The 72,089-nt window shown below is 37.7% G+C and overlaps 1 protein-coding gene across 5 annotated transcripts; it reads left to right on the forward strand.

Annotated features, from left to right (window-relative positions):
- Positions 1-16,368: 16,368 nt before the first annotated feature.
- ZC3H15 (zinc finger CCCH-type containing 15) lies at positions 16,369-37,436 on the forward strand. Of its 5 annotated transcripts, none has more exons than XM_082466788.1 (10): positions 16,369-16,591; positions 24,920-25,021; positions 29,293-29,404; positions 30,061-30,213; positions 30,659-30,750; positions 31,937-32,119; positions 33,493-33,639; positions 33,805-33,906; positions 34,675-34,798; positions 36,624-37,436. In XM_082466788.1, the coding sequence occupies exons 1-10, from the start codon at positions 16,517-16,519 to the stop codon at positions 36,812-36,814; spliced, it is 1,281 nt and encodes a 426-aa protein (XP_082322914.1). In that variant the 5' UTR covers positions 16,369-16,516; the 3' UTR covers positions 36,815-37,436. The 5 variants fall into 5 exon arrangements, with proteins under 5 accessions (XP_082322914.1, XP_082322910.1, XP_082322911.1 ...); XM_082466784.1 differs by having other exon boundaries at positions 36,611-36,781; XM_082466785.1 differs by lacking the exon at positions 16,369-16,591 and adding an exon at positions 26,829-27,130 and having other exon boundaries at positions 34,675-36,747.
- The last annotated feature ends 34,653 nt before the right edge of the window (positions 37,437-72,089 follow it).

Raw genomic sequence — 72,089 nt, forward strand, 5'->3', positions numbered from 1 at the left:
TTCATCCCAACACTGAAGAAGAGAGGAATTAGGCTCTACCTCTTGAAGTATATCAATTTGTGGTATATTTCTTAATTACCACAGACTACTTCATTTCATTTCTTGAATTGTTACTAAGAGATCTTACCAGTCCTTTCACCATCTCACTTTACTCACTCACCCTGGGTGATCTCAACTACTCCCATGGTTCCAAGTGCCCTCTATATTGTTGAATATACCCATCTATATTGAATCTCAAATCATTATTTGAGATTCATTATTTTAGTCCTCATCTCTCTTCCAAAACCTATATTTGTATTTTCACTGGCCTATCACACGTCACCTAGAAAGCCAGCTTAGCCTAACCAAAACCAAATACTTGTCCTCGTCTCTCTTTGCTTCCAATTTGGCTCTTTCTTCAATATCTTCAGTGCAGTTACCCAAGATAGAAAGCATGAAGTCATCCTCAATTCCTACCTCTCCTCACCTCTTATATCTTTGTTATAGATTTATCCTTATTGTTTATGCCCCCTAAATAACTCTCAGTTTATTTCCTCTCTCCATCATCAGCATCTTTGTACAGGTTGTCATCTTCTCTCTCTAAGACTACTGCACTAGCCTAATAATTGATCTTTAGGTCTAGTCTCTCCTTTTTCTAATTTATCTTTTGTCGGATTTATCTTGGCTAAAATATGTATCTGAGATCGTATATCTCTATAAAAACCTTGAATGGCTCACTAATAACTTCAGTTTAAAGCCCAAGTCATTTAAAATGATATATAAGGCCCTTTAAAATCCGATCCTAATATGTTTTTAGCTTCATCTCTTGTCACTGTCTCAACACATCTTCCCCAAATCATTGTCGTTCCCCGAAAATGTCATGTACTTTCATACATTCATATATTTGCACATGCTCTTTTTCTCTGCCTGGCATACCCACTATCTCCACGCTGCTTGGTAAATTCTTATATTTCAAGTTCAAACAGGATCTCTTCCAATCTTCTCCCTCTGACTTCCCTAGGTGAGAAGTCATTTTCATCTACTATGGCTTCACATCATCTTGCATATACTGTTGGTATATCTTTTTTATTTTATAAAATAAAAATAAAAATAAAAATAAAATTTTATTTTAATAAAATAAAAAATAAAAATTAAAAAATTAAAAAATAAAAATAAAAATTTATTTTATTTATATGGCTGCGCCGAGTCTTAGTTGCAGCACGTGGGATCTTTTAGTTGTGGCATATGGGATCTAGTTCCCTCACCAGGGATTGAACCTGGGCCCCCTGCATTGGGAGCGCAGAGTCTTAGCCATTGGACCACCAGGGAAGACCCCTGATGGCATATCTTTGTCATCTATATGTCGTGGATGTTTTTAGAACTGTTTCAGTTTCCAATGTTCTATCTTTATGTCCGCATAAGAACATGCATAAATTTATCAGAGTGCTTCCCACTTTTAATGCAGAAAATATGATTACTAGTGACACTACTTGTCCCCTCTAGGAATTCCAGAAAAACCTATTACAGGAAGAGGCTTACCTGTCTCTTGGAGAATTTTTGGAATCTTTTCTGATTTTATGTTGCAAACGTGCATCATCAAAGAAGGCAAAATATCATTTAAAGCCCAGAGCACAAGTAAATATTTTACCAACGTTTATATCCTTCTCCACATTGCCTGTTCCCCATTCACCACAACCCCCACCACACCATTACAAACCCACATTCCATAATAAGCAGCAGAGATGTCATCAGGAGAACTGAAAGAAGGGAAGCCTATAAATGGGTCTGTACATCTAATTAAAGATGTATATCCTCAGAGGTCTCATCTATTAATTTTTTCCTGTTCTTGTGGAATCTTGGCATTTAGTGACATATGGCATCCCCATTATTACTGGGAAATTCCCCAGATGGATCTGGATCCTCATAACATCTTGGCACAGAGGCTTTTATTAAGCTCACCTTCAATAGACGAGATAAATACCAAAGCTAAATACACTCTTGCAGAGCAAATGGGAAAGAACTCTTGTCTCTCACCTTAGTTCCTGGCCATCGCTTATTTTTTTTTTAATAGATCTTTATTGGAGTATATTTGCTTACCAATACTGTGTTAGTTTCTGTTGTACAACAAAGTGTATCAGCCATATGCATACATATGTCCCCATATCCCCTCCCTCTTGAGCCTCCCTCCCATCCTCCCTATCCCACCCCTCTAGATCATCACAAAGCACCGAGCCAATCTACCTGTGCTATGCTGCTGCTTCCCACTAGCTAACTATTTTACATTCGGTAGTGTATATATGTCGATGCTACTCTCACTTCGCCCCAGCTTCCCCCTCCCACCCCGTGTCCTCAAGTCCATTCTCTATGTCTACATCTTTATTCCTGCCCTGCAACTAGGTTAACCAGTATCTTTTTCTTTTTTTTAGGTTCCATATATATGCGTTAGAATACGGTATTTTTTTTTTCTTTTTGACTTAACTTCACTCCATATGACAGACTCTAGGTCCATCCACCTCACTACAAATAACTCAATTTCGTTTCTTTTTATGGCTGAGTAATATTCCATTTATATATGTGCCACATCTTCTTTATCCATTCATCTGTTGATGGACATTTAGGTTGGTTCCATGTCCTGGCTATTGTAAACCGTGCTGCAATGAACATTGTGGTACATGTCTCTTTTAGAATTATGGTTTTCTCAGGGTATATGCCCAGTAGTGGGATTGCTGGGTCATATGGTAGTTCTATTTTTAGTTTTTTAAGGAACCTCCATACTGGTTTCAATAGTGGTTGCATCAATTTACATTCCTACCAACAGTGCAGGAGGATTCCCTTTTCACCACACCCTTTCCAGCATTTACTGTTTCGAGATTTTTTGATAATAGCCATTCTGACCAGCACGAGGTGATACCTCAATTGTTGTTTTGATGTGCATTTCTCTAATAATTAGTGATGTTGAGCATCTTTTCACGTGCCTCTTGGCCATCTGTATGTCTTCCTTGGTGAAATGTCTATTTAGGTCTTCTGCCCATTTTTTAATTGGATTGTTTGTTTTTTTGATATTGAGCTCCATGAGCTGTTTGTATATTTTGGGGATTAATCCTTTGTCTGTTGTTTCACTTGCAAATATTTTCTCCCATTCTGAGGGTTGTCTTTTTGTCTTGTTTATGGTTTCCTTTGCTGTGAAAAAGCTTTTAAGTTTAATTAAGTCCCATTTGTTTATTTTTGTTTTTATTTCCGTTACTGTAGGAGGTGGGTCAAAAAAGACCTTGCTGTGGTTTATGTCAAAGGGTGTTTTTCCTATATTTTTCTCTAAGAGTTTTATAGTGTCTGGACTTACATTTAGGTCTTTAATCCATTTGGAGTTTATTTTTGTGTATGGTGTTAGGTAATGTTCTAATTTCATTCTTTTACATGTAGCTGTCCAGTTTTCCCAGCACCACTTATTGAAGAGGCTGTCTTTTCTCCATTGTATGTTCTGGCCTCCTTTGTCATAAATTAGGTGACCATCTGTGTATGGGTTTATCTCTTGGCATTCTATCCTGTACCATTGATCTATATTTCTTTTTTTGTGCCAGTACCACACTGTCTTGATTACTGTAGCTTTGTGGTATTGTTTGAAGTCAGGGAGCCTGATTCCTCCAACTCTGTTTTTCTTTCTCATGATTGCTTTGGCTATTTGGGGTCTTTTGTGTTTCCATACGAGTTGTAAAACTTTTTGTTCTAATTCTGTGAAGAATATCACTGGTAGTTTGATAGGGATTGCATTGAATCTGTAGATTGCTTTGAGTAGTATAGTCATTTTCACAATGTTGATTCTTCCAATCCAAGAACATGGTATATTTCCCCATCTGTTTATGTCATCTTTGATTTCTTTCATCAGTGTTTTATAGTTTTCTGAGTACAAGTCTTTCACCTCCTTAGGCAGGTTTATTCCTGGTATTTTTTTCTTTTTGTTGCAATGGTAAATGGAAGTGTTTCCTTAATTTCTCTTTCTGAATTTTCGTTGTTGGTGTATAGGAATGCCAGAGATTTCTGTGCATTAAGTTTGTATCCTGCAACCTTACCAAATTCATTGATTAGTTCTAGTAGTTTTCTGGTGGCATCTTTAGGATTTTCTATGTATAGTATCATGTCATCTGCAAACACTGACAGATTTACTTCTTCTTTTCCAATTTGTATTCCTTTTATTTCTTTTTCTTCTCTGATTGCCATGGCTAGGACTTCCAAAGCTATGTTGAATAAGAGTAGCGAGAGTGGACATCCTTTTCTTGTTCCTGATCTTAGTGGAAATGCTTTCAGTTCTTCACCATTGAGTATGATGCTTGCTGTGGGTTTGTCATATATGGCCTTTATTATGTTGAGGTATGTTCCCTCTATGCCCATTTTCTGGAGAATTTTTATCATAAATGGGTGTTGAATTTTGTCAAAAGCTTTTTCTGCATCTATTGAGATGATCATATGGTTTTTATTCCTTAATTTGTTAATGTGGTGTATCACATTGATTGATTTGCGTATATCGAAGAATCCATGCATCCCTGGATACATCCCACTTGATCACGGTGTATGATCCTTTTAACGTGCTGTTGGATGCTGTTTGCTAGTATTTGGTTGAGGATTTTTGCATCTATGTTCATCAGTGATACTGGTCTATAATTTTCTTTTTGTGTGATATCTTTTTCTGGATTTGTTATCAGGGTGATGGTGGCTTTGTAGAACGAATTTGGGAGTGTTTCTCCCTCTGCAATTTTTTGGAAGAATTTGAGAAGGATCAGTGTTAGCTCTTCTCTAAATGTTTGATAGAATTCACCTGTGAAGCCTTCTGGTCCTGGACTTTTGTTTGTTGGAAGATTTTTAATTATGGTTTCAATGTCATTACTTGTGATAGGTCTGTTTATATTTTCTAATTCTTCCTAGTTCAGTCTCGGAAAATTGTACCTTTCCAAGAATTTGTCCGTTTCTTCGTGGTTGTCCATTTTATTGGCATAGAGTTGTTTGTAGTAGTCTCTTAGGATGCTTTGTATTTCTGCGGTGTCCATTGTAACTTGTCCTTTTTCATTTCTAATTTTATTGATTTGAGTCCTCTCCCTTTTTTTCTTGATGAGTCTGGTTAAGGGTATATCAATTTTGTTTATCTTCTCAAAGAACCAGCTTTTAGTTTTATTGATCTTTGCTATTGTTTTCTTCGTTTCTATTTGATTTATTTCTGCTCTGACCTTTATGATTTCTTTCCTTCTACTGACTTTGGGTTTTCTTTGCTCTTCTTTTTCTAGTTCTTTTAAGTGTAGGGTTAGATGTTTATTTGAGATTTTTCTTGTTTCTTGAGGTGAGATTGAATTGCTATAAACTTCCCTCTTAGAACTGCTTTTGCTGTGTCCCATAGGTTTTGGGTCATCATGTTTCATTGTCATTTGTTTCTATGTATTTTTTTATTTATTCTTTGATTTCTTCAGTGATCTCTGGGTTATTTATTAGCCCACTGTTTAGCCTCCATGTAATTGTGTTTTTTACAGTTTTTTTCCTGTAATTGATTTCCAATCTCATAGCGTTGTGGTCAGAAAAGATGCTTAAATTTTCCAAGGCTTGATTTGTGACCCAAGATATGATCTGTCCTGGAGAATGTTCCATGTGCACTTGAGAAGAAAGTGTATTCTGCCACTTTTGGGTGGACTGTTCTATAAATATCAATTAAATCTATCTGGTCTATTATGTCATTTAAAGCTTGTGTTTCCTTATTTATTTTCTGTTTGGATGATCTGTCCATTGGTGTAAGTGGCTTATTAAAGTCCCCTACTATTATTGTGTTACTGTTGATTTCTGCTTTCATGGTTGTTAGCATTTGCCTTACGTACTGAGGTGCTCCTATGTTGGGTACATAAACATTTATAATTGTTATATCTTCTTCTTGGATTGATCCTTTGATCATTATGTAGTGTTCCTCCTTATCTCTTATAACAGTCTTTATTTTAAAGTCTGTTCTTTCTGATATGAGTATTGCTACTCCAGCTTTCTTTTGCTTTCCATTTGCATGGAATATCTTTTTTCCATCCCTTCACCTTCAGTCTGTATGTGTCCCTGGTCTGAAGTGGGTCTCTTGTAGACAGCATATATATGGGTCTTGTTTTTGTATCCATTCAGCCAGTCTGTGTCTTTTGGTTGGAGCATTTAATCCATTTACATTCAAAGTTATTATCAATATGTATGTTCCTACTTCCATTTTCTTAATTGTTTTGGGTTTGTTTTTGTGGGTCTTTTTCTTCTCTTGTGTTTCCCGCCTAGAGAAGTTTCTTTAGCATTTGTTGTAAAGCTGGTTTGGTGGTGCTAAATTCTCTTAGCTTTTGCTTGTCTGAAAAGCTTTTGATTTCTCCATCGAATCTGAATGAGATCCTTCCTGGGTAGAGTAATCTTGATTGTAGGTTTTTCTGTTTCATCACTTTAAGTATGTCCTGCCACTCCCTTCTGGCTTGCAGAGTTTCTGCTGAAAAATCAGCTGATAACCTTATGGGGATTCCTTTGTATGTTATTTCCTTTTTTATGTTTTTCCCTTGCTGCTTTTAATATTTTTTCTTTGAATTTAATTTTTGTTAGTTTGATTAATATATGTCTTGGTGTGTTTTTCCTAGGGTTTATCCTTTATGGTACTCTCTGCGCTTCCTGGACTTAGGTGACTATTTCCTTTCCCATGTTAGGGAAGTTTTCAACTACAATCTCTTCAAATATTTTCTCAGACCCTTTCTTTTTCTCTTATTCTTCTAGGACCCCTATAATTTAAATGTTGGTGCATTTAGTGTTGTCCCAGAGGTCTCTGAGATTGTCTTCAATTCTTTTCATTCTTTTTTCTTTATTCTGCTCCTCAGCAGTTATTTCCACCATTTTGTCTTTCAGCTCACTTATTCGTTCTTCTGCCTCAGTTATTCTGTTATTGATTCCTTCTAGTGTATTTTTCTTTTCAGTTATTGTGCTGTTCATCTCTGTTTGTTTGTTCTTTAGTTCTTCTGGACGTTTGTTAAACATTTCTTGTATTTTCTCAATCCATGCCTCCATTCTATTTCCAAGATTCTGGATCATCTTTACTATCATTACTCTGAATTCTTTTTCAGGGAGATTGCCTATTTCTTCTTCATTTATTTGGTCTTGTAGGTTTTTACCTTGCTCCTTCATCTGTGATATATATTTTTTGCTGTCTCTTTTTTACAATTTTTTTTAATATTTAATTTATTTATTTATGTATTTATGGCTGTGTTGGGTCTTCGTTTCTGTGTGAGGGCTCTCTCCAGTTGCGGCAAGTGGGGGCCATTCTTCATCGCAGTGCGCGGGCCTCTCACTATCGCGGCCTCTCTTGTTGCGGAGCACAGGCTCCAGACACGCAGGCTCAGTAATTGTGGCTCACGGGCCCAGTCGCTCCGTGGCATGTGGGATCTTCCCAGACCAGGGCTCGAACCTGTGTCCCCTGCATTGGCAGGCAGACTCTCAACCACTGCGCCACCAGGGAAGCCCCTGCTGTCTCTTTTTTTTTTTTTTTTTTAAGGAGTGGGATTGTGTTCCTGTCTTACTGGTTGTTTGGCCTGAGGCTTCCAACACTGGAGTTTGTAGGCTGTTGGGTAGAGCTGGGTCTTGGTGCTGAGATGAGGAACTCCGTGAGACCTCACTCCAATGAATATTCCCTGGGGTCTGAGGATCTCTGTTAGTTCAGTGGTTCGGACTCGGAGCTCCCACCACAGGAGCTTCTGCCCAACCTCCGGCTCATGAACCAAGATCCCGCAAGCCACGTGGGGTGGCAAAAAAAAAAAAAAAAAAGAGAACAATAACAAAGTAAAAAATAAAATTAGATTAGGAAACTAACAGATATGTCAGAAAGAATATAAAAGTAAAAATATAGATGAATCAACAACCAGAAGGTACATCAGTACCACAGTAGTAAAAAAGAGGAGGGAAAAGGAAAAAAAAGGAAAGAAAAAAAAAGGGGGGGAAAGGCCTTGGCTGTGGAGGGAGGGCGGGGCCTAAGTAAGGGCGAGGTTTGGATGGTGGGTGGGGCCTATACTTAGGACCCACAGAGCTGGAAAAGACCCTGGGGGCTGTGGGTGGTGGGGTTTAGGCTCAAGGAACAGAAGGGGCCCAGGCATTCCCCCCACCCCTGGTCTCAGAGGGCAGGGCACCTCACCTGGGAGCCCAGCAGGCTTCCTGGGCTCGAGTTGGAGGGGCAAACACCCTCCTCTCCTCTCCTGCTCCTCTGGTCCTAGAGGGCCCTTCCCACCTGTCTATCCTGTTGTCACCACCCTCCCTCCTATGCCCCCAGAACCAATGTGGGGTGGGGTCTTGGAGGGCAGGGGACTGGCCAGGGAGCTCAGCAGGCTCCCCAGGCCAAGTGGGCAGGGCAATCACCCTCTGCTCCTCTCCAGCTCCTCCCAGAGGGCCCCCTCCCACCTGCCTCTCCTGATCTCCTGGGCCTCCCTCCTATGCCCCCAGGATGACCCAAGCGGCCTAGAGGGGGCTTTGGAGGGGGGGGTACCGGCCTGGGAGCTCAGCAGGCTCCCCAGCCCGAGTGGGCCAAGAGATTACCCTCTGCTCCTCTCCCGCTCTCCCCAGAGGGTCCCTCCCGCCTGCTTCTCCTGATCTCCCCGGCCTCAGGGCCGCCGATCCTGTCTGGCCTCCACTTCTCCTCCTCCCTCAGTCCCCCCACGTCCTACCGGTTCACTTGGGGGTTCCTCCTGTCTCGTTGGGCGTCAGTGTCCCTGACCAGTGGCCAGCAGGTGCCCTAGTTGTGGGGAGATGCTAACTCGACATCTTCCCACACTGCCATCTTGACTCCGCCCCCATCACTTATTTTTTGACACATGTATTGAGATCCTTCTAAGAGACAGGTTGTGTTAGGTGCCATCAATGGAGCAGTACACATGAGACCCAGGATCCCTACTCCCATGAAGCTCATATGCTGGGGCAAGAGACACCCAATTAAGAAATAAAGAAACAAAATTACAAAGTAATTACAGCTTGTGATAAATGCTATTAAAGAAATGAAGAGAGTGATGAGATAGAGATTAACTGGGAGTAGGGGAGGGAGGCCCTTTAGCTATAATGGTCAGGGCTGGCCATTCTGAGGAAAGAGCATTTGAGCTGACACCTCTGGGTGCAAACAAGCCAACCATGTGGAGATCTGGGAGAAGAATATACCCTAAAGAGGGAACAAGGGCGACCATACCCAAAATATGGTACCTTAATCACAAAAATGCATGTTATTAGCAGACAGCAGTATCCACATATACAAGAAAAGAAATATAGGCCAAGATAGTTTGAAGTATCTACTGATTTCAGACTTCTGTGTCTTAAATCGGATGTCCAGTATGATTCACCCTACTTCTGAATGAGTAGCCACATTTTAAAGCCAACTCCAGAGTCAAAACTACCCTGGTGACAACCTCCGACTTGAAAGGTTCTTCTCCCTAAGCATCCTGTCATAGTTGTCTCTTCTCACTTTGCTTCCTGAGCTGCTTCTTCTATATTTGCCTTTTAAATGTTTTTCCCTTACATTCCTACTCTTTTTTTGCTCTGTAAAATTCTCCTCAAAATCCTTCATTCCCATTGACATCCATATGTTCCAAAGTCTCTCCAGAATTTCCAAGTCAAATATCCATATTCCATTGGATTTCTCCACATGGATGTCCCACTAGCACTCTAAATTCAACAGAGCCAAAACTGGATACATTACTCCCTGCCCTGCCCACATACTCCACGCATTGCCTATGTAACCTGTCTAGCACCATCAGTGATCATTTGCCCATGCTTGACACCTGGAAGTCCTCTCCTATTTCCTGACTTCTACCCCCTCAGCTCCCACACACAGTCACCCAATCTCCCAGTTTTACAATCTTAACATTTCTTGGCGTGAGTTCCCCCAGAAATTAAGTCAACAATGAATTCTTTACTTCTTTACACTATGAACTGGAGTTATAGTAATATAAACTAATTATGTGCTTAACAGGTGTTAGGCACTCTGAATGATTCACATGCATTATGTCATTTCATCCTTCCAATAGCCCTGTGAGCTACGAACAGTATGATTATTTCTCTTGTGTATATAAAGAAACTGAAGCTTAGAGGTGTTCAGCAATTTCCCTAAAGTCCCCTATGGAAGTGGAAGGGATGATATTTAACCTATACATTTCTGACTCTAAAATCTGATCTTTTAAACATTATATCATAGAAAAGTAAAAAAATTAGCTTTCATAACAGAAAAATTAAGCATTTAACTTGACAGTTCTCTCTAGGAACAAACTTACCACTTTAAAGATTTTTAAGATTCTGGGATAACGGGCACTAAATCCAGCTATGAAGGTGACATGGTGTTTGATTAATTAAATCAGTTATTGTGAAATGTGTTCAGGAAGCAGACATCTGAAAGTTGTGTTATTTGGGTAATAACCAAAAAAATGATACCTTTAATTTCACCAAAAACCTAGATCTAATGTTTCTAACAGAAAATAAGACTATATTTTACATAAATAGCTCCACATTATTTGGAATGTCTAAAAAACACTTTTAGTCACATGAAATATTTTATCCATCCATTCCTGCTGGTTTCTTCTTTGTTCATTTGTTTTATGACTTGCTAACTAAAAATGCTAGCAGCCTGCCCATTTTTAAAGAACAAATGTGAAGGAGAAATTTTGAAATTGAGAGAAAAAGTTTCTTGCAATAGCCCAAGCAAGAGATGTGGCCCTGAGATAAAGTAGTGAGGTAGGAAGGGCATAATTTGAAAAACATTTAAGAGAATCAACAGGACTTGACTGGATTTGGAGGTAGAAGAAGGAATCAAAGATGACTCACCAAAGTTTCTATGTATGATAGATGGAAGGTAGATAACAGTTTTTGTTTGCGGTTATATACATAAAACTATAGTGATCCCCATTTATCCACAGTTTTGCTTTCCATGGTTTTAGTTACCTGTGGTCATCTTTGGTCCAAAAATATTAAATGGAAAATTCCAGAAATGAACTACAGTAAGTCTCCTACATACGAATGAGTTCCGTTCCAAGAGCGCATTCGTTAGTCCAATTTGTTTTTATGTCCAACAAAGTTAGCCTAGGTACCCAACTAACACAATCAGCTATATAGAAATGTACTGTAATAGGTTTATAATACTTTTCACACAAATAATACAAAGAAAAACAAACACAAAAAGTAAAGAAAACATTTTTAATCTTAAAGTACAGTACCTTGAAAAGTACAGTAGTACAGTACAACAGCTAGCATACAGGGGCTGGCATTGAGTGAATAGGCAAGAAGAGTTACTGACTGGAGGAGGGAGAGGAGGTGGGAGATGGTAGAGCTGAAGGATGGTCAGCAATAGGAGATGGAGGGCAAGCTGCAATTTCACTCACACCTGACGTGGTTGGCACAGGTTCTGGTTCCTTGCTGGATTCAAGTCTATCTACCCTCTTGAAAAAACAATCCAGTTATGTCTGGGTAGTAGCTCTTTTTTTCTCGTCATAGATGACACGGTAGCACTGGATTGCATTCTGAATGGCTGCTGCAAACTTCGTGTACCATTCTACATTCAGGTCCTGTGCCTCAAAAACTAACAGTGCCTCCTCAGATAAAGAAAATCCCCTTGCCATTTCCCGTGTCGTGAATCTCATCAGTTCTTCAGTTACTTCTTCTTCCTCCTGTCTCTCTTCATCCTTTCTCTGGGCCTCCAATTCCTGGCGCTTCTTAGCAGTACCAGCTACATCACCGCTGCTTTTACGCTTGCTTCCAGACATCCTGGGCTTGAAATAAAGATATTGTACTCCTGTACTCTATACAGTACTGTACATAAAGTACACAAAAGCACAACCACTTGCAGAGGATGCAGACACATGAACTAACTTATGTGACTGGACACGGGAACGCACGTTCGCTTCTTTGAAAGTTCGCAACTTGAAAGGTCGTATGTAGGGGACTTACTGTATTTGTAAGTTTTAAACTGTGTGCCATTCTGAGTAGCTGTTCTGAGTGGCATGATGAAATCTTACACTATCCCACTACAGCCCGTCCAGAACATGAATCATCCCTTTGTCCAGCGTACCCGTACTATATATGCTACCTGCCCGTTAGCACTGTACAGGAAAAGAAAACGTAATATATATAGGGTTTGGTACCATCTGCAGTTTCAGGCATACATTGGGGGTATTGGAATATACATACCCCCGATGGATAAGGGGGGGACTACTGTATTTATGAAAAGCTCTAAGGCTGTAGAGAGTAATAGGTAGGGTGTGGAGGTGAGAGATAGGAAAAGTTGGCCTAAAATGGGGAGTATAAACTGAAATAATAGAAGATAAAAAGCATGATTGGGTGGAGGAAAGAGTGGAATCCCTTGTATTAAATTCAAAAGGATATGGGAAACCATCAGAAAGCTATTACTAGGGAAATGTCGTGATTTATGGGAATCGTAAGAAATGGTTTTAGCTTCAATGAAGCAAAAAAATATTTGGAAATTGTACATCTTGATTTCTTGACAAATGCCATAATAATTTTATCATAATGGCACCAAGAAATATTTCAAATAGAAACAGATAAGTCACCCATGTAAGTCACCCATTTAAGAAAACTTTACATCAGCGTAGGCTGAAGTGAAGGTTCATAGAATTGAAACTCAAACTGACAAGTTAAAAGAGATTTTACATGCGCTACTGAAACAATGGCAAATCTTTTGTAATAGTTTATTATTTTGGAGAGGAAAAAATGTCTTAAGAAAACTGCCGACGTGTCAGAAGCATTTTGAAGCCCTCAATATTTAAATCAAAATTACTTTCTAGGGCTTCCCTGGTGGCACAGTGGTTGAGAATCTGCCTGCCAATGCAGGGAACACGGGTTCGAGCCCTGGTCTGGGAAGATCCCACATGCCTCGGAGCAACTAGGCCCATGAGCCACAACTACTGAGCCTGTGCGTCCGGAGCTTGTGCTCCGCAACAAGAGAGGCCGTGACAGTGAGAGGCCGCACACTGCGATGAAGAGTGGCCCCCGCTCTCCGCAACTAGAGAAAGCCCACACACAGAAATGAAAACCCAACACAGCCAAAAATAAATAAATAAATAATATTAAAAAAAAAAAATTACTTTCTAATATGTACTGCCTCAATCCATAAAATAAATCAGCAACTTACATGGCCAGTCAAATTAGTCTTGTCTTAATGACAAGAATTTATTTACATAAACTAGTAGTCTTGCCTCTGCTCACCGTAACAACACCCACAGCATAGTTTGGTCCTTTATCAGTTAGAGTATTAGTATGCTGTGAAAACAAAATATCACAGACTTGGTGGCTTAAACAACAGAAGTTTATATTCTTATGGTTTTGTAGGCTAGAAGTCCAAGATCAAAATGTCAGCCGATTTGGTTTCTTCTGAGGCCTCTCACCTTGGCTTGCAGATGGCTACTTTCTTGCTGTGTCTTCATGTGGTATTTCCTTTGTGCACATGCATACCTAATGTTTCTGTGTGAAAATTCCTCTTATAAGGACACCAGTTAGATTGTATCACTATTAGAACCCAACCTAAAAGGCTCATTTTAACTTAATCACCTCTTTAAAGGCCTTATCTGCAAATACAGTCACATTCTGAGGCACTAGAGATCAGTGCTTCAACATATGAATTTGGAAGGGTTGGGGGAGGCACAAATCATCCTGTAACAGTCTTTAGGTGCAAACAACTAAAATCAAGCCCAATTTAAGTAAAATATATATATATTGGAAATGTTGCCCACAGAATCTAAGGAATCTGGTAAACTTAGGATATCCAGAATCTTGAGAAGCCTGGAGAATCAGGCTGGGAAAACCTAAAGAGCAAGAGATAATAGCAAAGAATGTAATTAAAGTGTAAAGCAGATACTGCCACTGACCTACCACCTGGATTTGTAATAAAGTGTATTCTTCTAATGCCCTGAAAGACTCCAGAACTCTTCCTGAGTCTTGTCTCATTCCTTTGAGATAAAAAACCTAGGCATAGGGGTGGGGGGAGGTGGCAGGAAGAATCTGCCTGCCCAACCCTAAATTATGTAGCTAGAATCTGGTTCTGTGGGATAAGGGAAAGGGAGAAACTTGCCCCTTTAGTTTCTAAAGTGGGAATTTTAACATAATGGGTAATCCCTCTCTCTCTCTCTCACAAACACACACACACACACACACACACACGCACACACACACATAGGAAGGACCTCTGGTTTTAAGTTCTTGGATCTCTATTCTTTTCTCTTCCCCCCGCCCCAGATTTATTGAGATATAATTAACACATAATATTGTGTAAGCTTAAGGCGTACAACATGGTGATTTGACATATGTATATGTTGTGAAACTATTACCACAATCAAGTTAGTTAACACACCCATCACCTCACATAAGTTACTCTGTGTGTGTGTGTGTGTGTGTGTATGCGTGTGTGAGCAAACTTTTAAGATCTACTCTCAACAACTTTCAAGTATACAATACAGTATTGAGTTTTTTACTAATTATTCTAAAATTTATTATGCATCTTTTTAAAAATTGAAGTATAATTGATTCATAATACTATATTATCATATTGTTAACTATAGTCAGGAAGCACCTTTGGCTGCTGGGTAGCAAAAAAATAATTCTTCTTCAGTACCAAATCTCCTACTGCCTAGAGACTCAGGTCCAAGTAATATATTCTGATGTCTTCTAAAGATGTAAAGTTAAGGGAACAGACTACATCCAAGGCAATAAATCCACAGCCTGTCTACCAAATCAATCAGCCAAGACCAACATTTTTTTTAACTTTTTTATTTTTTGAGCTCTTTTATGGTGGGCATTTACCTCAGGTTTAACGCTGGTCCACTATTCCTTAGTGCAGGGGTCCCCAACCCCCAGGCCTCGGACCGGCGGCCTGTGAGGAACCGGGGCGCACAGCAGGAGGTGAGCGGCGGGCAAGCACGTGAAGCTTCATCTGCTGTTCCCCATCCCTCTACATTGCTCGCATTACCGCCTGAACCATCCCCCTACCCCACCACCCCACCCCAGTCCGTGGAAAAATTGTCTTCCACGAAACTGGTCCCTGGTGCCAAAAGGGCTGGGGATTGCTGCCCTAGTGTATTTCATTCATCTTGACACCCATGTTTATATCCCTGCTTTCTGGGGCATTTGAATTTGTAACCCCTGGACTACACCTTTAAACTTTGTTTTGTGGAAGTTTAGTTTGAATTATAAAGGAGTAAAAGTACTGAATTCCTAATCCTACTTTCATTTGCTACTGGATACCACAAACAAGCAATTATTTCAGAAAACAGTGAATTCAATGAGTTAGACTTGTTTCTAATGTATGAATAAATGACTATGAGGGACGAGGGCTATCAGAGGAGGTACTATATTTTAAAATGTATATTTTCCACTTAAGGCAAGGCAGGATCTTTTTTCTCTGCCTGGATCACAACTGCGGGGCAGAAACAAAAGTAATGGTCGGAGGTAGAAGGGAGTTAAGACCTATGAACCTGGGGCCACTACTATAAGTTAGTTTCTAGATTCTTTATAATGCCCCCATATTTGTTACTTATAATTCATCAGTTTTATAAGAATGATTACCGATAAAATTCTTCAAAAATCAAAGGGCCCAATGCTATCCTTGGGAGCACTAAAAAGAGAAACAAGGCAAATACATTCCACCCCCACGGGAAGTCTTAACGGAGAAGATTCTCAAAGAATCAGAAAGATTATAATACTGAATAGAGAAGCAGGTGGGGTCCTTCCGTCTTCTGACATGAACAACTACAAAAATAATAAAAGATAAACAAGAAAGTAAATAAATAAGTAAAAGACAGGGGAGTCCACCCATCAACCAGGGATAGGATCCCAGATGAAGTAAAATACATCTCACACACACACACGGGATTCTTTGGCATTATCTTATGTACAAAGTTTCCACTTCTTCGTAAACCTTCACAGTAACCTGAAGCACGCTGCACTCGCCGGCCGGCCGGCCCTGCCCCACCTGGGCACGAGAAGAAGGTAACTGGGTACCCTGAACCTCCAAGCATCCCCGAGTTGCTGCGGCTGCTCGGTGATCACCCAGGCTGGGGATGCTACAGGCGACCACTAATCCAGCAGGCAGAAAAAGCCTCCACCCGAGGCGAAGATGGGCATGAGTAGCACATCCTCAGCGGAACAGAATGCGCAGGGAGAACTCAAGCGCAGTGGGTTCCAACCCGCTCGCCCCAACCACTATGAGGCCTGCCGCAACCAAGAAGACGCTAGGCGCGTAAGCGACATCACGTGTGACGCCCGGTCATTTTCCCACGTCCCGTCCCCGCCCCATCCTGGCCGGCCGCTGCAGAAGCGCACGCGCACCTCCGCTTCCGCGCTCCTCGCTACCCACAATGCTCCGCAGCACCGAACTGTCGCAAAGGCCGCGTTTCGGCGGCGAGTGAGCGACTAGCTTTCCGTGTGGTGCGGCGGCGACGGCTGCGCGTGTCTTCCTCCTCCTATCGCGGGGCCAGAGTCCCTGAGGGAGTCCAGCTACGCTTAAGTCTGGCCGGTGCCACCTATCTCCGCAATGCCCCCCAAGAAACAGGCTCAGGCCGGGGGCAGCAAAAAGGCGGAGCAGAAAAAGAAGGAGAAGATTATCGAAGTGAGTACCCACCCCCTCCCCCACTCACGCCGCGAGTCCTCAGGAAAGCAGTCTCCCGGTTCCCCGCTCCCCGGCTCCTGTTCGCGTCTTCCGGGGCCACGTGCCCCTTCCTTTGGTTCTGTGTGCCCACAGCCCCTTCTCCAGCGCCCTGATGACGCTCACTGCCTCTCATCGCTGTAGTGACGCCGCTGGCGCCCCCGTACCCAGCCTTTGCTTCTCCGCCCACACGGCAGCCTTCACCGGGTCGCGTGCGAAACGACCCCCACCCCAGTGCCCACACAAGGTTGTGTCCTTCGCTAGTCACCGAAATTGAAGATGTTTTTAGGCTTGTGTTTTTAAAACTACGCTGAACTGCCCCGGACCAGACTCTTTCTGGGAGGCCGACTCATTACGAGCCTTTGTGTTCCTTGTTTCTTTACCCGTCACTTAGGAATAGTGGTTACTTCTTTCAAGGCAACAGATTACTTCTTCGTGGCCTTCTCGATCCATCTCTAAACTGTTTCAAGTTACATAAAGAGAGGAGGTTTCTTTCATGTCGTAGCCCACCGTCTTGTACATGGCGCTTGTCACATAGATTCTGAGTTACATTAAGTCCAATGACGTTTTAAGAGAGATTAGGTCTCATGTCACTAGCTGTGTACAGTGCCGTATCTGGATTTGTTATATATTATACATATTCATTTAGTGCACTGAGCCTGTTGCCCTTTAATGGCAGAGGAACGCTGTTGACGTTCTCAAATGTTTTATGTTTGTAGTCCAACGACTGTATCAATGAGTTTCCTTAAGAGAGTGAACCGTATTTGAGATTCCATAAACGTATAGTGTAGTCCCCAACAAGATATTTCTTCCCTCAATTCCTGTTATTAATCCTTCTCATAATTAAACAGTTCCTCGTGTACGTTACAAGTAATTGGAAAAGCCATGACCGTTTTTCCTGCATAAGGTATATCTGAATAATTAATGGAGAGCCTTTTGTGGAATAGTTAACTTTTTATTAGAACACGACCAAAATGCGTGTTGCGTGTTTTGAAATGAGATGTTTATTTATAAATGATTATTATTTTTAATATTTAGTATTTATAGCCTTGAAAAATAGCATTGAAAGCCTCCAGAGTTTCATTGTATAAATCTAATCAGAACTGTCAAATTTCACAAAATTTTTAGTCTGCTGGTTGAATTTAACTAACATGCTTATTTAGAATTCTAGTAGCCTTGGCCAAGTTCCAACACTGAAGCAGAACCTGTATTCTTATTGCCAGTTTGTGCTATTTAGAACTGTCATGAGTAGCATAACCGGAGATTTGAAAACAGAATGATTGTCACCTTCACACCTGTGTCTGCTATACCTTTTTGAACAATCTGGACTCCTGGCACTTAGGTAGATCTCTGGGGATGGAGATCTGATGGCATTCGGTGCTGTGTAAATAAACCAGGAGCATTTTAGGGATGACATTTTACCTGTTAACTTCCTTTACTGAGGTTGTATTAACATGTTAGACCATGATGCCAAGTAAAACTCCCGTATAGACATGAAATTAAATGTTACATGACAATGTAAGTATACACATTATCAAGTTTTAACTATATATGATTGTTTCTATTTTTAAATAAATATTTATTTTTGTTTTAAGGAATTGTAAATGAAAGTTACTTATAGTATCCCATCAACTAAAAATGGTAGTTATATTATGGATTCATTAATCTTGTTACAAGGTTATTTTTAAGGTAAAGAGGACTTTAGTTTCGTTAATGAAGACTTCACCAAAGAAAATTGCAAAATAGCTGTATTCTTTAGCCAAAAGTATTCTAACAGAATGGTGAAATTAAGCCTTTTTCCCTCACATTTAACATATATGATGAGTGGGGGTTTTTTTGTTTTTTGTTTTTAATTAATTAATTTATTTATTTATTTTTGGCTGTGTTGGGCCTTCGTTTCTGTGCGAGGGCCTTCAGTTGCGGCAAGTGGGGGCCACTCCTCATCGCGGTGCGCGGGCCTCTCACCATCGCGGCCTCTCTTGTTGCTGCGGAGCACAGGCTCCAGACGCGCAGGCTCAGCAGTTGTGGCTCACGGGCCCAGTTGCTCCGCGGCATGTGGGATCCTCCCAGACCAGGGCTCGAACCCGTGTCCCCTGCACTGGCAGGCAGACTCCCAACCACTGCGCCACCAGGGAAGCCCTGTTTTTTGTTTTTAAATGGTAGTGTGTTGCATAGATCTTTGCTACCACCAGAGAGGAACAACAATATTGTAAATTGTAGGTTAAGTTATATCATTTTTTGTGAAACTAGATTTATAGAGAATATTGTGTTATTCATCATGGTTAGGAAACTATATTCTATTTTGTTAAATATCATAAGTGACTTTTTTTTTTTTTTTTAAACTTACCTAAAACCCTAGCATGTCACAGTGGCTCTTGCAAGGGGTTGAGGAGAGTTACAGCAGGCTTAGCTCCCAGCTCCTCAATCAGATTTCATCCAGAACAGCACTTTATCAATTTTTGTATAATTTGCACAATTTTGAATACTAGAAAGGATTTTTATTACCAAAGCCTTTAAAAATTAAGATGAAGTAAAATATGTATTTTTAAGAATTCTACATGTTTTTTAATTTTTTAAGTTTTATATACAACTTCTAAAGGTTACTTTCCATTTATAGTTATTACAAAATATTGACTGTATTCCCCGTGTTGTACAGTACATCCTTGAGCCTATATACACCCAATAGTTTGTACCTCCCACTTCTCCACCTGTCTATTCCCCCCCTCCACTGGTATCTAGTAGTTTGTTTTGTGTTATATTCACTAGTTTGTTGTGTTTTTTAGAGTCCACATATAAGTGATATCATACAGTGTTTGTCTTTCTCCATCTGACTCATTTAACTTAGTATAATGCCCTCCAAGTCCACCCATGTTGCTGCAGATGGCAAAATTTCATTCTTTTTATGGCTGAGTAGTATTCCATTGTGTGTGTGTGTGTGTGTGTGTGTGTGTGTGTGTGTATGTACCATATCTTCCTTATCCATTCATCTGTTGATGGACACTTAGATTGCTTCCATATCTTGGCAATTGTAAACAACGCTGCTATGAACATTGGGGTGCATGCATCTTTTCAAATTAGTGTTTGGGGGGAGGGGTTTGGATATATACCCAGGAGTGGAATTGCTGGGTCATATGGTAGTTCTGTTTTTAGTGATGTAAAATATATTCTGCAACAGACTTATAATGAACGTAGTTGGAACCTGGTTCTTACTGGTTGTTTATCTCTATGACCATAATATTTGTGGAAAAAAATATTTCTTTTTCAAAATAGTCTATATTTTGACCTGTAAAAGGCTAATACTTATTTAAGAGTCTGGTTGATTTTGGAAGGTTTTTATAGGACTATGACCCGAAATTCTAAGTTCACCAAAAATTGACAGTTAAGTAGAACATAAGCTTTTTAAGCAGTACTTTTGAAGAGATTTTAAAATAAGTGGTTGCATTACTTGCCTGTCCCATCTTCTGTACCTCTGTTGCTTCCACTGCCACCACCATAGGCACTCACTATAGAAGAACAACAGCAACACGTAGCATTTGAGAACTCTAAGTAAAGGAAGTAAAAAGAGGCATGAGAGACAGCGTAATTTAATGAAAGAAGCACTGGCTTGGGGCGAGATAGACCTGCATCTGAATCCCATATTTCACATTAAAATTTCAAATTTCGGAGGCTTCCCTGGTGTGGCAGTGGTTAAGAATCTGCCTGCCAGTGCAGGGGACATGGGTTCGAGCCCTCGTCCGGGAAGATCCCACATGCCACGGAGTAACTAAGCCCATGCGCCACAACTACTGAGTCTGTGCTTTAGAGCCCACGAGCCACAACTGCTGAGCCTGCGTGCCACAACTACTGAAGCCCGCGTGCCACAACTACTGAAGCCCGCGTGCCTAGAGCCCGTGCTCTGCAACAAGAGAAGCCACCTCAATGAGAAACCTGCGCACCGCACCAAAGAGTAGCCCCTGCTCGCCACAACTAGAGAAAGTCCGTGCGTGGCAACAAAGACCCAACACAGCCATAAATAAATAAATGAATGAATAAATAAATATATATATATATATTTCAAATTCTGTAGTTTTAGGCACGTTACATGACCTATCTGAACTGCAGTTTCTCATTAGCAAAATGGCGCTAATTCTTATATTACAGAACAGTGGGTTAAATGAGATGACATGTAAAGTACCTCACATATGGTATATGTTCAATTAATGGCAGTTGTTAATTTATTAATATAAAAAGAAGTAGTTAGGGGAAATAGACTGAACTGTACTGTTTATGCAGTGCTTACTTTCTATCACTTGAAATAATTTCCTTATGGTGCCTTCATTTTTTTACTTTCTCTATTTAAACTCCCCAAGAATTCATGAATTCATTTGCATTTATAAGTATTTTCTTTCTGAAATGAGTATATCAAAAAGGGTTATGGTTCTGTTAAACATTCACACTGTTGTCTCAAATGGCATGCACTATTTGCTTTCTTTCTATACAATTTAATAAACTGAAGTCAGCTTTGGGAAATGGAAGGTTTGTTAATGGAAAGGGGGGGATAATCTGGGTTTAGGGCAAGCAAATAAAGGATGTCCAGCTAAGGGCTTGTAGCAGTAAGGAAGTAGTAATGGAGACCTATAGGGATAGGATCCAGGTATGTAAAGGATGGAGAAAGAAATGATTCTCGTTGCCAGTGAAAAACTTCAGCTAAGGTCAACTGTTGATTACTTGAAGCTATATTAACCAGCTGCAGAATATCCATTGCATGGATAGACAACAAAAATATACTGGAGTGCATTTGGGGAAGAAACTAATGAGGTAAAACAGTGCTGGCCTTTGTTTATACTAGTGTCCCAAAAGGAGGACTCCAGTTATCTTGGAGTACTATTCATTATTGACCTGCACTCCTGCCCGCTTCCTTTATTCAGACATCTTATTTAAGGAGTGGAGGCTGTCCTGTAAAAGAAGCAGGATTACTGAAGAGTGGAAGGGGGAGAAAGTGTCAGTTTTAAGTGAAGTCTGGAGTTCACTGAGTGTTAAGGCTTTTGGAACCTCTGGGAGTCGTCCTTTTCTTAGAATTACTGCCTGTTCTTGAAACTCCTTTGTATTTAATTTCCCAAGTCTGAAACACACACTATTTCTTCCTTATCACTTAACCTTTGGGACCTTATTAATCTAATGAGGACCACTGTTTCCCTAGTTTTATTTTAACCATGATTTGGGGTTGAGTATAACCTCCAGTCTTCCCATCTCATATCCCCCGACGCTAAATCCAGGTTAATCTTTAGGTAAGGTCTGTCCTGAACTCAAGAAAAAGGGAAAGGAAGCCTTTTGGAAGTATTCCGAATTTCAAACTATCCTATTTTCAAGAGGTACTGTTAGTATCCCAGGTCCACAGTGTAATATTCAGAAAACTTTGTGTACCAACCGACCCAATAACCTAACTAGTTTCTCTGGGAAGTAGTTTTTCATGGTGGAAAGAACAAGGACTTTGCTTGGAGTCAGATATACCTGGGCCAGACACAGTTCTCAGTGTTTTGGGGAAAGGAAGGAAAAGAAACAAGCCATCTACAAGTGATAAATTTACACAGCTCCTTTAATTCTCTCACTGAGATAAGTACCTTTTTGCAGTTGAGGAAACAAACAGGTTAAATAACTTGCCCAAGGTTATTAAACCGGCAAGTGGCAGAGTCAGGATTCTGGCTCCAGAGTCCTTGATGTTAACCACTGTGTTCCACCTCTTTGTAGTAATCCTAAGACGTTAGCGTGAGACCCACTTTACAAATAAGAAAACTGACAAAGAAGGTAATTTGCCCAGTTCTGTTTGGGATGGGATTAGAATTTGGCCAGTCTGACTCCAGAGCTTATACTCTTAAATCATTACATTGTACAGCCTGCCCCTTATTAGCAATGTTACTTCGAAAGAATTGTTGAACATTTCTGAGTTTCAGTATCCACATTTACAGAATGAGATAATAATATATCATATGGTTGTTAAGAGGATTCAATAAAGTATATATTCAGGAGTTTATGTTTAGTGAATACTAGGTAAATAAGTGTCCCTTATCTCTGGAAAAAAATAACTATTTCCAAGTTCTAACCTAATTAGAGACTTCCAAGACACAACTCATTCATTCTCTTTAGACTGGTTAAGTATGTGCTAAAGCAGTGTAATTAAACCTGAAAAACTGTTTTTCTCCTGGAATCTGGAGCTTATATACCTCTACCAGCAGCTGTTGTCATGAGTACTTTCTTCTCTAGCTGGCCACATCCCCTTAGAGGACTTTTTTCTTTCCTAAGTCTTCGTATATCAGTATCTACCTTGCTGTTTGGCCTTGTTTATTCAGTTTGCTCCTCCTCTGTAGTTACATGTGGGGCATGAGTTGAACCCCAGATACGCTGTTCTCTGATGAGACATATGTAGATGGTATTGCACTTTTGAACCTCAGCATACGAAGATTGATAGTGGATGGATGAGTTGGTTAACTGGCTTAGTAAAGCAGAGCAGTTGGGCCCGAGTGCCCACCTAAGAGTGCGTGATTGAGAAGCAAGTGGGTTTGCTCTGCAGAAGTCTGCAAAAAGCTCAACAGTGGGAGGTACTAGGTAATGCAGAAGGCGAGTGACTGAAAACTGCGTGTTAAAAGTATAGAAGTAGCTGATAGCTCTTATCTATTCCCCTTGCAAGAAAGGGGGGTGGAGGGGATAAATCAGGAGGCCTCTTTGCTTCTGTAACTAGACACAAAGGATGTGGGAAGCATGGTTAAAATGTGAGCCTGAAAAGGGCCACTAAGGAGTCTGTGTAGTAAACTAAGAGACACTTTCTCCCACCTGCTCTCTTCTCCAGTCCTTTAGCCAGGGTTGTTGCTCTCCTAGCTAGAAGATTCTTCTCCAGAGAAACAGAAAAGACAGGAAAAAAGACTTCAGATACCAGTGTTTGGTGGTTTCCTGACAGCCTTTTCACCTGTTTACCTTAGAGTGAAGCTCACTCAGTCTAGCTTCTTGTGTTAGTTTCTTAGGGCTGCCATAACAAATTACCACAAACCAGGTGACTTGAAACAACAGAAATTTATTCTTTCACAGATGTGGAGGCTAGAAATCTGAAATCAGGTGCAGGCAGGGCAGTGCTCCCTCTGAAGACTCTAGGGAAGAATCTTTTCTTGCCTTTTCCTGGTTTCTGGTGGCTTCTGCCAGTCCTTGGCATTCCTTGGCTGGAAGTTGTATCACTCTAATCTCTCTGCCTCTTTCTTCACACTGCCTTCTCTCTCTGTGTGTGTGTCCTTTCCTCTTCTTATAGAGACACCAGTCATTGGATTTAGGGCCCACTGTAATCCAGTGTGACTTCATCTTAATTTATTACAGCTACAAAGACCTATTTCCAAATAAAGTCACATTCTGAGGTCGGGGTAGACATGAATTTGAGGGGGGGACCCTATTCAACCCACTGTAGCCCCCAAACACACACACAGTTGTGCAGTGCTTTCTAAATGTTTTTATGCTGTATACTTACTAAATATGAATAAGTAGTCAAAGACCACCGTTAGTGCCTTGCACATAATGAGCATTCCATAACTGATAGCTGCTATTGTATTAATAACTTGCCCAAATTACTATTTAATAATATTCCAAATTTAGATTGTTGCTTTTTAGTTAGGAATACTTCAATTTTAATATTTCCTTTTTAGCAACAGCTAGTAATGTATATACTTTAGTAGTTTGATTTCTATAAATTTAATTGTTTTGAGAGGATAGCTCTATTACCCCAAAAAACCAATCCAGAACTTAATGTATCTTCTGACGCAATATTCTGTAAAATGTGTTCAGTAGTGCATAATCCCTCAGGATACTCTGAGAAAAATGCTTTCTGAGGGAAAATAAGATTTGGGATTGCTGCCTACTGTATCCCCTCTGGTAAAGGCTCTCACATATCTTGTGCTTGAGAATTAAAAACCCTGTTAAATAAGCATTTTCCTAAACTTATTTGACTGTTGAACTAATTATCCTAGTGTAACAACTCTGCACATCCTGTAATACTGATATTCTAAAAACACAACTGAGAAAAAGCATTATAGGCTTACAAGTTTATTGACGATAGTTATAAGTATGTATTGAATCCTAAAGAATCCTGGGTGATGTTTTGAGGTCATATGTTGCCTAGACTTGTCGTTGTAGTGTTTTGCATGTCTGTGTATAGCATAAAGAAAGAATAATTTTCTTACCAATACGTAAATGAAAGAATGATTTTTAGACATGACTGAAAAAAGATAAGAAATTAATATAAATTGCTAAGATATCTCAATAATTTTTCTCATTTAGGACAAAACTTTTGGTCTAAAGAATAAGAAAGGAGCAAAGCAACAGAAGTTTATCAAGGCTGTCACTCATCAAGTTAAATTTGGTCAACAAAATCCACGTCAGGTAAATAACTTAAATTTCTTCATTTTCTTCATACGGATGTAGTACAGCATCGTTGCAGATAAAAATGTTTGATATTGTAATTGTGTTTCAAAATGGAATCCTACTCTATAAACTTTCCTGCATCTTGCCTTTGTTACTCAGCAATACCTTTTAGATATTCCTCCAAACCATTTTGATATAGTTCTAATTTATTCTAATGGCTGCATACTGTTCTGTGATGCGGATGTACAGTATCCATCCATTTCACTATAAGTAATTATTTTGTTTCCAGCTTTCTGACATTAAAAACAGTTGTACAAGAAATATCCTTATACATGTGTTTTTACATGCTTTTGTGCTTTTATTTCTGTAGCATAAATTGTCTGGTGACACATTTCTAAATAAAGGGAAATGGATTTCTAATTTTTAATAAATTTGCCTATCATTCTCCATAGAGATTGTAATACTTCAGATTTTCATTTGCAGTACGTGAGTTATAGGTACTAAAGCTCTTTTTAATGTTTTCCAATCTGATTATGTATAAAGTGATACCTCATTTTTACTTTCTTTCCCTTACTCCTAGTGAGTTTGAGTACCTTTTCATAAGCTTGTTTGGCGATTTTGTTTTGTACTTCTCTGACTTGTCTATTCAGATCCTTTGCTTTTTTGGTTATTTGTCTTTTTATTGTCAATTTATGAGAGACACCTTCTGTCTACATTATAATTTGTGATGTTTTTGTTAACATTTTGTTGTACAACAGTTTTTAATTTTTGTATTGTCAGATATGTCTAGTTTTTCTTTTATATGGTTAAAAGGTCTCCCCGCCACGAGATTATGTGTGTTTTTCCTCGATTTCTTCTAATTATTTTATTTGCACAGTCTGTAATTTTATCATATAAATTTATTTTGTATGATACTAAGTTTATTTCTTTTCAAATGAATAGCCACTTATAACAGCATCGTTCATCTCACTGAATTGAAATACCCATATTGACATATGTTAAAGTCTCATATATGTTCAGATCTATTTCTGGATTCTCTTTTCTTTTCTGTTTATTGTCTTTCCCTAAACCAGTATCACATTGATTTTGATTATAGTGGCCTAGTAACATATTCTGTTAGCTATTAAGGCAAGTCCTTCCCCCCTGAGATGTTACTCCTTTTCTGTTTTTCCTGGCTGTTCTTAGGCGTTTATTTTTCCATATGAATTTTGAAATTATTTAATCATTTATCAGTTTTACCATTTTATCATTCAAAAAAATTTAGCTCCATTTTTTTCAAATCTCTGTATTCTCAGTTCTTCATTTTATATAGATCTTTCACTTTATTAGTTTAGGATTTTATAGACATGGACCTTTATTTTAAAAAGTACTTTTTTCACCACCCTATCTCCTTTTCCTCAACTTTTGGAAACACTTTTTTTTTCCATCTGAAAATATCAGAATATATATTTGTGAGATGGTTAACCTGTATCACTGATGCTGTCTACAAATTAGTGCCTCCAACACTTTTTTTTCCTCTTACACAGTTTGACTCTAAAGCCAAAAGCTTGATCTTCCACATTGCTGACTTAATAGCTTGGTTTCATAAAAATGCATGCTCAGGCCTTGGAATCAGATCAACTTGAGTATGCATCCCCCTATCTTATTTGTTACATGATCTTAAATTATTTAGTGACACTGGTCTTTAATTTGTAGTATAGTGTAAGGGCATTTACCCTTGTAGGGTTTCTATGGTATAACTAAAAGAGAAGATAATGTAAATCATCTGGCATAATATAAGAATTCATTTCAAACATGTTCCCCCTCCCCCTGTTTTCTCTTCTAGTGGGAAGTATGTTGACTGGTATTCAAATTTTATAGACCTGAGAAAGCCATAAAATGTGTTGTTGTTGTTAGGCTTGATAGTACATTTAGTAATATATTTTTGATAATTTCTTGGATACCTGACCTTTTATCTGTGAACTTGAGGTATCTAACCACCATACTTAACATTGGAAATGAGCAGCAGTCTTGCTGTTGGAGCCAAGCAAGAGATGCCTCACCCTAAACCCTGTGATGCCGAGGATGACCCTACTCTGTGTCTCCTCCAGATGTACCTCTCCCCACACCAGCTCAGGGCCTGCAAAGGTCAGTTACCCCAAGTCCATCTTAGGGTATACTACACTGCCAATATGCCTGAAGTAGTCAAAGGGAGGATATGTGCTAGGAGTGTGGACAGAGCCTTGATCCATTCCATGTTCTGCTCTGCACCTTCTTTCTCCCTGCACAAATGTGGTGGGATGAAACTCAGGGTGGGAAGAGGAGGAGCCAGGGGTTGACTCTCACTTTACTGCCATGCTCCAGTGTGGAACTCCATGGAACCTAAGCGTTTTAAATTTGAAACTGTCCTTCCAAGTCACAAGGTATGTTTGTCAAGTAGGGGTACAAACCATACTTGATTTAACATTAGTTTGATTTCTAATTTATAAACATTTACAAAAATGATTTGTAGGCATCCACTGAACTCTTGCTTGGGGTCCCACAAATGTCTGAGTTGGGCCTAATGAGCAAAGAATACTTTTTATTAAAAATAAAGTGACTTAAATTTTTTCTTTTTAGAAAACTTTTCCCGTTTTTCTGTTTAAACACATCCGACCCACATGGTCAAAGTCAGGATTTAGAATGCCTTTAACCCTATTATAGTATTTGGCCAATCTTTCCCTAAAATTTCCTCGTCCTTTAGTTCATCTTTGTCCTGGATTTCTGTTTCTTTGATGTTTCTTTGTTCCTTTAACGGGCTTTTTAGGTTCTGTTGGCTTGTTTAATATTGGTATTCTTCAGGGAACTGTTCTCTGCTCTTACCACTTTTTTATGCTGTCCTTGCGTAATCTCATACATACCCAAAGTTTACTTATTTGTAAGCAGCTATTTCTAAAATCTTTATCTCAAAGCAGACGTTCTCTCCGGGAATCAAGATCCATGTCCAGCTGCCTTCTAAATAGCTCCACGTAGATGCCCTGTAAGCATCTCGTACTCAGTATGTCTAAAACTGAGCTCCTCCCCACCTCCTGCCCAGAAACCTGTTCCTCCTATATTCCCTGTCTTCTTTAACATCACTAACCATGCAAGTGATAATCCTAGACTCCTTCCTCTCCCTTGTACTTCATGTCCAGTCACTTAGTCCTAACAGTTCTACCTCCTTAAGAGCGCTCCTTCCCCTTTCCTCCATCCTTGCTACTAATGCCTATTTAAATTAAAGCCCTTGTGCTTTCTTGCTTACAGCAGTTTCATTAGCCTCCTCATTTTCGTTGCCTTCATTCTTGGGCTCCTTCTAGTGCACCCTTCACAAAGTTGTCGTGATCTTTGTAAAATACAATCTGAGTGTATCACTGGCTTACTTTAAACTCTTGAGTCTTATCCTGTCACCTGTTGATACGGTCCAAATTTCTCATTGATGTCTCTCATACCTTTTTCATATCTTTGCATTGACTGGCACTCTCTGCATTTCTTGCCCATCAAAAGAATTCATCCGTAAAATATTAGCTCAGTCTAATTTTCTTAGGCATATTGGCATTCTTTGTTCCCAGAGCACCATGTATTATATTATAGTTGTTGACATGTCTGTCTTCCCACTAGATTCCGAGCTTCTTTAAATAAGCATCTTTGTCTTTTCATCTTTGTATTCCCTGTCATCTAACATAGGACCTGACATATAAATGTTTGGATGAATCCTCTAATCATATTAGGTATGTAAATTGTGTGCCTGGAATTATGTCATATGTCATGTTTGTTTTGTTTTGTTTGATCTCCCCCATTGACCTAGCCCAGTGTTTTTCCACAAGGGTACTTATAGGTATTTGGGTTGGTACAATTCTTTATTGTGTGGGACTGTGCATTTCAGGATGTTTGTATCTCTAATCTTCAAAATGCACCTACTTGTTTCTGGGTTGTTGTCACAGAAGAAATTCCCAGGTGAGAACCATTTGCTAAAAATGCTGGGCATGTAGCATATGCTTAATAAATACTATTGCTATAAGCTTTTGAGTATGCTTTTAACTTGGCATGGTACCATTTATAGGTTTTTTTTATAAAAGTCAGCTGCTACAAAATTTAGCAATTTCATTTAATAGTTTAACCACACCATTTAATATATACTGGAAGGCCATTGTAACACTGATATTAAGAAGTAAGAACTATATACATGTAATATGCAGTTGTCTTTATGTCAGTGATATTGTATATTACTATATAGTAAAAACAATTTCATTGTATGAAGTCAAATTTACATTTTATACCTCTGAATATTATAGGTAGCACAAAGTGAAGCTGAAAAGAAGTTGAAGAAAGATGACAAGAAGAAAGAATTGCAAGAGCTAAATGAGTTGTTCAAACCTGTAGTTGCTGCTCAAAAAATAAGTAAAGGTAAACTTTAAATTTCAGAAACGTTATTTTTATCAAATGTAATTCATATTTTAACACTCTTAATATGTTTTCTTCAGATTATAAGCCAGTTGTGTATGCTATGAAAATAATACTCCCTTTGTCAAAGTTATCTTTGTCAATGACTTTCTTATGGTTCCTTTATACATCTGCATAGCTGTGTCGTACAACTGTTAAGTCCAGCCATTAGCCCCTCACTTAAGGGAAAATTAAGGATTTGGGGCAGTCTACTAGTTGATTTATAATATCCAATCTTTGGTAGTGGGCAAAGCAAACCTATGGTTGTAAAAACTGTAAATCCCAAACTGTTGGCAGTATACCTGCATTTATATTTCTCTTTTGCCTCCTGCCTCATTGACTCCAACTAGACAAGTGACGATAGACTAACCTATGTGTTTGCTTGGTTTCGCACCCCTGCTCTCTTTCTTTTTGGTAAGAATAAAGGAAACAAAAATAGATATAAAATGCTTTAGAAAGAACTTAGAAGAAATGTATTACTGTTCACTTATATATGGCATTTCCTCTCACACCAGTAATAGAAAATAACAAGTTAACCAAAAGTAATTATATCTCAGATAGAAGCTCTACTTTGTGATCTGGCAGATTATGGTACAAATACCACATGCTATTTGACATAGGTGCAGATCCCAAATCTGTGGTATGTGCATTCTTCAAGCAAGGACAGTGTACTAAAGGAGATAAGTGTAAGTTCTCTCATGACTTGACTCTGGAGAGAAAATGTGAAAAGCGAAGTGTTTACATTGATGCAAGAGATGAAGAGCTTGAAAAAGGTATTTTTTTTAAAGATATTCTCTTAAAAGTAAATGTATATTACTTTTGGTTTGTTGTCACTAAGATATTTAATAGCTTGAAGACTGTTTCAGTCTTAGTAGGACTGTGTTTGTCCTAAGGAATAGTTGTTGTTGTTTTTCATGAAATCTGAATTTACCATATTATGCCCTTTGATTAAGTAAATGAAGATGTTTAAAAACCAGTGGCTTATTTTGTATTTGTCTCTTACCCTTTCTTCCAGTACTACTTTCTCATTTGCCTAAAGTACTTAGATTTTAGTGGATAATCTCACAACAGTGTTATTCCTACCTTTGGTGTTTTAAAGGAAATGTGTTTGGTCGTGAGTCTTAAAATAGAGCTTTCCTGTGTAAGGATACACGCAATGTGTTTTGGGGACAGTAGATAAAATTACAGTATTTAGTCTCCATGTCTCTTTTTATTTAGATACTATGGATAATTGGGATGAGAAAAAACTGGAAGAAGTAGTGAACAAGAAGCACGGTGAGGCGGAAAAGAAAAAACCAAAAACTCAAATAGTATGTCCTTTTCTTGAATTGAGTTGCTGTGGTATTTATCATTAGGGAGAATTAAGTGGCAAGGTATTTGCTGCTGTTTTCTACTGGATTATTCTTTAAGTTATTGCCTCTTTTCATAAAGATTAGGTGAATCAAGCTTTGTTTTTGGAATTTACAGGTGTAAGTTATACAAATTTGTTTCTTGTTTAAAAGTGACTTGAAAACCATGTGACTGAAGTCCTTCAAATGCTGTTTTCTGAGGTGGTTTTACTTTCTCAAACATGTAGAATTCTTTATTTTTTTGTGCAAAATGAATGGAGGTAGAACTATTAAATTAACCCGCTTAATTCATAACATACTCTGTTTTAATGGTAGGGAGACATTAATAAATCACAAGGGTGAAAATACTGTTGCATATGAATTGCAAAATGAATTTTTGGTAGATAATGGTTCTAGTATTCTAGGAAATGTACTTTAAAAAATTGGTGCCTTATTATTTCTCAGACCCTACATTCATGTCCACATATTTATTCTGTAGTATAGTTACCATGAAAAACCTTGCCGTGTTAGAAAAATTCTAAATATTGTTTTTACTTACTTCTGTTGTATTTTTTCAGGAAAAAAATGATGCTTATTAGTTAATTTTTCCTTCTTGTTTGTAAAGCGTGTTACCTAAGGCTTCAGTACAGTTGCATCTTGCACCCATTCATGTTTTAAAGGGTCACTATCCTTTGTGTTTCTTCTGTGCCTTGCTCCTTTCTTAGATGTAAGAAATTGCCTATAATTTCAGGTAATTCAAATAGTGTTAGTATCTTTACTGCATGTGATTAGTTTTTAGGAAAGATCAAATCAAAACAAAGTTACTGGTTTTATTTTTTTGTAACCATTTTTATTTTCTCATATTTGAAAACCAGACTTTTGGATTACATTTACAAAGCCTAAATGGCAGCAAATCCTTTTTGTATAATTCAGTTTAGAGCAATGTCAAAAATAGAAATTTTATACAGATCCTCTCTAAAGGGAACTTACCATTGTATTAAGTATTTTAATTAATTTATATTTACATTTCTGCACGCAAGGTGCTCTGTACGTAAGTGGTTAGCCTAAAAAAGATGTGAATTGAGTGTACTTGTTCCATATACCTAAGCATTTACCTTGGAAATGGACCACACTGAACCACTGCTTGTGAATAATATTGTCTCTATAGGTGTGCAAGCATTTCCTCGAAGCTATTGAAAACAACAAATATGGCTGGTTTTGGGTATGCCCTGGAGGGGGTGATATTTGCATGTATCGTCATGCACTTCCTCCTGGGTTCGTCTTGAAAAAAGATAAAAAGAAAGAAGAGAAAGAAGATGAAATTTCATTAGAAGATCTAATTGAAAGAGAGGTAACTAGTATCTTTTTCCTACCATAAAACACTAAAGCAGTATTTATTGTGAAATTCTAATATTTACCACTTGGGGGCAATAGCATGTTGTTATGAAAGGGAAAGAAATATTATGAATTTTTCTCGAAGCTGCCTTACTTTTTATTTGATTATTCTTATATGTCTAAAATGTAAGCCTAGCCATAATCATTAGCCAAGCATGACATTAATTTTAGAATTATGAAATAATTTTTTAAGTACTAGCTGCTGGCTTATCAAATAAACTGTTTCCATAAGATTGATATACTGGTATATCAGTTTGTGAAAATGCTTAGTCGGTATTCAGAGTGATTGAACTTGACGTTTTAGATATTTTCTTTGGTGTCTTTATTTTTTTGCCATTTTACTAATTATTTAGTAGTTTTTAACACGTGTGGAAGCAGACAACTCCACTACAGTTTTTCAACTATATGTTTTATCATCATTCCTGGACTCAAAGACTCTTCAGCTGCTCATCTCTGGCTCAGCACAAGAGTTTTATTCTTTGAGCCAGCAGATGGGGTTACTGAGTTAGAAGATAAGGCTCTTGGCCTTGACATGAAGCATGTTGAGATTATTGGAAATACTAGATTTAGGGTTGTATGCTTCAAACTGTATCCATTTTGCCTTGTCTTGGGTAATCTAAATGTGTTGTGTACATGTCTAATGTTGAGATTATATACATTTCTTAAAAGGAAATACTGTTTGGTGTCTCACATAGGCAATATACTGTGATAGAAAATGTAGACTTTGGAGTCAGATATATTTGAGATTACTATTTGTATCCTAGTTCTGCCACATATTAGCTAATAACCTTTGGTAAATTTTCCATCACCCTCTGTTTGCTTATTTGTGGAGATGGATGTGTTAGCATATGTGTATGAAGTACTTAACATTGAATACCTGGCAGATGTTCAGCAAGTATTATTTTTCTGTATATTTATTATTTGATTATTGGCCCTGAGGAAAGCAGATGGTGCCTTTTGCTTAGTTTTTTTTCTCATCTCTTGAGGATCACAAATGAAACTTGGATATTGTCATGGTGCTTTTCATATTTATTGTTTTCAGCAATTGACTTATTTTAAAACTATTTCTCATGACAAGTTTTACTCATCTTCAATTTTGAAAAGACATCTAGCTCAGGATAATATATTTTATAATGTTTAGAAATGTTTGTATCTCTGGACATGCATTTTGCTCCTTGCCATGTAAAGTGAAAATAAATCAGTTTATTCTAAATTTAATGTCTTCATAACAGTCATAAGCAAGGGCTTAATTGAAGTAAGAGAAAACTATTAGATCATAGTATCATAGATGACTTTAGGGGGAGAAAATTAACTTTTTTATCTTTGCAGCGTTCTGCCCTAGGTCCAAATGTTACCAAAATCACTCTAGAATCTTTTCTTGCATGGAAGAAAAGAAAAAGACAAGAAAAGATTGATAAACTTGAGCAAGATATGGAAAGAAGGAAAGCAGACTTCAAAGCAGGGAAAGCATTAGTGGTATGTCCCAAACTCACCCAAATAGATTCTCTATTCTTTCTTTCATTTTATAATTTCTGTATTATGCAAGATTTTATCCTTATTTAATTATGTGTATGTCTAAAATCAGTGACCAAGAAATGTTTGAATTTTGTCCTGAGTTGATACATGTGTGTATTTGAATAGATCAGTGGTCGTGAGGTGTTTGAATTTCGTCCTGAACTGGTTGATGATGATGATGAGGAAGCAGATGATACCCGTTATACCCAGGGAACGGGTGGTGATGAGGTAAGAGGAAGCTTTGTCACCTCATCTTCTCATGTTGATTGAGAGAAACAGTAGAGAGTGACAGTAGAGCAGTATAGTTAAGAGTACCAACTTTGGGGCCTTGGTTCAAATCCTGACTCTAACCTGGGAAATTAGTTACATGCTAGACCTCCACCCCCATCTGTAATACGGACATAATGATAATCCCTACATTACAGAGTACTTGTGAGAATTAAATGAGTTTATAAGTTTATGTTTATTTACAGTTCTTTATAGAACTTAGGGCAGTGCCTAATATATAGTTAAATGCTTCTGTGTATTAGCTGTAAAATATGTTTTATTTTCCCTCTAAAAGAAAAAAGGTTTTTGTTTAATATTTTATACTAAAAAAAAAAAATCATGAGACAGACACTAAAAAGTACAGAGAAGGGAGCAGGAGACAGCAGCAGAATTATTTGGTGATACAGAGACTTAGTATTAGCAAATAGCTTTTCATTTTCATTTTTCATATGGTTATCATAAAATTCTGACTTCTGCCTTTGAGTTGAAAGATAGAAATATACTCTATATGTAAAAATATGATGTCAGAGGAAGAAGCTTCAAGTATGGCATTGCTATTCTTTTTTCAAGAAGTTTAGAAAAAGAAGTGAATTTTGGCAATAGTCATTTGTTTTCATTTGGCATTATTAATAATTTTATTTCATTAAGATAAATGTCAGAGGTAAAGGGCAAGTCATTTATGAAAACTATTCTTATTAGTAACACTTTTTTTTCTATGTGTTTTTAAAGGTTGATGATTCAGTGAGCGTAAATGACATAGATTTAAGCCTGTACATCCCAAGAGATGTAGATGAGACAGGTATTACTGTAGCCAGTCTTGAAAGATTCAGCACATATACTTCAGAAAAGGATGGTAAGTATGCTGACTTTTGTGTAATTCTAAGAATTCAGAAACTGTCTAAAGGGGGTTAGGCCAGGCTTGGCAAACTTAAGATGCTTGCAGGTATCAGACTGGTAACATATAAACATGTGATTTGGCCGTATATAAAAGTAGTAAACAGTGGACGCTGTGGAAATGGGTGGCTGGTTCGATATTGAAGCCATTAACAAACTAGAAGGGGCCAAAATGAGTTTGGAGATGTAGCTAATGAGTTCAGTTCAGGACCTCATGAGTATGAGATGTTTTGGTTATCAAAAGTGGCGTTGTCTAGGATACTGTGTAGACATTACCAGGAGGAAAAGGTTTGAAAGTCATCTGCATTGGTAGCTGAGAGTGACTGAACACACCCAGGCACAATACATATGATGAAAACATTCTAGAACAGACTGCAGAAAATATCAATGTTTTAGAGTAGTCAAAAGAGAAAAAGCTTGGGAAAGACACTGAGAAGGACAGAGAAAAATTAAGAAGAATTTCAGGAAGATTAAGTAGGATGAGAATTAGAAATAATTCCTTAATTGTGATTAGGGAAGGAGTTGTAGGAATAGGGTACACAGTTTTCATTGGTACTGCAATGGTATGAGGAATGAGGAGAAAAAAATGACTACAGGTCACTCACTCTTAAGAACTTTGAGGGGGAGACATGGTCATGAGAAGGGCCTTTTAGGATATGGGAAATCTAAGTATATCTGTTGGCCAGAGAAAAAGGATCTGGGAAAGAATGAAAATTAAAAATGAAACAATATTAGGTACAGAAGCAAGATCTGGAAGTATAAATAATGAGTTCAGTTAAGAGTGAGAATGGAGGAGAGGCTGGCTAGGTGTATTTGGAAATAAAGATTGCTGATACAATTTATATCTAATTGTACCTTGAGTGAGGATTTGAAGAAAAAAGTAAAAGTTTGGCATGGTTGCTGTGAGAGAAAAAGGTAGACTACTGATCAAGGCAAAAGTTGAGGGAAAAAAAGCTAAACCTTGTTTTTACAATGAAGTAATAAAAGTTATAACTTGAAAAACTGGCCTGTTCTCCTGAGATTTGAGAATGCTGTCAGACTATTGTCTTAATGCCAATCTGCTGACTGATTTGCTCCTTTGAGAAGTAGGGCTTTGGTGACAATAGGCACAATTGCAAGTACCTCAGAGGTTATAATTCCCAAGAATTTGTCATCAGAGATGTTTGAAATAACTTTAAATTAGGCTATTAAAAATTCTGTGTGTTCAATATTGATGTCATTGAACAAGAAAAGGCAGCATTTTTGTTTTCTCAGTCATATAATTATAGCCTGAAAGGAAAAGTAGCTCCATAGCCCCAGGGTTTTTTTTTCCCCCACAGTTTGATGACAAGATGAAATATTTCTGCATTCACACTCATTTACAGCATTACGACTAGTGTGACTTAACTACTATTTGTAAAACCAAAAGCTAAGTAGCTGCTTATATCATAAATGTTTTTTTTTTGATTCCATAATCATTTATTCAAACAAAATATGTGGAAGTTGACTGTTTAAAAACCTAATTGTTGGGTCATGTAGAGAACACAAGGTTGTATAAGATAAATCTTGCCCTCAAATGTATGAACCATTAAGCAGTCAGATGTCTACAGTGAAAGACATATTTTATAGTAGGTATAGATAATTGATACAAATAAGCTCAGAAAAAGAGCAGTTCTTGTTGGAGTAATCTTAGGGAAGGCTTTCATGGAAAAAGGAAAAGAAGTATATCAGTCTGTGACTGTCCGTTGCTAATGGACTAGTGTTTTCTTTTTCTAGGCCTTACTGATTTCAGTTTTTATTTTTAGAAAACAAATTAAGTGAAGCTTCCGGAGGTAGGGCTGAAAATGGTGAAAGAAGTGATTTGGAAGAGGACAACGAAGGGGAGGGACAGGAAAATGGAGTCATCGATGCTGTTCCTGTTGATGAAAATCTTTTTACTGGGGAAGATTTGGATGAACTAGAAGAAGAATTAAACACACTTGATTTAGAAGAATGACACCAAAGAAGTCAATGAAAAAATTAAGCCAGCTCAGCATGAGTTGAAATTGACTACATTAATTTTTTTCCACCTAGAATTCTTCAACAGGATGTTTGTTTCCCATGCTGATTCTGGAGGGCTTACTCTCCAAAAAAGGAATATTCTCCCTACATCTTGTCTTCTGACTTTGGCTACATCTCATAGTAAGTTCAGAGTAGTTCATGATAAATTAAAAATATAATGGTCATTGCAGAAAATGATTGATTGTTGTAACTGTCCACTCAAGTAGGAAGTGTAACTGCTTTTCCAGCTTTTGATTTTCATTGGGCATGCGTTATTACAAGGACAACATAAATTTAAATTGCCCTTCATTTAATGCAGTTTTTAATGAGTGGTTTTATTTCCTTTGTATTTATATGTTTAAAAGACTGCCTGAGATATGAGCCTGTACTTCATAAAGGAAACTGCATATGCAGATTCAGTATCGTATATCTTTGGACAATTAGATGGACATTTAAAATGAAACTTCATTAATCTGCCAGGATCAGCTGCAGTGCCCTGTGTTAGACTGTTTTAAACTATTCCTTTTCTTTTTTGCCAATGAAGTTGTAAATAAAGACCGTGATACATTAAAATCCAAGTATGGGCCTTTTTTTTTTTTTAAGGTTTTTTCTGTGAAAGTTTTCTTACCATTTCTAGCTTGAGAATTTTAACTAAATATCTGTTGGAGTTAACTATCACAGAAGGCACAGACACCTAAAGGGGTCTCTTAATACTGATTATAGGACTGTGTAGAGTGCGGATAGCCCTACTATGAGCTTAGTAACACCAATACTTAGCCTCAGAAAAAGACCATAGGTGATGTTATATGAAAGGGTAATTACTGAATTGAGGATCATCAACCTAATTAAGTATCACCTACAGTTGAACCAAATACTACTAAAGCATCATTGTGGAGATCCATGGTGTTATAATAGTACCTGATAAAGTTTGATTACTCTGTTTGAGAGAGTGTAAACAAATTCACAAGAAAACTGGGCTGGGGGCCTTTGACATTGAGATCCCCTGAAAAATTAGGGTGATACATTTAAAATGGACATAATTTGCCAGTCACATATTTAATACTAGTTATACCTTTTTATCATTTTTATGTAAGTATATTTTCAAATATTAATACAGTGCTTTTGTTATTTGCAAATATAAATGGATTTTAAGATAATAGCACTAAAAGGTCAGGTGACCTGGGCCCTAATTAATTTCTGCCTCAGATAAATTATATGATTTTTAAATCTCTGAACCTTAGTTTCTTCATCTACATAGAGGAGTTAAAGTGCTTCTGAATTGTAAAACCTAAGAAAACATGACTAAATCTTGTCAAATGATAACATCAAAGTTGGTAAAGAAATTGAGTTCCTGGCTGTTCAGTACTATACCATAATTGACATTTTTAAAATGTAGAATATCATGAGCCAAGTTTCCCATCTACAGTGGAAGTATACTTACATACTTTCTATGAAAGATTTGTTTCATTCTTTTTATTAAAGAGTTTTAAATGTTACTTATGCTTTATTTAATAATGCAACATTTTCAGTTTAAAGTATTACTACCTTACAGTAAGCATGTGATTTTGAAAACCAAATTTTCTTTAATCAGTGAGTTAAAAGGAAAATGCTACATTGTGGAAGTAATTTTTGAAACCCACAATTCTTTAAATTTTGGACAGCCTTCATCTAGCCTAAAGTGTCTTTCATTAGAAAAACAGTATATGCTCAGAGAATGCAAAAAAGCATTTAAATCTGAAAAAATCAAAATGCAAAATTAAATTTGCTTCTAAAGTAACATATACAGGCATACCTCAGAGATATTGAGGGTTTGATTCAGACCACCAGAGTACAGCGAAGTATTGCAGTAAAGCAAGTACACAAATTTTTTTGATTTCCTGGTACATATAAAAGTTATATTTACACTATACTGAAGTCTATTAAGTGTGCAATAGCATTATGTCCAAAAAACAGTGTACATTACTTAATTTAAAGCAACAGCTAAAAAATGCTAACTATCGTCTCAGCCTTCAGGACATCATTGCATTAATATCAAAGATCACCTATCACATATCACTAAAACAAATATTATAATAATGGAAAAGTTTGCAATGTTGCAAGAATTACCAAAGTGTGACACAGAAACACAAAGTCAGCAAATGCTGTTGGAAAACGGCACCGATAGACTTGCTCAGCGAAGTACAATAAAATACGGATATCGCATTTTTACCAAAGATCTGTGGCATCCCTGCATCAAGCAAGTATATCAGCGCCATTTTTCCAACAGTGTTATTTTTAAATTAATGCTGTTTTTTAATGTTTGTTTTTATAGATGTAATACTATTGCATACTTAATAGACTATAGTATAAACTTAACTTTTATATGTACTGGGAAGCCAGAAAATTTGTGTGACTCACTTTATTGCAATATATGCACTTTACTGTGGTGGTCTGGAGCTGAACCTGCAATATCTCCGAGGTGTGCCTAATATTGTTTACAGTGCAGTTACCCTGTCTTAGTACAATAAATCTGAAATTGGCTCTTGTTTTTCAAACTCATTTACACATAACTTTAAATAGTTTTTTCTTACACATTGCTCTTTTATATAATTTCCATTGTAAACTTAGTAGGTCTCTGTAATCTAATTTTAATTACGTGATGACTTAGCTTCATTTTTAAAGATTTGTGATTTAGGAATTTAGAAACTTACAATGTAAGCCTTCTACAGGAGGAGAACTATGGCTTTGCACCTATTTCCATATAATTTGTAAATGAGATCATTTTCCAAAACATAAGAACTTTTTATTTTCTCGTTAACATCTAGGAGATTACATCACCCCTACACTCTTTTATCCTGTACTCAATAACAGTTACAACCTATAATGATCCCTTGTTTGCCAAAATATTTCTAATGCAAAATAATTAAATTATGAATTTTAATTTATTTTTGCACAAACGATTCCATAATACTGTAGGCCCACCATGGATGGACTGATACCAAATTGTGTAATTGTTGTACCATATATTTTTAATATTTGAATTAGTCCATTCTGATCATTAAGTGATTTAGAATGTGATAAAAATGAAGCTGCAGGATCACACATTTAGGTCTAGCAGGTCATTAAGAAAGCATTGCATCCATCCTCAGGTTTTAACACACAAAGTACACAGAGGGAGTTTGTGACAAGTTAATACAGATAATTAATAGTATTATTGAATGAGTTCCATTCGTATTCTGGGTATTGAACTTCGTATAAAGAACTTTCAGGATCACAAGCTGCAGGCTACTCCTCACTCTATATGTTAAGTTCAGGTCTGTGATTCTGATACATACACTATTATAGTAAAGCTTCCAGGTATTAAAACACTGTGTTCGCACCATATGAACTCATATACATGTTGGAATGAATGTATCACAAGGAATACCGTATGAGAGGTAGGTGGACTACCAAAGTCTTGTATTTTAGGTTTTTGTCTTTTTTCTGGTGCATATCCCATTGGTAATAGCAGTGTTTTCTTAATAAAGATAATACCTTGTTTCTCAGTAAAAACTACAAAGATAGAAATTAGTAGAAGCCCACAGCATTTTAACTTTAAACTAGAATTTAGCAACATCCACAAAATTTCATGATATCTTCAGAAATAAACCTGAATGGCATTAGTACAAAATGTATTTCCAAATACTCCCCTCCCCACCCATTTTAATGTTGTATGTTTACCCTTTCACTGTTCCTTGCTTTCTGTTTATAGGCAAAGAAGAAAGAATTAGCTTTTATTCATTCAATTAACAGGTATTTCTGTTATTATTATTCTCTCTAAAACTGTCAAGTGGTTTTTTTCTCCAGCCTTAGGTAGTTTCCTAACATGCATGGGCTAGTCAGTAGTACTCAGTTGAAGACACAAGAGGGACCCTTTGTGTGTCTCCAGAGTTCTCTCTGTGTGTGGCTTTCATCCCTGGCACTTTGCCTTGCAAATTCTAGCTGCCTTGGCTTCCCTAGACTCCATCTCCTCCTGGCTTTCCCCTTCCTATCCTTTGGCTAGAAACTCCAGGCAGTAAGCTTGGAAAAATCATGGGGGTCACTTTTGTTTCCCATCTCTTAGAAATCATTGCCTATTGTCTGATATTTATATCTTGAAAACAATTGTTTATATATTACATCTGATTTTTTAATTGTTTCAAGCAGGAGGTAAATCTGATTCATTGCGTCATCTTGTCCAGAAGTGGAAATAAAATCTGAATTTAGATTTTCACCACTTTTTGATACAGGAAATATTTAAAAGAAACCTGATTGATTTTCTCTACAAAATCTCCTAAGAATGTGGGTGTTCACAAAGTACCAAACCCCTAGTTAATTCTTCACCACATTTCCTATGTTTACCTGGGTAACTTATGTGTTTAGTCAGTACTACTCATAAAAATCTACTTGATAGAAATAGCTTTGCTAATATTAAGAATGTTCATATTCCCCAAAATATCTGGTTTTCCAGATTCTTTTTTAATGATTAAGTATTGGAATAGAAATTTTCTATATGTGAATTTAGTATAAAGTATTAAAATCTCATGAAAGCAACTCAGGTGTAATATAAATAAATATCAAGAACTTCAAGGGAAAGAACTTCAGGAGTCTACTGAGTGAGAAAATTATCTTTTACATAGTTCTTTGAATTCACTGTTGAAGAGATATATCAGTATTTAAAATGATTCTGTGAACAAGATTCCCCCAAATTACTGCTCTCTCTTTTTCAAGGCTTTTTATGTAAAACCCACAATAACTATAGAACTTTACAGAAGCTGAAATATTTAGTGGATGACCTTCTCAGAGAAGGTACAAATATATCTTTATGTCTTGTTTTCATTTCCATATGTTTAAATTAAAAGCTGTTGCTTTAAATTGGATCTTTTGGTTCCAAAAGTATTGGAGTAGAAATTCTCTATATGTGAATATAGTATAAAGAAATACATATGTATTTCTTGGTTCAAGAAGTATTTGGATACTTGACCACTTTTGTTTTCTTGGTTCATTTACTTGCCCATATATTGATGATGAAGACTGAAGTTAACAGCACCCTAAAAGTGGGGAAAACATTTGCAGTGATAATAACCTGTTTAAGATCTTAACTTTAAAACTTAGGCTTTAGAAATTCAGGGAACATAGACTATAACAGTTTATTTTACCTCAACCTCTGTACATATCATCCACATAATTATTTAGCTGTGTAATCATCCTGGGATGCTCAGCATCTGCACAGGCTATTTACTAAACATATTGCCCAAAATAGGTCACAGAAATTTTTTTTTGGCCGCATTGGGTCTTGCTGCACGCAGGCTTTTTTTAGTTGCAGCGAGCGGGGGCTACCCTTCATTGTGGTGTGCGGTCTTCTCATTGCGGTGACATCTCTTGTTGCGGAGCATGGGCCCTAGGCACCCGGGCTTCAGTAGTTGTGGCATACGGGCTCAGTAGTTGTGACGCGCGGGCTCTAGAGCGCAGTCTCAGTAGTTGTGGCGCACGGGCTTAGTTGCTCCATGGCATGTGGGATCTTCCCAGATTGGGGCTCGAACCCTTGTCCCCTGCGTTGGCAGGCAGATTCTTAACCACTGCGCCACCAGGGAAGTCCCTCACAGAATTTTTTTAATGACATGAATATTGCAGTCCATTTTCAAAAAACAGAGATGAAACCATTTATAATGTCAAACAGTGTATTGTCTAGAGAAATTCTAGCAAGTCATTTAGTGACTGTTTACAACTTATTACTGAATGTGCTTTACCATCAGGAGCAAGCTTCCCATGGTGATCATATTAAAAATTATCAGTTTTACATTTGAAAGGCCCAATGCCAACCTGGAAAAATTGGTTGCACTGATGAGTAATAAATTGCATATTGCAGATTCCCATATTGCCTGAATTCATTTCACAATATTGGCAAAGAATCTGAATTTTTAACTGGATACATATATGTTTCTCTTCCAAGCAGGTATTAAAAACACATTGTCTGCTTTTCAGAGAATCATAGCAGAGTTGCTGCACTATGTCTTTCTGACAGTAGTTTAAGGTTTGAAATGTATTGAAATTGCTTGAAAAGATTCATTATCCTGCTCTATTTCTCCTCCATAAATTTAATACAACTCCAGTGCACTGTACCATTTGTTTTTAGATATATGGATAAGTACGTGGTCTACTTTAAAACTGTTTTCCCTCCAAAAATGAATTTTGTTAAATGAGGGAAAAGATAATTAAATAATTGCGAAGTCACTATTTTCAGTTAGACTTGTAGTAAATGATGTATATTATTGATACTTATTGAAACATCAAAATTTTTTTAAAAGGAGACAAGCTTAAAAAGCATGCCAGTACTCCTGCTGTTTAACTCCAACTTTCTAGACAGTTAAATAGAGTTTTGCATTTGAAGTGTTTTCATATGGCTTTGTTTTAAGGGCAAAAGAATATGAATTTGCCTTTCAAAATGTAAAAATTTTAAATGCACCTTTTTTCTCACTTGTCAAAGCAGGCTTGAAATTAAACTGAAATGCCCTTTTATATGTTTTTATCAGTGCCATATAGTAATTTTAAGGTGTACCTGAACTTCCATAGGTAACATTTATCTCTCTCTATAAGTGAAACATAAGTCCTGGGCTTTCACATATGAACACTAAGCAACTTGTCAATATACCATGTAGTTCTGAATGCACTAATAATACAGAGCTTAATTCTGTTCTTTAGTCTTCATGTCATCACTGATAATGGTGGGAAGAACCCTCAGCTTGACAATCTACAGCAAGTTATGTAGGAAACAATAACATTATTATTCTTATACATATATTAATGTACAGGAAAATGAGTGACAGAATGTAGATACTTGAGTGGCCCATATCACTTACTGCTGTTTTTAATCTTTTATCAATCACTCTAGTCCTGGGCTAAAAATATATAACATAACACTCGGGAGTTCACATTCAAAAGAAAAAAGTTGATAAAAATGTCATGAAATGATAAAAAGCAGGAAACAGTTTGTGAAGGTGCCCTTTGGTTTCCTGATCAGCTACTTTCAAACTCAGCATTCCACGTGGGCAGTTGGTAATTTTGACTGGGCTCAAGATGATCAGGTCATTATAGAACTATCTATTAACCTCATTTAGTACTTACAAGATGAGAGTTTTTCTAAATAGGTATTCCTTGAGGTCCTTCAGGCCTCTTTGCCATCTTTGATTATTCTCTATTCCTTGGCAGTCTCATTCACTCTCATGATTTCAGTTATAATTTCCGTATGTGCAACACTATTCCAGCCTCACATTTCCAATAAGCTACCACACAGCTCAACATGATATCCTGCCAGTATATCAGATTCCAAACTAAAGTCATCATTTTCTCTCCTAAATCTTTTCTCCTTCCTTTTTCTTTAGTCTCTTTTTTAACCCATTCTTGAGATTTTTTTTTCTTATCCAGCCACTTGAACTAAAAAAATACCTATTATTCTACAATGCCAAGATTTCTCTCACATCCATCCTCCTTTCTGTTCACACTGCCACTATCCTATATTACTCAGGTTCTCATCTCCCTTCATATTTAGTCACATGGTTATTTCTCTTCCAAACCAGGACACTTTTGAGTGTAAAAGGGACATTATGGAGAGTGAAGAAGGCTCTTTTAACACTTACACTAGGACAACTATTGTACACTCAGACTGTCCCTTGCAAACTTGGGCATATGATCACTGTACACTAGTTAATTTATTTCCTTCCTTCCTGTAACTAATCCATCCACAGCAATACCAGATTTGTCTCCTTTTTTTCCAATTGAAGTATAGTTGATTTACAATATTGTTTTAGTTTCAGGTGTATACCATAGTGATTCAATATTTTTGCAGATTATACTCCATTATAGGTCATTACAAGATAAATGGGTATAATTCCCTGTGCTATACAGCATATCCTTGTTGCTTATCTATTATTTTTAAGAACTTTATTTATTTTTGGCTGCGTTGAGTCTTCATTGCTGCGTGTGGGCTTTCTCTAGTTGTGGTGAGCGGGGGCTACTCTTCATTGTGTGTGGTCTTCTCATTGCGGTGGCTTCTCTTGTTGAGCACGAGCCCTAGGCACATGGGCTTCAGTAGTTGTGGCTCGCGGGCTCTAGAGCACAGGCTCAGTAGTTGTGGTACACAGGCTTATTTGCTCCTTGGCATGTGGGATCTTCCTGGACCAGGGATCGAACCCTTGTCCCCTGCATTGGCAGGCAGATTCTTAACCACTGCGCCACCAGGGAAGTCCGCTTATCTATTTTATATATAGTAGTTTGTATCCGTTAATCCCATAACCCTAATTTGGCCCTCCCTGCTCCCCTCTCCTCTTAACCACAGGTTTGTTTCCTATGTCTATTTTGTCTGTTTCTATTTTGCATATACATTCATTTGTATTATTTTTTAGATTCATATATAAGTGATAGCATACAGTATTTATCTTTCTCGGTCCAATTTATTTCACTGAGCATAATATTCTCTAGGTCTATTCACATTGCTGCAAATGGCAGTATTTCATTCTTTTTCATGGCTGAGTAATATTCCATTGCATATATATGCCATCAGTTTTGTAAGCCAGTCATCTGTTGATGGGCAGTTGGGTTGCTTCCATGTCTTGGCTATTATACATGGTGCTGCTATGAACATTGGGGTGCAATTAGTGTTTTGTTTTTTCCAGATATATACCCAGGAGTGGGATTGCTGGATCATATGGTAGTTCTACTTCTCATTTTTTAAGGACTCTCCATACAATTTTCCATATTGGCTGCACCAATTTACATTCCCCCCAACAGTATATGAGGGTTCCCTTTTTTCCACATCCTCTCCAACGTTTATTTGTAGACTTTTTGATGACAGCCATTCTGACAGTTGTGAGGTGATACCTCGTGGTTTTGATTTGCATTTCTCTAATAATTAACAATGTTGAGCACCTTCTCATGTGCCTGTTAGCCATCTGTGTATCTTTGGGAAAATGTCTATTCAGATCTTCTGCCCACTTTTTGATTGGTTTGTTTGTTTTTCTGATATTAAGTTGTATGAGTTGTTTGTATATTTTGGATATTAAGCCCTTGTCTGTCACATCATTTGCAAATATTTTCTCCCATTCTGTAGGTTATCTTTTCATTTTGTTGATAGTTTCCCTTGCTGTGCAAAAGCTTTTAAGTTTAATTAGGTCCTATTTGTTTATTTTTGCTTTTATTTCTTTTGCCTTGGGAGACTGATCCAAGTAAATTTTGCTGTGCTTTATGTTAAAGAGTGTTCTGCCTATGTTCTTTTCTAGGAGTTTTACGGTTTCAGGTCTTACATTTAGGTCTTCAGACAATTATGAGTTTACTCTTTTATATGGTGTGAGGGAATGTTCTAATCTCATTGTTTTACATTTGGCTTTCCAGTTTTCCCAGCACCACTTGTTGAAGAGACTGTCTTTTTTTCATTGTATATTCTTGCCTCCTTTGTCATAGATTAATGACCATAGGTATGTGGGTTTATTTCTGGGCTCTCTATTCTGTTCCATTGTTCTATGTGTCTGTTTTTATACCATTACCATATTGTTTTGATTACTGTATCTTTGTAATATAATCTGAAGTCTGGGAGGGTTATACCTCCAACTTGGTGCTTTTTTTCTCAGAATTGCTTTGGCAATTCAGGGTCTTTTGTGGTTCCATATAAATTTTAGGGTTATTTGTTCTAGTTCTGTGAAAAATGTCCTGGGTATTTTGATAGGAATTGCATTAAAACTGTAGATTGCTTGCTTTGGGTAGTATGGCCATTTTAATAATATTAATTCTTCAAACCCTAGAGCACAGGATATCTTTCCATTTCTTTGAATCATCTTCAGTTTCCTTCAGTATTTTATAGTTTTCAGAGTATAGGTCTTTCACCAGCTTAAATTTATTCCTAGGTATTTTTAATGTGATTTTAAATGGGATTTAAATTTTTTTTCTCATTCTGATATTTCATTATTAGTGTATAGAAACACACCAGATTTCTGTATATTAATCTTGTGTCCTGCAACCTTGCTGAATTCATTTATTAGTTCTAATACTTTTTGGATGGAGACTTTAGGGTTCTCTATATAGAGTATCATGTCATCTGCAAATAGTGACAGTTTTACCTCTTCCCTTCCAATTTGGATACATTTTGTTTCTTTTTCTTGTCTGATTAATGTGGCTGGACTTCCAATACTATGTTAAATAGAAGCAATGAGAGTGGGCATCATTGTTTTATTCCTGAATTTAGAGGGAAGGCTTTCAGCTTTTCACTGCTATTTTGGCAGTGGGTTTGTCATAAATGGCCTTTATTATTGTGATATGTTCCCTCTATACCCACTTTGATGAGAATTTTTATCATTAATGGATGCTGAATTTTGTCAAATTCTTTTTCTGTGTCTATTGAGATGATCAAGTGATTTTTATCTTTCTTTTGTTAATGTGGTGTATCACATTGATTGATTTGCATATGTTGAACCATCCTTTTGACCCTGGAATGAGTCCAAGTTGATCATGTTGTGTGATCCTTTTTATGTATTGTTGGATTTGCTATGCTAATATTTTGTTGAGGATTTTTGCATCTATATTCATCAAAGATATTGGCCTGTAATTTTCTTTTTTTGTAGTGTCTTTGGTTTTGGTATCAGGATAATGGTGACCTCGTAGAATGAATTTGAGAGTATTCCCTCTTCAATTTTTAGGAATAGTTTGAGGATAGGTATTAGTTCTTCTTTATATGTTTGGTAGAATTCCCCTGTGAAGCTGTCCGGTTGTGGACTTTTGTTTGCTGGGAGTTTTTAAATTACAGATTCAATTTCACTTCTAGTGATAGGTCTGTTCAAACTGTCTGTTTCTTCTTGACTCAGTCTTGGCAGGCTGTATGTTTCTAGAAATTTGTCTTGTTTCTTCTAGGTTGTCCAGTTTGTTGGCATATAACTGTTCATAGTATTCCCGTATGGTTTTTGTATCTCTGTGGTATTGGTTGTTATTTCTGCTCTTTCATATCTAAGTCCTCTCTTTTCTTTTTGGTGAGCCTGGCTAAAGGTTTATTGATTTTGTTTATCTATTTTTAAAAACAGCTTTTGGTTTCAATGATCTTTTTTATTGTTTTTCTTTAAACTCTATTTTATTTATTTCCTCTCTGATCTATATTATTTCCCTCCTTCTGCTGACTTTGGGCTTTGTTTGTTCTTCTTTTTCCAATTCTTTTAGGTGATAGGTTAGGTTGTTTATTTGAGATTTTTCTTGTTTCTTGAGGAAGGCCTTTATCACTATGAAATTCCCTCTTAGATGTGCTTTTCCTGAATCCCATAGATTTTGGAAAGTTGTGTTTTCAGTTTCATTTGTCTCAAGGTATTTTCTGATTCCCTCTTTGATTTCATTGTTGAGCCACTAGATTTTATTAGCATGTTGTTTAGCCTCCATGTGTTCTTTTCCTGTTTTTCTTTCTGTAGTTGATTTCTAGTTCATACTGTTGTAGTTGGAAAAAATGCTTGATATAATTTCTATCCCCTTAAGTTTGTTGAGGCTTGTTTTGTTATCTAGTATATGACCTACCCTGAAGAATGTTCCACATGCACTTGAAAAGAATGTGTATTCTGCTGTTGTTGAACGTAGTATCCTGTAGATATCAATTAAGTCCAACTGGTCTACTGTGTCATTTAAGACCACTTGCCTTATTTTCTGTCTGGATGATCTGTCATTGATATCAGTGGGGTATTAAAGTCTCCTACTATTATTGTATTATTGTCAGTTTCTCCTTATATGTCTGTTAGTATTTGCTTCATATGTTTAGGTGATCCTGTATTGGGTGTGTGTGTGTTAACAAGTGTAATATCCTCTTCTTGTACTGATCCCTTTATCATTATATAATGCCCTTCTTTGTCTTTTGTTATAGCCTTTGTTTTAAAGTCTATTTTGTCTGATATGAGTATTGCTAGTCCCCAGACTTGTCTTCTTACAACATTGTTTTAATCATGTCTTCCATCTTCATAATTCTTCAGTGGCTCTAAATTACCTACCAAATAGAATCTAAATGTTCAGGCATGCTCTTCAAAGTCTTCTTTATTCTGATCTCAACTTCCTTCTCTTACATTATTATTCTTTTACAGTTTTATTGAGATGTAATTGACATACAGCAATATATACATTTAAGATATACAGTGTAGGGACTTCCTTGGCAGTCCAGTGGTTAAGACTCTGCGCTCCCAATGCAGGGGGCATGGGTTCAATCCCTGGTCGGGGAACTAAGATCCAACATGCTGTGTGGCACGGCCAAAAAGAATATTAAAAAAAAAAAAGATGTACAACGTAATGACTTGACTTACATATGTTGTGAAATGATTACAGTAAGGTTAGTTAACATCCATCATCTCATATAGATACCAAAAAAAGTGGGGGAAATGTTTTTTCCTTGTGATGAGAAATCTTAGGATCTACTCCCTTAACAGCTTTCAAATATACCATACAACAATGTTAACTACAGTCATTGTGTTGTACATTAACACCCTCTGTACTTACTTATCTTATAACTGGAAGTTTGTACCTTTTGCCCACCTTCATCCAGTTTTTTCACCTCCCATCTTTGGTAACCACAAATCTAATCTCTTTTTCTGTGAGTTTGGGGTTTTTTTGTTTGTTTTTAGATTTCACATATAAGTGAGATCATACAGTATTTGTCTTTCTCTGTCTGACTTATTCCACTCAGCATAATGCCCTTAAGGTCATCCATGTTGCAATATTATCATTTCTTTAGTCAAATAACTTACAATGTTAATATTTACTTAACTTTTCTGATCCTGAGTTACCTCATTAGTAAAATGGGGATCAAAATGTTTATTCCTCAGTTATGAAGCTGAAAGGGGTATTATATGTAAAGAATGTAGCTTAGTACATAGATATTTAGTACTTGCTGCCAAGTACTTAGTACATAGGCACTGAGGAACTGGTAGCTATTATATTATTACATACTGTAGTTTTGTGTGTCTTATCTACCTGTTTCTACTTTGTGAAATATTCTCTTCCTCTTCTCTAGTCTCCCTGTCTCCGCAGTCCTAAATCCTTCCTATCCTTGAGTGTTCCGAAAATGCATTCCCTTGAAACTACCTTTGATTCCCCGCAAACTGGGGGTATAAAATTCACATGATGATTAATATATATGTCTTTCCACCTTGTTTATTTATGTGTGTATCTTTGCTTCCATAATAGAGCATTGTTTGCTTGAGGACAGGAACTCTGTCATTCATTATAGTGCCTTCCCCACACCCCAGTGCTGTGCTTTTAGTCAATGAATATTTGTTAATTTTTAAAATTTTTATCATTAAAGGGCTCATTTTTTTGGATGTATGAAGCCCCTGAGACCTGTGGTACTACATTTGCCAAATATGGTACATTCATATAGTGAAATACTATGCAGTTGTTTAAAAGAATCAAGTAGATTTTTCCGTTTACTGACATGAAAAGATGACCATGATATTCTATTGAGTATTTAAAAAGAAAAAAGGCAAGTATGAGAACTCTACTGAAAAGTATGTATGGGTGTATCTGTATATTCCTTTAAAATAAAAAAAAAGCATGTTTTAAAACGGTATACCTGTTAACAATATTTGTCTTTGTAGTATGGTGTTTATGTAGTATGTTTGTAGTTGTTTGTAGTAGGAAGGGAATGTAATTACAGAAACCCTTGACTTTCAGATTTTTTCTTTCTGTGTGTGTGGCAAAAAAGAAAAAACACAAAATACATAACATTAAATTTACCATCTTAACGATTTTTAAGCGTCAGTTCTGTAGTGTTAAGTATGTTCACGTTATTTTGCAACAGATCTCTAGAACTTTTTCATCTTGCAAAACTGAAACTCTATACCCATTAAACACTAATTCCTCTTTTTTCCTTCCCCCTACCCAAAGCTCTGGGCCACCACCTTTCTTCTTTTTGTTTCTATGATTTTGATGACTTTAGATGCTTAATATAAGCGGAATCATACAGTGTGTGTGTGTGTGTGTGTGTGTGTGTGTGTGTGTGTGTGTGTGTGAGAGAGAGAGAGACTGATGACTTTGCTTAGCATAATGTCCTCCAGGTTCATTGATGTTGCAACATGGGACAGGATTTCCTTATTTTTAAAGGCTGCATGATATTCCATTGTATGTAAATACCACATTTTCTTTATCCATTCATCTGTCAGTGGACACTCGGGTTGTTTCCACCTCTTGGCTATTGTGAATAATGCTTCAATGAACATGGGTGTATAAATACCTCTTCAAGATCCTGCTTTGAATTCTTTTGTATATATACCCAGAAGTGGGATTGCTTAATCATATAGCAATTCTATTTTTATTTTTTTAAGGAAACTCCGCACTGTTTTCTATAATGGCCACACCATTTTACATTTCCACTAACAGTGCACAAGGGTTCCAATTTCTCTGCATCCTTGACAATATTTGTTATTTCTGTTCTTTTGATAATGACCATCCTAATGTGTGTGAGGTGATATCTCATTGTGATTTCGATTTGTATTTCTTTTATGATTGATTATTGATATTGAGCATCTTTTCATATGCTTCTTGGTCATCTGTATATCGTCTTTGGAGGATTATCGTTTCAAGTCCTTTAAGTCCTTTGCCCACTTTTTAGTCAAATTATCTTCCTTTTGTTGTTGTTGAGTTACAGAAGTTCCTTATATATTCTGGATATTAGCCCTGTATCAGATATGTGATTTGCAAATAGTTTCTCCCATTCTGTAGGTTGCCTTTTCACTCTGTTGCTTGTTTCCTTTGGTGTGCAGAATTTTTAAGTTTGATATAGTCCCACTTGTCTATTTTTGCTATTGTTGCTTGTGCTTTTGATGTTATATCCAAGAAATCATTGCCAAATCTGATGTCCTGAAGCTTTTCCCCTAGTTTTCTTCTAGGAGTTACAGTTTTAGACCTTATGGTTTACGTCCTTCATCCATTTTGAGTTAATTTTTAATATGGTGTAAGGTAAGCTTCCAAATCACTTTTGGCTTGTGGATATCCAGTTTTCCCAACACTGTTGTTGCAGAGACTGTCCTTTTCCCTTTTTCAGTCTTGTACAGATTGTTTGGCCATATACGTGAGGGTTTATTTCTGGGCTCTCTATTCTGATCCATTGGTCTATGTATCTGTTTTTATGTCTGTACCACACCAACTTGATTGGTCATCTCATATATTCCTCATAACAACCATGTGAGCTGGGTGCTATTATCCCTGTGTTACATAAATGGTAATTGAGTTCCAGAGAGGTTAAGAAAATGTCCCAAGGTCAAATAGCCAGTAAGTGTCAGAAGCAGAATCAAATCTCAGTCATTTTTAAGGGTATTATTTTAAGAATAGTTCTTTATTCTTAACCTTAGCTGATATACTGTGGGGCTATTGTGATCACCAATATGAAAATCGGCATTACTATGATTTAACTAGAATAATATCTGAGTCTATTCGACTGCTTACTTCTGGGCAATGGATATGCAAGATGAATTAATTGGGCCAAGGCTCAGCAGAGCCATTCAGAATGAATACTGAACCCTGGGATCCAAATGATCATGCAATGATACCAGTCAACTCCTGAAGCAAAAGCTTAACCATTTAATGAATCTATTCATTCCATTCCTGGACCTACTCATTCGTTCCTTCTCCACATGGCATTTCCCTCACAACAGTTCTTATAACAACTTTTTAGTTGGAATGACATGCTGTCATTATACATAGCATTTACTGTGTGAAGCTGTTGTGCTTGCTTCACATGGACAACTTGTTGCTGCAGAGTAATTCATTTAAAATCATTATAGGAGAAGGGACCACTTGAGTGCTGTGTCTTATTAGCAATGACTTTAGTTCAGTCAAACATGGAGGGGAAAAAGTAGTCAAATCCCTCTAGTTCTGTGCCTTTGTTAAGCATCTCAACTTTTTCATTTATTCAGCAAACACTTATGCAACTACTATGTGCATGCACTACACTAGGTGTAGGAGATACCAGAGGTAGAAACAAAGCAAAACGAAACAACCCACCTGTCTTCACGAGACCCCGGTCTCGTGGGGAAGATGGGAAAATAAATGGATGATTTTAATATTGAATACATTGTAATAGAGATATGCATGTGCACTATGAAAGCCTGTGAGGGAAGAGCTTAACTCAAGAGAGAAGATCAAGAAGGTATCCCACAGACACCTTCTTATAATAATACTTTAACTAAATCTACAGAAGTGTGAGCAAGCGTGGATCATAGTTCAGTACAATTGGAACATGAAAAGAGGAGTCGTGGGAGATTTCTGATTTCATGGTTGAAAGCATTCTAGGCATAGGAAACCATAATTAAGATTCAGGATCTTAAAAATCCAAAAGCAAGTTTACAGTCAAATATAATAACATTGCTTAAAGTAAGGGAATATTATAGATTCAATTCTTGGATTCTTCTAAGACTTTTAATGACTTAAGTAAACTAGTACTGCTGGCCTTTAGATTAGGCTAGAAAGTGAGATTTGAAGTCCTGAGGTACTGAGGGGGCTTGTGCAGGGGAATGAAGCCTACAGTGAGCCTTTACACCTGAGATAGTTAGAGAAAGAGCCCACACAGTAAAGAGCTCATCACCTCCTGCTTCTTAAAATGGCTGAAAAATTTTTGCTGCCTACTGAGTCCTGAATATTACCAGAGATAGTCATCTCCTTTAGCAGTCAATTAAATCAAACCCAAGCAGTAGCCAAGTTAATTCTACTATGTTATGCCATCAAAGAGCCAGGTTTTGATCTCCAAATGGTGGATTTTTCCCCTTACTTGCATATCCCACTCACCCCAGTTTCCTCCAGTTCTTAATGAATTACTCAACAATAACTTTGAAGTAATGTTATTATTAATGTCTCGATCTAATATGTTTATGATTCAATAGACATTAGCCCATTTAGAGTGTAAATTAGATTTGATTTAATTACATTGACCAAATTCTCTAATGTTTATTGAATTAGATAACCCAGAAAAAAATAAATAATCTCTAATTAACGTGATAAATGAAAAATTTGAAATAATGGATTAAGTTATACATGTCTGGTATTAATATACAAAACTTATTCTTGAATTCCTTCATATATTCAATATTAAAATGAAAAAAATCTTATTTTCAGAGTTTACCCAAATTTCAAGTTAGTTTCTATCAACTGTGTAAGTCTTTCAACAATTCCCTTAGGTTTTTCTTTCTGAAAAATAGCAAAGTAACACATTGGAGCTTAATATTTCCTGCAAATTGGAAGGTGTTACTATACATATGTTTTGGAGTCCCACGTTTGAACATAAAAAGAAGAAATGTTTCTCTCTCCTTACACAACTCCATCCTTGGCCCCCATACTTATGCACAGACCACAAACTGACAAAAGTTGTATATCCCAAAACTGGATAAAGAAGAAAGAAGAAGCTTACCTAGAAGTCATGATTCCTTGCTTCTTAGGGTCCCTGAAAATTACCTCATGTCAAAGCACATTCATAGCATCAGATGCCTCACCCAATGGCCAGAAACCATGTAAGCAAGGCATGGTTGCCAGCACTAGTAAGGATTTCTTGAATCTGGACCCAAAGTGGGTTGAAGAGTACAGAAGTGTAGGCACAAGGGCCCTCTTGACCTCAGAAGTAAAAATTCATAGCCTGTGTGTCATCCCTCCTCCTCCCCCAGCTGTATTGGAGTCTTGTTTGCCAAGTGTTTTTCCCATCTGTTTACAGACACAGCTGTATATGTGTATTGAAAGGTGTGGCTGATTTGGACTTGAATAAACTTTTTCTTGGAATCTTCTAATTGTATGATACAACACCATGAACAGCTTCTTTGTTATATGAAAGGAAAGCATGATAACACACTGGTGGCCCCAAATGGAGATTGGCTGCTATTGCAAATTGTTGGGAGAGCAGAAACAAACAAATGTTATATAGATTAAAATATTGTTTTAATTGGCACAGTATAAAATGCTCATGGGGATGAGGACATCTTTAGCAACAAATGAACTGAACATTGACTCTAAAAGGAAAGTGGATATCAAATTAATACAGCTAGAATATCAACCATAAACCTTGGTAGAGCAGCTGTCCCAACAAAAACCCCAAATGTAGAGTTTTTAAATATATATGTATTCACAAGCAGTATTGGAAAACTTTTGTATCCATTTCTCAGTATCTCAATACTGGGAATATGTAATATATTTTGGCATAGATTCAAAGAATAGCAATAAAAATATGTGAGACAGATTAATTTAGAAGACATTTAAAGGATTAAATGGAGGTTGGTTATGAAACAGATTGACAAAGAATACCCTGCCCTTATTTCAGTTTTCCTTGTTCCATGAAGGAGGTGAACTGGCCAACCATTTTAATGACTCCTTTGTGCCCGGGGTATAGCTCATCCCAAATAGCTTTTGCATTGCCTGGGAACTCACAAAAGAGAAAAAGAAGAAGGATTCCTCAAGGGTTTCCAGGGGCTGTGGACTAGTTTGAGTACACCATGCTCTCTTTGTACTTAGTATCCAGCAGAGTTCAGAACACAAATAGGCACTTAATAAATAATGTTGACTTGAATGGATTAACTAGGTTTTTTACTGTAGTTTAAAATCAGTCTCTTTTGGGACAAATATCAAATTATCTTTCTTTAAATGCTTCTAATGTTATACTATTTAAATCACAGTGTAAAAGTAAATAATCATAATTTCTTTTATTTATTTATTTATTTATTTATTTATTTATTTATGGCTGTGTTGGGTCTTCATTGCTGCACGTGGGCTTTCTCTAGTTGTGGTGAGCGGGGGGCTACTCTTCGTTGTGGTGCGCAGGCTTCTCATTGCGGTGGCTTCTCTTGTTGCAGAGCACAGGCTCTAGGCGCGTGGGCTTCAGTAGTTGTGGCACGCGGGCTCAGTAGTTGTGGCACACGGGCTTAGTTGCTCCGCGGCATGTGGGATCTTCCTGGACCAGGGCTCGAACCCGTGTCCCCTGCATTGGCAGGCGAATTCTTAACCACTGCACCACCAGGGAAGTCCAATAATCATAATTTCTTAAATGTATGCTGTTCAAAAAAAACTTGCTCACTGAAAAGCAAGCTCAGAGGCACCCTTAAACCAACCCTTGCCCTAGATACTAAATTTCACTGCATCCGGTAAGAACAGATGAGCCGATATATTCTATTTATAGTTGATTCATATCCTTCTCCATCATTGAATGGGTTCCAGGAGATAAGTGGGATGTTGTCACTATGTGCAGTAACATTTTATCATTCTCTAATTCATTAGAAGTGCTGATGGATAATTTCTTCCTCATATTTCTGCAAAGCCTGAGTTGCAAGATTTTAAGCTCAATGGTAAGAACACAGCTACATATTATCACCCTTGACATTTGCAGACTGAAGAGAATTCTTTTTTCCACTTGGTTTCTGGCTTCACTCACTGACTCAATAAACAGGACTTATTTATTGGAGAAAGATTTAAAGACCAAACCCAACATGGTGAAAATGGCAAGAGAATAGATTTTGGAGTAACACATCCCTAGTCACAAATCCTGACTATTCCCCTTAATAGCTAGATGACTTTGACCTTCTAACATTCCTCATCTGTAAAATGTGGAGAAAAAGATTTGTCCTGGGGACGCTGAGTTTTTGAAGAATAAAATGCATGTGAAGCACTTAGCACAAAGCCTGACAGTTTATAACTGTCAGCTCCTTCCCCTCTCTTTTCTCTCTTCTCTTCATGCTGTACAACATAATAATGACTCCAGAAGAAAAGATCCAGCAATACATTTCTCCATCCTTTATTTAGACAAATTAAAGTTTTCCTTCTGCTAATACTCATTATACAATTCTACCACATTAAAATATGAATAAATTATGATTAAAATATACTAATGACGATGATTTTTTTTTTATGTACAACACCTTCCAAGTTATTTGCCACATATTGTAATAAGCTCTAAAGGGCATGGTTGCCTCATATAACAGCCCAGGAGTAGGGCTATCGTTAGGCCAGGCTTGATCTAGATGCTCAAAGGATGTCATCAAGAACCTGGTTTTGAAGTTTTTACATAATATACAGGCTAGGTCCTCCCCTAGTGGCCCTGATGATACGGGAGAGAGAGGGAAATTCTTTGAGAGATACTGGAGAAGGCAAGAGGGGACGAGCAGAGACATTGAGCAGGTTACCTGGTGGAAGGACACTCCAGGCAGAGGGAAATCAAATGCAAAATTAATGGCGAAAGGCGTGGATTTGGTATATCTGGAGAAACAGCAAGGAAGCTAGTGTGCTGAAGCAGAGTGAACCACACAGAGTGGTAAGCGATGAAATCAGAGAAGCAGCAAGCAGCCGATTAATCTAGGGCCTCCCAGGCCATTGCACAGATATTGGCTTTTGCTCTGAGTAAGATGCACAGCCATTGGACGATTTAGAATAAAGGAATGTCACGATCTGACCTACATTTTAAAAGGTTCACTCTGGTTGCTGTGTTGAACTAGGCCAAAGGGAAATAAGAGAAAGCCCGGGAGACAGATCAGCAAATTTTCAATAGAGCAGGTAGAAGATAATTGTACCTTGGACAAGGATATAGTGATGAAATACTGGGAAAGTTTGAATTCTGAATATATTTTGAAGGTAGAACCCCCCGGATTTTCTCATAGTCTAAATGGGGAATATGATAGGAAGCAAGGAGTTAAAGATGTTAGGAAGGTCTACAGGAGCGAGAACTTAAGGGAGAAAACTTGGAAATTTGGTTTTAAACATGTGATGTTTGTGATGCCTAGTAGACAGCCAGCATGTTTTTAGCTGATTATATAAAGTACTTACTGTGTTCCAGACAGTTTTAAGTGTCTGTGTGCATTAACTCATTTAATCCTCATTACAACCGCATGAATTGGTTTTTTTTTTTGTTTTTTTGAGGCATCCTCGGTTATCAATAGTATTTAAAGCCATGAGTCTGGATGAGATCACCAAGAAAGTAAGTGTAGATACAGCAAAGAAGACCAAAGACTGAGCTCAGTACACTCCAATGTTTAGCATTTAGAGATATGAGGGGAAACCAGCGAAGGAGATTAAGGAAGAGTGGCCCACAGGGGAGAAGGGGAACATTAAAAATGGGCGTCCCAGGAACCAAGTGAAGTCAGTCTATTGAAAAAGATGAAATGATCACTGTGTCCACAGCTGCTCATATTGCAGGTTAACATGAGGACTGAGAATTGACCACATTTCAGTGAAATAGTGAGGGCAAAAACTTGGTGGGAATAGATCCAAGAGAGATGGGAAGAGGGGAAATAGAGACAGCTAGCAAGTACAGGCAACTCTTTGGAGGAGTTTTTCTCTAAAGGGAGCAGAGAAATAAGGTGGCAGCTGGAAGCGAATGTGAGGTCCAGGAAGGTTTTTTTATTTTGTTTTTGTTTTGTTTTGCTTTTAAATTGACTTTATTTTTAGAGTAGTTTTAGTGCACAGCAAAATTGAGCAGAAGATAGAGACATTTCCCACATGTCTACTGAGCATACATGTACATACAGCCTCGCCCACCATCAAAGTCCCACACAAGAGTGCTGTATTTGTTACAATTGATGAACCTATATTGACACATCATTATCACCCAAAGTCCATAGTTTACATTAGGGTTCACTCTTGGTCTTTTACATTCTTTGGGTTTTGACATATGTATAATATGTATCCACCACTATAGTATTATACCGAGTAGTTTCACTGCCCTAAAAATCCTGTGTTCCACCTATTCATCCCTCTCTCCCCCAAACCCTAGCACCACTGATCCTTTTACCTTCTCCATAGTTTTGCCTTTTCCAGAACCAAATTCTCTAAAACTCCTCAGTGCTCTGCCTATTCATATCCTCACCCCCACCCCACCCTTGCAACAACTGATCTTTTTATGGTCTCTATAGTTTTGCCTATTCTAGAATGGCATATAGTTAGAATCATACAATATGTAGCCTTTTCAGATTGGCTTCTTTCACTTAGTAATATGCATTTAAGATTCCTCCATGTCTTTTCATGGCTTGATAATTTATTTCTTTTTAGCACTGAATATACTCAATTTTCTGAATGTACCACAGTTTATTTATCCATTCACTTACTGAAGGACATCTTGGTTGCTTCCATGTTTTGGCAACTATGAATCAAGCTGCTGTAAACATCTTTGTGTGCAAGGTTTTGTGTGGACACAACTCTTCAATTCATTTGAGTAAATACCAAGGAGTGCAATTGTTGGATCTTATGGTGAGACATGTTTAGTTTTGACAGAAATTGCCAAACTGTCTGCCAAAGTGGCTGTACCATATTGCATTCCCACCAGCAATGACAGTTCCTATTGCTCCACATCTTCACTAGCATTTGCTGTCGTTAGTGTTTTGGATTTTGGCCCAAACTAATAGGTGTATAGCGGTATCTCATTGTTATTTTAATTTGCACTTCTCTAATGACATATGATGTTGAGCATCTTTTTATATGCTTATTTGCCATCTGTATGTATTCTTTGATAGAGTGTCTGTTCAGGTCTTTGGCTCGTTTTTTAATGCAGTTGTTGATTTTCTTATTGTTGAGTTTTAAGAGTTCTTTGTATATTTTGGAAAACCGTCCTTTATAGATATGTCTTTTGGAAATATTTTCGCCCACTCTAAGGCTTGTCTTCTCATTTTCTTGACATTGTCTATTGCAGAGCAGAAGTTTTTAATTTTAATGAACTCTACCTTATAATTCTTTCTTTCATGGATCATGCCTTTGGTGTTACATCTAAAAAGTAATTGCCATATCAGGGGTCATCTAGGTTTTCTGCTATGTTATCTTCTAGGAGTTTTATAATTTTTGTATTTTACATTTCTGTATGATACATTTTGAATTAATTTTTGTGAAGGGCATAATTATCCTTAAAATGTTCATGGGATATTTTGTGATGTCCCTTCTTTCAAATCTCTCTTTCTTCTCCTCCTCGTATTCCCATTATGTGTATGTTACCCCTTTTATTATTGTCCCACAGTTCTTGGATATTCTGTTCTGGGTTTTTTTGTCTTTTTTTAAAGTCTTCTGTTTCCTTTTCAGTTTTGGAGATTTCTATTAACATATGCTCAGGCGCAGAGATTCTTTTCTGAGCTGTGTCCTGTCTGCCCATAAGCCCATCAAAGGCATTCCTCATTTCCATTACAGCTTTTTTATCTCTAGTATTTCCTTTTTATTCTTTCTTAGAATTTCCACCTCTCTGCTTACATTGTCCATCTGTTCTTGCATGCTCTCTACTTTATTTGTTAGAGCCCTTAGCATATTAATCATAGTTGTTTTAAATTCCTGGTCTGATTATTCCAACATCCCTGCAGTATCGAAGTCTAGTTCTAGTGCCTGCTGTCTCTTCAAACTGCGTGTTTTGCCTTTATAACCAGACATAATATATTGGTTAAAAGGCACTGTGGTAAATAGACCTTTAGTAATGTGGTAGTAAGGTGTGGGGGAAGGGAAAGTGTTCTTAGGTCTCAGTCTTTTAGAGAGCCTGTGCCTCTGAACTGTGAACTTCACAAGTGTGTGTCTCAGTGTTTTCCCCCCAGGTGGGACAGAATGGCTAGAGGGGGATGGAGTTAGCTACTTCCCTTCCCTCACATGGAAGGCTAAAAGGGATTGGGATTGGGTATTTCCTTTCTCCCAAGTGGAAAGCTAGAATGGGCTAGACTTGTGTATTTCCCTTCTGATAAAATCTCAGTAGCTTAGGCTCTGTAAAGTAGTTTCTCTTATGGGCAGGACTTGTTAAGAAAAAAATGCTCTTAAGTATTTCAAAATGATTTCTTTTCTCCTCCTCCTTCCAGAAACCCAAGCGAATTTTCCTCTGATATTCACTGTAAGAACCAGGTCAAGCTCCTGGAGATAAAACTCACAAAATTGTGGGGACCTGCTGATGACTGGGTCCCCCTGGAGTTTTTAACTCTCAGGCTTCTGCACACTGAGCCTCCAGCAATTTGTCAATTACAGTTCAGGTTTTCATATCCCAGCACCGGTTCTCATGAAGGTTTCTGCTCCAGTAAGTTGTGATTTTCTGTATTTACCTGTCTCTCCAGTTTGGGAGGTAGTGGTTTGCCTATGACCTCACTTCTCTGAGGGAGCTAAGAAAAATTGTTGATTTTTCGATTTGTTCAGCTTTTTACTTGCTGTTAAGACAGAATGACAATTGCCAAGCTCCTTACAGGCCAGATCAGAAACCAGAAGTCTGTTTTCGTTTTTAAGATAGGAATATTACAGAATATGTGTCTGCTGATGGGAAATGATTTATGGGGGTAGGAAAATTGATGATACAGAAGAGAGGGTATATTTGAAAGAGAGAGATCCTGGAGAAGGTGAGGGGATGGGATCCAGTGCACAGTAAGGAGCTACTGGATTTAGATAAGTACACGGACATTCATCCGTGGTGAAAGGTCAGGCAGAGTACATGGGGCCCAATGCAAGTAGGTCCGTAGATGTGGTGTGGGGAGTATGTGGAAGTTCTCTTCTGACTGCTTCCATTTTCTCAATGAAATGGGAAACAAGTCATTACAGAGTGAAGACTGGAGAAGTGGCAACAAAAGTTTGAAAAGAGGTAAGAGGTAAAGTAATTAAGAAATGAACTGACTGGGAAAGTAGAGTAGGCTTTCAGGGCTGTGCCAAAGCATGAATGTGAAGGGAGAGTAATCAGCATGGTCATTAGTCTTCAGCTATGTTCAGCTTTTTTTTTTTTCCCTGGGGTAGATATATTTATTTTGGTAATATACATTAAGCAGCACTAATTACACAGTAACTATAAGGTAACTAACATGAAACCACAGAACTGTAACTTTGCCACAGCTGCGTGGACTTGGGCCTTTCTGGCAGAGCACATTTTCAAAAAACTGGATTGCCACCCAGAGCTATGGCAATGAAATCTGTTAAAGTGAGTAAAGCTCTCAAGTGGTGGCTCACCGGAGTACCTTGCAGCTGACAGATGATGGGCAGGACATGTTAGTTATAAAGTAGTTACAGCCTAATTCACAAAAGTTACCAACTGTTTCTCTTTCAGAAAGAAGCAAGAAGTTAGGAAATTCCTTGAATTAAGGCCTAGTGTGTCAGGTGGGAGTGCAGAGGAGGGCTGTTAGAGCAGTGTCAGAAGGACCCTGGTGGGTCAGGTGGGGAAGTACAGAGTTGAAGTTAACCAGAGAGGAGTTTGGCAGCAGTGCATGAAGGCGAAGAGTATACACTCTGGAGTCAGACTGATTAGATTTAAATCATGGTTCGGCCACTTGGAAGCTAGGTGGTCTTGAACAAACTGCTTACTCTCTCTGAGCTTCAGATTCCTCCCCTGTAAAATGAGTGTAGTCTGTTTCCCATTTACAGAGAAACTAGGAGCATTTAGAGGAGATCTTTTACATGCTTCCACCACCCTGTCTCTCAACCTACTTGCATCTGGGCCCACGTACTTTGCCATATACTCCGAGGGTGTTGTTGAGTGAATAGATGGACAGTTCTAAGCACTGAAAGAAGAGGAGGCAAGGGGAAGGGAGGGGAGGAGAGGGGAAGGGCACAGAGAAAACACAACAGAAGTGCTTTATTATCCTCTAAGAGGGTAAGATGGAGGAGTAAAGTAGCAAGAAAGCTGAGGATATATACAATGGAACGATTAAAGTGATGAGTGATGAGTGAGGTACTGAAATCCTGCTAGTTTAGATCTCAACAAAAGTGCAGTAAACTCCGGTTAGCTTTAGGGAAACCCCTTCATCCGAAAGAACACTCTGGAATTTGATTTGAGCCTAAATGAAAGTGAGGCAGACTTGAAACACATGATCTCTCATAGAGTTCAATAATGAAAGGAGAAACATGTGCCAAGAAAATGACAAATTCTTAATGCAAATCAGAGAAATTCTGCAGCTTCGTTGAAAATGGTCTTTCTTTTTTCTACTGTAATTACTTTAGTGGTGTAGGATTGACTATAATCCCTGCTCAAAAGCAGCCTTAGAGCAGTTTTTATACTACCAGTTTCAGGAATCTAGAGTTACATGGCGGCTTGCCTCATATCTTAAGTATTTCATGTTCATTGGCCACAAAATAACTTCCATATTCTCATTTGTTGAAGAAAAAGCAGTCTTGGTAGTTGACCTTATAGAGTTCCACTCTTTATTTTCTGTTAATTCAATGACTATATCATGTTTGTCGTGAGGACCTTTGTTTCCTAATGTATCATAAGGGAGTCTATTGGAGAAGAAAGAAGAGAACCATTTTAGGAGGTAGCAAGGCATTGGGCAATCGTACAGATGATCAAGTGATGTTTAGTGCTTAAGAGTGTGGCCTCTGAAGACAGATTGCCCAAGATCAGCACCCACCTCTCTTCACTACTGTCAGCTGTACATTCTTGGAGATTTCCCTTGGTGTTCTCATTTGTAAAATGGGCATCACAGTAGGGTTAGGTGTGAAGATAAAATAAACTAATATATAAAATGTTCAGAATAGTACTTGATGCAATATGCACTCAATAGATATTATATATTTCAATTAAATAAATTACACAGGAGTGGATTGTAGTTTTCTGTAGTTTTCTTCCTAAGTCCCATGCCTTGGGATTGAGCATGTCTAAACCGCATTTGAATACTCCCATCCTTTTTTTGTTTTTTGTTTTCTTTTCTCAAATAACCCCGAGCTTGTCCCTACCAAAAAAAAAACTGTCCGCTATCCTAAAGATATATATATATATATATATATATGGAAGAAAAAGGCGAAGCAGAGATTTTCAGGTAGGATCATGAGTTCATATATTCTACCATATACTCATTGGGTTATTGTTGAGTTAGAGTTGACTTCATATGTGTAAAGTGCTTAAAACAATGCCTAGCTCAAGTGTTGTTTATCTGCTAGGAGAGAAAGAGGAGGAAGAGAGTAGCAAAGACTCTGAGGGAGAACTAGCTCCCATGATCCAAATCAATTCTAAATCCTCTCTGTTTTCCCTTAACTACTTTGGGGATGCATCCCCTTACCTCCAACTTCCCTGAACGCACTGTGCCCCCTGCTGCAGGACCCTGTAGGTGCTAGTTGTTTCTGCCTGGCATGCTCTTACCACAGGCAACCCACCCCTCTTTCACTTTGTTAACCCCTCTTCCTCCTTCAGATCTCTGCTCAGGTGTTGGTTCTTCCTGAGAGAAGTGGGTTTTTTTGACCTCTCAGTTAGGTCTTCAGTCCTTTGTTATAAAGAAACTTATCTTCAGCTGTAATCATGCTTGTGATCATTTGGTTAGTCTGTCTACTTGTGGTTAGCAATCTGTAGAAATTTACTCAACAGTGACTGACTGCTGCTCCCATTCTCACACTTTGAAAGCTTTCTCCTCCTTCCTAACTTCTTCACTGTTCATTCTTGGACAGTGACTTAAAGAAATAGCCAGAGGAGAAAAGGGGCTGGGGGCTATATCATCTTGTGGCTACATAATTGGGGCAAAGGCAAAAAAAACATAAAGTTCATTAAAAAGTGTAGAATACAAGAGTTGGGAGTATTCGTAGAGATTTTCTAGTCCAACTTCTTTGGTATTGACAACATAGGGTTTTAGTCAAGGACTTTAGCCAGTTATCTTCCAGACCACAGCTTCATATACAAATAAAAAATATGTTTCAAACTATAAGAGCTTAAATGTGACTCATCAACATCTGCTTTCTTTAAGTATTTTTTTCCTCAGAGACTAAAAACCGCTTACAAGGATAGAAAAAATTCCCCCAACTTAACACATGGCAAAAGAGAAGACTTTTATGCCATTTTTCTTTTTTAATTCCCTTGTTTTCCATCTGAAATGACTTTATCACAGGACTCTTTCTTGAGGAATGTTTGAAAGGATTTATTGAATCATAGCTGTGGAACTGCTTATTTAAGTTTGCTTTAATTAAGGAAATAATCAAAGTAGCATCTACTTTCAGTGGAAAGTTATCACATTTTGATATTGACCTAGCAAGTAACCCAAATGTTAGAGGACTCTAGCCTAAGGGGAGAAAAAAAATCAAGGTTTGTTTTGGGAGTATTCCCTTTTTGTCTTTCTCCTTTCTTCCTTCCTGAGAAAGAGAAAAGTTGTCTTGAAGCTACCTCCTTGCTACCCGAATCCTTCCATAAAATTTCTTCAAGCACATGAGCCATGCACTGTTTCAAACATTCTTTACTTTCCCTGTACATCTCATTCCCTCTGATAAAAATAAATGGCAAAATTTAATCAGAGAGCACAATTATTGTTAATAGGCTAATATCCTGTCTCAACAAGATAATAACATTCTTCACATGGTTAAAATCCAAGTTCCCAGAAAGTCCCTTGGGAATGACTCAGGTGGGAAAATTCAGACATGGCATCAGACTCATGGATTGAAATATATTTGAGCAGTTGAACCTTTCTCTCCTTATCATTTAAATGACACTGTGTAGATGGCTTCCTGTACTTGACTTTGGGCAGGATTGACCCTGGAGATTAAACAACTGCATAGTTACTGCCAGTAGAACAACCTAAGAACCTTAAGAGTACAAAAAATTTGTGCAAATTAAAAGTAGCTTCCTGCAATAGACACCTTAACCAAAGCTAAAAGACAAAAGATAGACATAAATAGCAATCAAAGGATTGTTATATGGTATCTAGACTATATGAGGAATTTCTGTAAGTGAAGAAAACATGAACAACCTAATAGAAAAGCAAGCAAAAGTTGTAAACAGGAAACTCATAGAAAATTTAGTGCAAATAATCCAAACATTTGAGAAGCTAGTCAACTTCATTTGTAACCAAGAAAATGCACACTGAAAAAGCAATGTGATAAGCTTTTCATCTGCCAGATTAACAAATATTTAAAAGTTTAATCTTATCAAACTTTGGATAGGAAGTAAAGAAATATTTTTTTGTACTACTAATGAGTGTGTAAAGTGGTAATGGCATTTGTAAGATTCTGCAACACTTAAAAGTTGCCCTCTGTGGAAGCAATTTGACATCTCCTTATTCATCCTACAAAATACTTCACATATGCATAATGAGGCATCTACAAGCGTGCTCATTGCAGCATCATTTGTGCAACAAAATGTTAAATGGTATTTCTCCGTTGTCTTATTCCCCAAACTGAAATCAATAGGTGCTAGCCCTCTCACACTGTAGAGAGATCCACTAAGGATCCCTCAAACTCAGTGCCTAACGGTACCTGAAACTTCAGCCATGATATTGGGGCCATGTTGAGAAATAGTCCAAGGGGACAAGCCAACAAGCAGAGAAAGCATCTGGGTCTTTCAGGATATCATTAAGCCAATGGCACTAAACTTTGGAGCAGTTCTACCTGGGGATTTGTTGTTTTGAGGTAGTCAGTATTGTTGAAGGCATTTTTAGTTAGGCTTTCTAACAGTCCTTACCCAATCATGCACTAACCTCTAAAACCTGATGCAGTATCTTTTTCACTGACTTTAGTATTCCATCCACAGTCTTCCTCTCCACTTTAAGCTCTGTCATCCTCCCAAGGATAGACACTAAGGTATGATTCGTGAAAATACTGAAAGCTAACACTAAATATTAATAAAAGTATGTTCTGAGCCCTCATCAGGTGTCAAATGTGAGATACTTTACATATATTATCCCATTTAGTCCTCCCAACAATTCTAAAAGTTGGGAACCAATATGACCTCCATTTTACAGATGAGAAAAGAGACATGGAAAGGTTTAGTAACTTGCACAGGGTCACCCAACTGAAGAGTGATAGAGCTGGGGCTTAGAAGCCAGACCACTCTGCCTGGCCCACTGGATCGTATTCCTACACAACCTTTCCTCGCTGCTTTCTGGACTTTGGAAGCTGAGCTCCACTCCACGAGGTGACCCCCCGACAAGGCCCCCCTAGACTTCATCTCACTTGGTGTTGCTCCGCTTCTAAGATCTTAAAACCCCTGAGAATCCACATTCTAATCTCAACTTCAATTCCTTCCATATCTTCATGATCACCTAACCTGTTTTTAATCCTAATGGTATCCATATGTGTCTTGAACTCTCTCTTCAATATATTCTCTCTGTTCTGGGTTCATTTGTTATGTCAGTTATATACCAAGCCATGTTAGTAACTTACTATTAATTACCACATGGCATCCCTTGCCATTTTTATGTTCCCTCATTTCTGCCTCAGCATTATCAAGTTTAATATAAGGCAAAATATGCTTTCCCTGCTCTTCCTCCTGAAGATTGATCATTTCTAGGGAAAGTCAGTAGATTGCATCTACAGGATATCATTAGACCAATGGCACTAATTATCTAATTTCAGCTAAGCTCTCTACAGCCCCAGAAATTATTGAATTCAGCTACAGTCAGCTCTGCACAGCAGCCTTTCCATACGGCTTTCCTTGTCCTTCAGTTCCCACCCACTCCTGGCAATCTCTCAGAATACTGTAGTCACTTTGTTTACCAGTAAGATCCAAGATATCTGATGGAGACCTCTTGCAATTCCATTTGCTCCATCTTAGTATCTCTTGGTAATTTTAATCTGCCTACTCCTTTGCTTTACTCTGGCCTCCAAGAGAGGCTCATGTCTCTGCTTTTACAAAGTTCAACCTAGCCTCTGTTCCCATTCTTCCCTGTTTCCTCTGGGTCCCTATTCCACCAAGGACCTCTCTTGATGATGTTTTCATTTGCTTTCCCTGTTTGAGTTTCTACAAAGATTCTCTCTCCTTATAATGATCCTTCCCTTGACCTTACTACTGCCTCAGTTACTGCCCTGTTTTTTCTTCTCTTCTTTGGAAAATATCTTTTAAAAGCAGGCTACGATTGTAGTGTTCAGTTTTCCTCCTACTCAGTTCCTCAGAATCTGGATTCCACTCTTGATTCTCTTTCTAAAACTGTTCTCTCAAGGTCACCAATTACCCCATAATTGGCAAAGCCTACAGTTTTTCTCAAGCTTTTATGTACCATTTAGCAATGTCGAACATCCCTGTCCTTCCTGCAGTGTTCTCGTTTCTTGGGACTGTGATGGCTGTCATTCTACTTCTGCATCACTCATCTTTTCTTATGAGTCCCTTCCTGGCCTCTCTTCCTCCTCCCATCTTCAATGAGCAAACACCTGGTTAGGTTCATCAGGCCTCCTTATTCCCTATACTCCCTCAAGGTTCTCAATTATTATCTCTATGCATGTATTCTAAAATCCATACCTTAAGGCCCCAAACCCTAAGTTCCTAATACACAGAGCAAAGTGCCCTCTAGGTATCTTCAATTTATATTTTAAAACATCTATCTATCTATCTATCTATCTATCTATCTATCTATCTATCATCTATCTATCTATTTTCTAAGTAAAATAGGTATTGAGAAAATTCTTTAAAGAACCCACAATTAATAGAGAGGTAACAACCAAATATCTACCTAATGCAATGTAGTTGTAGTAGTAGTAGTAGTAGTAGTAGTAGCTATGTATTTATAATAATAGTACCTAACATTTAGAATCTTGACTGTATGCTGAACACATTCAAGAACTTATTGAATCTTCACAACAGCTCTGTTTGGGAGCTACAAGTGCTATCCTCTTAAGAAGTTCTATGCATAGATCATCTCATAAGTCTTTACAACAACCATAGTTGTTGTACTTATTCTTATTATCCCCCATTTTAAAGATGAGCAAACAAAGGTTTAAAAAGATTAATCACACAGCTAGGAAATGACAGAGCCAGTATTTGGACCTGACTTTGTAAGGGTGATGATGATGGTGATTGCTATCGTTTCTTAGCACCAACTACATGTTAGGACCTGTGCAAGGTAGGTACATATGTTATCTAACTTCAGAAGTCTATGACATAGGTTTTCCTTTTGCGATGTTAGGAAACTAAGGCTGAGAAAGATTAAGGTAAAAGCCCTAGGTTGCAGGGCTAATAAATTGTAAAATTGGTGTAGTACATTCAAGGTGGCAACAAATTCTTTGCAGAATTGGAGGTGGAGTCTCTTTCCCTACCAACTGAAGGACAGAATGGAGCCAGAAGTGACTAGAGTTATTCACTTGAATGTCCCAGTAACATCTCAAACTTAGTATCTAAGTCTGAGCTCATTGTTTTATCCTTCTAACACAAATCCTTTTTTATTTGCTTTATTCGGATAAGTCAAGGCTTAGAATCATACAAATAGGGAATTGAATCTCAGTTCCACCTCAGTTATTCCCATTCCCTTATCTCTGAATTGAAACTGCCTTATGTATTATTGCCTGATTCATCTTCTTTAAAAGCAACTCTAAAGTGAGTACCTTGTTCAAAAATTTTCTGTGTTTCCACAGTATGGTCAAAGCCTGTCCAGCCTCTTCCCCAACTTACTTATACTCTAAGTTTCAGCCAGAATGAATTACTTGTTGTTTCTCCACAGATATCTCCTTGCCACTCTCCCTCTCCTGACACACATACTCATGCTTTTCTGCCTTCATGGCATTGCTGTGTGTTTAAAATGCTCTCTCCCTCCCCCATTCAATCTGTCAAAGTAATAACCACATTAAATACTATCTCTTCCATGAGTTTTTTTTCCTGATGCCTCCAAGAGGAAGTGATTTCTCCCTCCTTTGAATTGCCCACAAAATTTGCTTTTCTTTTTAATTTTATTTATTTATGTATGTATTTATTTATTTATTTATTTATGGCTGCATTGAGTCTTCGCTGCTGCACGTGGGCTTTCTCTAGTTGCGGCGAGTGGGGGCTACTCTTCATTGCCATGCACGGGCTTCTCATTGCAGTGGCTTCTCTTGTTGCGGATCACGGTCTCTAGGCGTGTGGGCTTCAGTAGTTGTGGCACATGGGCTCAGTAGTTGTGGTGCATGGGCTTAGTTGCTCCGTGGCATGTGGGATCTTCCCGGACCAGGGCTCGAACCCATGTCCCCTGCATTGGCAGGCGGATTCTTAACCACTGCACCACCAGGGAAGTCCCCAAAATTTGCTTTTCTTATTTTAATTATTCATCCTGTGTTATAGTTACTTATGAAAAGTTATCGTTCTTTTTACTAGATTTCAAGCTCCCCGAGGAAAAGAAGTTACCTTAGTCATTAATGTATCACCTACAGAAACCTCCACGAACCTTACACATAGTAGGTTTTGAGAATTTGGGGACCCAATAAATAAAATATTATTCTCCCTCTGAGTCAAAACCAACTGAGAAAAAGACATCCTAGTCATATAGTGGAGAAATATAAGCTTTGTTACTGCTAAAAAAGTAGATTGGAAAATAGGTCCAAATAATGGATATCATAGCTCTAAAATAGTAAACTTATCATCTACCTTGTCATGGAAGAGCTAGACGAACTCAAATCTTCCCCACAGGGCTGTGCCTGACTGTTGGTGGAAAGCCACACCAGAATGTATCTGGTCGGCACAATGACAGATCCACTGACCACACAGCCCAGGTCCTTCTCCCAAACCCTCTAGGGTGAGAAGTGAGTGACAAGGCAGAGACCTGAGGTATTTGGCAGTTGAAGTCCCTCCACATGACAACTTGAGGATTGGCCTTGATGAAATGAGGAAAACTGAAAGGACAGTCTATCTTCAACTAACACCCAACCAGATTAACCAGATATATGGAATAAGGAATAGAAGAAAAATGATTTAATACAGAGAAACTTAGAGAGGTACATGAAAGTAATAATAATGATAGGGCTGGGGGGCAATATATGCTGAATCTTAAAATGAGTTAGGACGTCGTTCCACGCCTTTTCCTTGTATTAACTCGGTTATCATCCCAGTACCTCTAGAAAGAATGTACTAATATTATCACTGCTCTACAGACAAAGAAACTGGGATATAGAGAGGTTTAAAAATTCATCCAAGCTCACACATCCAGTAGGTGGTAAAGCTGGGATTCAAACACAGTTTCCCTCTAGAACCCAACTGTTTATAAGCTGAGAAATATTAACGACCCTTTTCATATTGCTATGCTACCTAAACCTCCCCAGCTCCCACTCCACTTCCCTACCTCCAGCAATTCCAATAACTCAAAGTTTCTCTTTGTCACAGTTAGGTTATCCTTGGTTTGGTAGTCTGCAAATGAAGAATGTCTGTTATTGTGTGATCAAACCGTTATACGGCTACATCAATAAAGAAACCCCAGATTGGTTTCCAGAATCTAGATGCCCTTCAAGTAGCAAAAGGCATCTTCCAGTCATTCTATTTTTTTACTGCCCTGGTTTTCCATTGTAAAATGTGTCTTTAAGTGATAAAATCTCTTGTCTGGAGATTTTAAAATCTGTCTGGAGAGATAAAATCTCTCCTCTTTACCCTCACTCCCATTCTCCAACACATGAATGTGTTGGGTTTTTAGAAGTTCAATTTACTACTAAGATACTTCACTTAACTAAGAAAACATGATAGAGGCTGTGTGGCATGTAGGCATTACCCCGGGAATGAAAAATTCCTTGCAGATTACATGCAGACCTGACAGGCTAGACTGATTGTCTCTTGGGACTTGCTGAGTTAGCACTACTCAAGAGCAATGTGCTATGAAAAGAAGTAGGTATCCGCAGCTCCCAGTAATTGAAGTCAGTTGCCTCCTATGCTGCAACCAGTATGAAACTCCAGAAAGACACTGGCACACAAGCCTAACACCAGATAACAAACTCTGCCCAGCATTACTGCAAGCAGGGATGTGACTGCCTCCACTTGAGAAGTCCCAGAATACCCTAGGATGCCTGAGTAGGATGGGGTAGGGAGGGGAATCAGGATAAGGTGAAGAGAACAACACACCTGGACTGATTTTTATAGTGCCACGGTCATTGCATTGCCTTTTGATGGCTGCTTTAATGAAAAGCAAGGTTTAGATTATCTTTGGAACGTAGACAAAAGCTGGGTAGAAACTGATATGCCCCACCGTCTTTGAACAGCTCTTCCTAAACCATAGTTGAGGCCTTGGACACCCCTTAGGAAGAGTGACAGTTTCACTTAGCTGCTCAGGGAATGTCTCAGTATCTGCCTCCGACCTTCCATGTCTTATCCCACTAGCTTTGTTTTGGCATATACAGTGTCATTAGTATTCAACAATATTTATTGAGCAAGGAAGGAAATAAAATAACACAGTCCCTACCTTCATGAAATCTGTAGTCTAGACTAGAGGAGAATACGCATTCCTGTGTAAAGCACTTAGAAAGTCCTTACCTCATAGTCAGTGCTACACTGATATTTATTATTATTATTATTATTTCCTATTGCTTCTTGCCTATTCAAGCTTCAGATAATTCAGCTTCTCTGCTTATTCCTCTTAGATTTATATCTTGTTTGGACTCTGATTTTGCTTCCTGGCATTGTCTTGTATCACCCTGACCTCCATGTTTCC

This window comes from Balaenoptera physalus, assembly GCF_965194825.1.
Source record: "Balaenoptera physalus genome assembly, chromosome: 6".
NCBI classification, from domain to species: Eukaryota; Metazoa; Chordata; class Mammalia; order Artiodactyla; family Balaenopteridae; genus Balaenoptera; species Balaenoptera physalus.

Bases quoted from the DNA above. Each gene is read 5' to 3' on its own strand.
- ZC3H15 (XM_082466788.1), top strand. From the start codon at position 16,517: ATGCCCCCCAAGAAACAGGCTCAGGCCGGGGGCAGCAAAAAGGCGGAG. The intron at 33,907-34,674 runs GTAAGAGGAAGC...GTGTTTTTAAAG, and splicing joins AGGGAACGGGTGGTGATGAG to GTTGATGATTCAGTGAGCGT. The intron at 34,799-36,623 runs GTAAGTATGCTG...TTTTATTTTTAG, and splicing joins ATATACTTCAGAAAAGGATG to AAAACAAATTAAGTGAAGCT.